The 72,089-nt window shown below is 42.4% G+C and overlaps 1 protein-coding gene across 7 annotated transcripts; it reads left to right on the top strand.

Moving 5' to 3' along the window:
* Window positions 1–32,247: 32,247 nt before the first annotated feature.
* On the top strand, window positions 32,248–58,494 carry LOC121275681. 7 transcript variants are annotated; one of them, XM_041183223.1, is made up of 6 exons: window positions 32,254–32,470; window positions 33,459–33,581; window positions 49,851–49,985; window positions 51,068–51,153; window positions 54,637–55,170; window positions 57,992–58,494. In XM_041183223.1, exons 3-6 carry the CDS (start codon window positions 49,913–49,915, stop codon window positions 58,043–58,045), a joined length of 747 nt encoding a protein of 248 aa, XP_041039157.1. In that variant the 5' UTR covers window positions 32,254–32,470; window positions 33,459–33,581; window positions 49,851–49,912; the 3' UTR covers window positions 58,046–58,494. The 7 variants fall into 7 exon arrangements, with proteins under 7 accessions (XP_041039152.1, XP_041039151.1, XP_041039157.1 ...); XM_041183222.1 differs by lacking the exon at window positions 32,254–32,470 and adding an exon at window positions 32,895–33,072; XM_041183224.1 differs by lacking the exon at window positions 32,254–32,470 and adding an exon at window positions 32,895–33,072 and having other exon boundaries at window positions 33,497–33,581.
* Window positions 58,495–72,089: the final 13,595 nt, after the last annotated feature.

Raw genomic sequence — 72,089 nt, forward strand, 5'->3', positions numbered from 1 at the left:
AATCGATGTCAGGCTGATAGGCCTGTAGATCACTGGCTCTGTTATGCCTCCTCTTTTGAAAATAGTAAGTACATGAGTTAGTTTTCAAGCAAACTATTGAACTATTGAAGATATAGGCAAGGGCCTGACAGAACACCTTTGCCATCCTTTAATCAATTCTGGAAAGATATGATTGATGTTAAGCTTTCCTCAATGTAACCATGATAGCATCACTAACTAAAATAAAAACAGGAAATGCTGGAAATACTCAACAGGTCAAGGAACACCTGTGAAGAGTGAAACAGAGTTAACATTTCAGGTCAATGAACTTTCATCAGAACTGGAAAAAGTTAGAGAGGTAATAGGTTTGAGCAAGGGGTGGATGGGGCAAGGCTAGAAGGAAGATAGAGTGGAAGACAGGAGAGATTGAATGGCATGAGACCAGGGCCAGAGGGAATGGTGATGAGGCAAGAAATGAGAAACGAAACAAAAATGTGCCTCGGACGGGTGTGCTTGTCTCCTTTACACTGGAAAGACCAAATGCGGATTGGATGATCGCTTTGTGGACCATTTCCTTTCAGTCTGAAGCATGACCCTGAGCTTCAGGTAGCCTGTCATTTTAATTCTCCACCTTGCTGTCACATTGACACCTCTGCCCTTGGCCTGTTGCACTTTTCTAGTGAAGCTCAACATAAATTTGAGGAACAGCATCTCATCTTTTGATTAGGCACTTTATAGCCTTCCAAGCTCAACACTGAGTTCAACATTTTCAGACCATAAACTCTGTCCTTTTCTGTGCATGTTTCAATTTTTCTCTTATTTAACTGCTCTAGGCATACCTTTTGTTTCTTGCTCTATCACCATTCATTTTGTCCTGGAAGACTAGCTGTTCCATCATTCAATCTCTCCTGTCTTCCACCCTAGTACATTTTCTTTGTCCTTATCCCACCCAACCTTTGCTCAAAACCTATTACATCTCTAACCTTTCCCAGTTCTGATGAAGGGTCATTGGCCTGAAACATTAATTCTGTTTCTCTCCATAAGTACTGCCTGCCCTGCTGAATGCCTCCAGAATTTTCTGTTTTTATTTCATACTTCCAGCATCTTCAGTATCCTGCTTTTTGATTAACATTATTATCTATTTTTGTACTAATCCCCTTTGTGCTATTCTACACAAAGCATCCTCCACCTCCCCCAAAATCTGGAACATAAGCATCATCTACAGGAGCTTAGGTTGATGCAAAATAGGCACTTAGCCTTGCTGCCATAACTTGGATCAATTTGAACTGCCCTACAGGATCCTTTACCTGCTCTATATGGTACTTAATGGCCTTCATTCTTGGATTATCTGAAAAAGATTTTGCTATTACTACAACATAAGTAACATCTTTTCCAAATGTCTCTTAGCTATTCTTATGGCTGGTTTTGTTTCCCTTGATTGAATGCAATACTTTTTCCTGTTCACCTGTGACTTAAATGCCTTAAGTGTGTAGAATGCCTTTTGCTGCAATTAGAATTTGCCTCTGCACATTCCTTGTCAACCATAATGGTTTTGTTTCAGCATGTGCTCCTCTTTTAACCTTGGCTTAAGAATGCACAAATGTTTTTCTCCCCCAGCACATTTGAGGAAAGGAAACTTGTGTGAATATACAGCTTAAGCTTGTATAACCTCCTCTTGTCATATATCATGCGCTTGTAAAGAGGGCTGTTCTTTAGCTTTTTGGAGGCTGTTCAGTTTGCTGAAATTCTACATTGGCAAATATGATCCTTAACACTTGGTGGTGCTATAGGAACAGAAAAAACAAAATTCTGTTTAGCTGCAAAATTCACCATTTAGAAAGTAATGTAAAAATAGTTTAAATAGTTGGAATGAAGAAAAATATATAGATGTACCTGGAAATTGAACAGATTGTACCATAACTATGGATACATATTGACAATGGCTGTAAATAACTAAAGAGCTTGGGCTGGATTTTGCAGTCCCGATTCAGGGCTGCATGCAGTCAGGCAGGAGAAATAAATGGCAGCAGGAGAATGGATCCAGGAGGCCCACCTCCATTTCCATCTCTCACAATTTTCAGCAATGCTGGAAAGGGTACAGGTTGGGAATCCCACACGCTGCTATATAGAAGTTGCCAGCACCATTCTGGAAGTGGGCATTTTAGAACTTGTGCAATTTTTATTTAAGTGGTAGTCTTGGAAGCCTCTCTAAATCTCACCTGGTGAGTGGAGATATGAACCATGGATTGGAGGTGAGCAAAAATGATGTTTCCCTTTTACAGTTCATCATGAATGGTTGTAGCCTGAATTGTATCTATGTTTACTAATGCAAGATATGACATAGAAACATAGAAAAATAGGAACTGGAGTAGGTCACTCGCCAATCGAGTCTGCTCCGCCATTCAATATGATCCTGGCTGATCCTCTATCTCAACGCCATACTCCACTCTCTCCCCATACCCTTAATGCCTTTAGAGTCTAGAAATCTATCTATTTCCTTCTTAAATATATTCAGTGACTTGGCCTCCACAACAGTCTGTGGTAGAGAATTCCACAGGTTCACCACCCTCTGAGTGAAGAAGTTTTTCCTCATCTCAGTCCTAAATGTCCTTCCCCATATCCTGAGATTGTGACCTTTTGTTCTAGATCCCCCCCAGCAAGAAGAAACATCATCCCTGCATCCAGTCTGTCCATTTCTGTCAGAATTTTATACATTTCATGAGATCCCCTCTCATTCTTCTAAACTCCAGTGAATACAGTGAGCCCAATCTCTCCTTATGCGACAATCCTGCCATCCCAGGAATCAGTCTGGTGAACCTTTGCTGCACTCCCTTGATGGCAAGTATATCCTTTCTTAGGTAAGGAGACCAAAATGCGCACAATACTCCAAGTGTGGCCTCAACAAGGCCCTGTACAGCTGCAGTAAGATTCAAGACCCCTCGCATTGAAGGCCAGTATAACATTTGCCTTTACAACTGCTTGCTGCACCTGCATGCTTGTTTTCAGTGATTGGTGTACAAGGACACCCAGGTTCCTTTGTACATCAACATTTCCCAATCTATCACCATTTAAATAATACTCTGCCATTTTGTTTTATCTTACCAAAGTGGATAACTTCACACTTATCCACTTTATACTGCATCTGCCATGTATTTGCCCACTCGCTTAACTTGTCTAAATCATCTTGAATCCTCTTAACATCTTCCTCACCACTCACATCCCCACCTAGTTTTGTGTCGTCAGCAAAGTTGGAGATATTATATTTGGTTCCCTCATCCAAATCATTGATAGTGCTGTGATTGGAAGAACGAAGTAACCATTAAATAATGTGATTGCCAGGTGGGTACTTCTGACATCTAGCAAGCTTTCATGGGAAAGAACAGCATTGTAAAAGTGGAATGGTCTTCAGGTGCATTAGAATAGATTATCCGTTAGATAAAGTGCTATTCTGCATTTACAGTATGGAAAGTTTTGCCCAGCGCCAGGTCCAGAGTTAATTGTTTACGTTCTCCCCATGGCTTTAACTAAATCTTTAAGAACACCTCAGCCATCTGTTTCGCTGATTCAAAGATTTGACAAATGTCCGAGCTTTTGGCTGTCTTCAAAGACTCTAATGGATTCTGCACTACAGGGTTTGTTTATACAGTTTTTAGGGAATGTCAGTTTGATGGCTTGGCTACCTTTTAACCCAATAATTGATTCTGCACTGTAGGGTGTATTTACACAGGTGTACAGGGGAATATGATGGCTTGTTTATATTGACAGATTTATGAGTGTCAGAAAAAGGTAATAATAAGCACTTATTCAGGTAATTTTTGTTTATTTTGACAATTAATGAGCTTTTCCAAGGGCAGGATTTTCCCTTCATCGGGCAGGCACGGCAGGTGGGCCCAGGAGCGGCCGGGAAACGGACCGTTGCCCACGTACAGACCCCAACCGCAATTTCATGCTGGATGTTCTGTTGATAGCCAGCCAGCTTGGAAGGCTCACTGAAAGGCTCAGCGCTACCTGGGTGGGGGCGGGAGAAAGGCAAGCATGAGGAAGTCTCCATATGTGTGGAGAAGCGTGCGCTGACAGCTCCCTGAGGGCACAGAGCTACCTCAGGGAGCTGAAGATTTGGACAAAGTAAAATAAAGCTTTAATAAATGATATAAACATGTCACCACATGTGACTCAGTCACATGAAGAGTGACATGTTTAAAATGAAGTGGAAACTTTTTTTTTGAGTTTTTTACTTACCATTGGAAATCCCATCCTGCTGTGGATAAGGTTTCATAAAAAATGCAAAGGCCACCTGGCCTATTCACCCGCCTGCCAACTGAATGGTTGAGCGGGCAACAAAAGATACAACTTAACTAATACTTTAAGGGCCTTAATAGGCCTCTTAATTGTCGGCTGGCGGCTTTCACGCATGCCCGCTGACTGAAAGATTGTGAAAGTGCACAATGACATCAGGACGCTCACCTAACCTCATTGCGCAAGATTTTACGTCCAATTGCGTCGGGCACATGCCCGCTCAACAGTCGTAAAATCCTGCCCCAAGATTTTCAAGTGTTATTATAGGGTTTGTAAATCCTGTTTATAATGGGTACTTAGTGAGTGAATTGGGGTGTAGGGGGTGGGGAGGGGGAGGTGAGGATGGGTAAGATGGTTAAGGGAATTTATGGGAGATGAGGGGTAAAGGAGTAAGGGGGTGAGGGTGGATGATGGGGATAATGGGGATGAGGTAGTGAGTGGGTAGAAGAGTGAAGGTAAGGAGGCCTTTACACCGATCTGCAGAACTGAGCCTATGTTTCTGTGAATGGAGGCGGGCTTGTTAACCTTGCCACCTTAGCATTGGCCCACATTCATCTCCACCTCAGGTCTGCTATGAGAGGAGGCAACCCCAACTCCAGGAAAACCCCACCACCCACACTATTGGGATTGAGATGGGACTGCGATGTTCAAAAAATTCTCAGCTCCCAATTCCCAGCTCTGTGATGAAAATCCAGTCCCTTGTGCCTTAGAGTAGCTTCACATACACATGGAAATGAATCTTCCCTCAAAGCAGTCTAATAACACTTATTTTGATTAATAACTAGTTGGTAATAATGTTTCAAATTTTAAAAAAAACTGTTGATGGACTGGCTTGTCCTACAGTATGGGTCTATCACAGAGTATTTGCAGTTTACATAACTGGTTACAATTAATCTGCAATAATCATGTTCCCATCAGATTAGTATTCATATTTATGGCTTAGTATTTATGGTATTTATTTCTTAATCACATTTCATAAATTATCTTTTCATCTATTATTGGTATTTTAGTGATTTCACAAATCATATATTAACCATAACGAAACGGAGGAAACATCATTCAATTCATTACTGTTGAATAATGTAATATCACTGAACTGATTCCCAATTGCAAGCAAAAATCAGTCACAATTGCTGCGCTTCCACACAATTAAAATAGCCTCGTGCCGACACCGGATTTGAAAGGCTAACTTCATTAATGTAACCTAAATGGGTCTCCTGTGCTTTCACCTCATGCACAGGGAGAGTTTTTACAGCTGGACTGTTACTCGCATTGTTACCTATTTTGTTCCCCAAATATCTATCCTTGGCCCTCCCTTATTTCTCATCTATAAGCTGCCCCTCAATAACATTGTCCAAAAGCACATTTTCGTTTTCATATAGTCACAATAAGTCCCCGCTTTAAGTTGCCCTACTTTAGATCATTGTCTTAAAGATGAGCAGTTTTTAAGGCCGGATTTCACAATTTATGACTTCAGTTCTGGTTTTGTGTCATCGGTGCACGTCATTGCTTTGTGCTGTTTTGCATTGTTTCAGTCACTGTTTCTCATTGGCTTGACACCATGTCTCGTGACCCGATCAGTGCCATCCTGAATCGAGTGCAAGGAGAGGCATTCAATTATTCTCGAAGGATTCGTGATTACTTTTTCCAAAACACTGAAATGAACTTTTCCAAGAAGAAAATCCAAAGGAACAGAATTTTTTCTCAAGAAGGCAGAACCTGGGCTGCTCATTTCTGTGAAGAAAACACCCATTTCATGACTCTGCAAACTGATTTTAATTCTGGCGCCCCAGGTATGCCTGCTGTGGAGGGTGAGGCAGAGAGGCTATTTTAAGTCTTTGAGAGAGAGGCACAGCATTTGCTACTGTATGCAGGTAAAATTGCTTTCGTTGTCTCAGGGATTTTTTGAGTGAAAATTACAGGGTGCAGGAGCCTTTCAGGAGCCTGGCTCTGCAATTTTTAAAAAATTAATTTTGGATCCCCAAGTCTGGCCCTTGTTCAGCGCTGCAATAGGTGAGGCAGAGAGGCCATTTTAAAACCAGTGAGAGATCCAGCATTGAGGCGCTAATCACTCAAAGCCCCATCCCCACTAAAACGCCGGAGGGATGCCCTCAAAGCATCCGTGAAGTGGTCAAACACCTCCACCGACCAAACTCAGGAAGGCACCAAACAGGGAGAGACTTCGTCGGGAACATGCAGAGGCGAAGTCAAGGTGGTGGAGAGAGTGCAAAAACGTCCAAACAATACCTGCTTCACATGTGGCAGAGCCTGCAGATTGCACATTGAACTTAGCAGCCATCTCAGAGCACACATTGAACCCGAGTGGAAGCAAGTCATCTCTGAACCCAAGGGGTTGCCTAAGAAGAAAAAGAGACTGATGAGTATTATCTAATTAAAATTCATACAGTATTTCTTTTATATTTCTTGATATATTTTAATTTGCAAGCTATTTCAGCTAGGAATGCACAGTAATGCACATGTACAGTGCAGTATTTCAACTTCTACACTGTTTTTCCAAGTGAGAAATGTCTTAAGGAACCTAATTCCCATTTTAACATTGATTCCTATGAGAATCTATGTGATTCACTTAAAACTGTCATAGTTTAAGTCACGATTTTCAAGAAAGCAACTGCAGCTTTAAATTAAGACATACTATGCTGACAATACCCAGCTCTACATCACCACCACCTCTGTCAAATCCCCCGCCATTACTAAATTATCAGACTGCTTATCTGACATCCAGTCCAGGATGAGTAGAAATTTCCTCTAATTAAATATTAAGAAGACTGAAACCATTTTTTTTTCTGTCTTTGCTCCAAACTCCATTCCCTGGCTGCCAACTCCATCCCTCTCCCTGGTGACTGTCTGAGACTGAACCAGATTGTTCACAACCTTGACATCATATTTGATTCCAAGATGAGCTTCCAACCACATATTTGCACCATCACTAAAATAGCCTTTTTTGCCTGTGTAACACCACCCAACTTCACACTGGCCTCACCTCACCTGCTGCCAAAACACTCATTCCTACCAATAATACTTCTATTCCAACACACTCTTGGCTTGTCTTCCACATTCTACCCTATTTAAATTTGAGGTCATCCAAAACTCTGCTGCCTGTGCCCTTACTCACACCAAGTCCAGTTCACCTCTATGCTCGTTAACCTACATTGCTCCCAGTCAAGCAACATTTTGATTTTAAAATTCTTGCCCCTACCTATCTCAAAAATATTCTTCAGACTCATATCCCTATGAGATATCTGTACTCATCTAATTCTGACCTCTTGAGCATCCCCAATTTAAATTATTCCACCATTGCCCAGACACAACCTCTGGAATTCACTCCCTACAGCTCTCCAGCTCTTTACCTCACTTTCCTCCTTTGGTGGCAGCCTTCTATCTCGTAAGACGATAGTTTGTGCTGTGGTGGTCAACTCTGTGTTAAGCATCGCCTGCTGTGGCTCAGGAACCCCACTCTTGCATGGCAGTCTCTGCCGCATTTGCTGCAGAGGAAGACAGTGGGCTGAGAAGGTACAAGGTTCACTGTCATCTGTTTTCTTGGGGCCCTCTTCTTGGCCAGCTGAGCTTTTTGTTTCTGCTTGCTTCTTCTAATGCCATTCCAAACAGTCAGCCAGAGGTCACAGCCATCAGCAACTGACTCCCAGTTGTCAGTGCCAGTGTCTGCCATCTTCATATCTCGCGTGTGTCCTTGTATTGAAGTCATGGGTGCCCAGGAGGTCATGACCCAGTACCCAGTTCACTGTACAGAAAGCCTTTAGGTATTCAACCGTCATCCATCTGCTGAATGTGGCTGAGCCAGCGCAGGCATTGTTGGCTTAGCAATAAGTGTATGCTGATGGAATTGGCATGCCCCAGGACTTCTGAGCTCGTGATCTTGTCCTGCCAAGAGATGCTGAGGATACATCTGAGGCAGCAAAGTTGGAAACTTTTCAACATTTTCTCCTGCCTGGCATATGTTGTCCAGGTCTCACCACTGTAGGGGAGTGTGCTGAGGATGCAGGCTTAGTAGATTTGTAAAACAAAAACAAAAGTACCTGAAAAAACTCAGCAGGTCTGACAGCATCTACGGAGAGGAATACAGTTAACATTTCGAGTCCGAATGACTCTTCATCAGAACTAAGGAAAAATAGAAAAGAGGTGAAATATAAGCTGGTTTAAGGTTGGGGGGGTGGGGGCGGTGTGGAGACAGGTAGAGCTGAATAGAGGGCTAGTGATAGGTGGAGATTGCCTAAAGATGTCATAGACAAAAGGACAAAGAGGTGTTGACAGTGGTGATATTAGCTAAGAAATGTGCTAATGGCGATATTAAAGGTGGAAAGCAGGATGAGCAAGGGACAGATTGCCCTAGTGGGGGTGAGATCGAAATAGGCTAAAAGGTAGAGATAAAACAATGGATGGAAATTTATTTAAAAATAATGGAAATAGGTGGGAAAAGAAAAATATATATAAATTATTGGAAAAAGGGGGATCGGAAAGGGGGTGGGGATGGAGGAGAGAGTTCATGATCTAAAGTTGTTGAACTCAATATTCAGTCTGGAAGGCTGTAAAGTACCTAGTCAGAAGATGAGGTGCTGTTCCTCCAGTTTGCGTTGAGCTTCACTGGAATTTTTCCTTAGTTCTGATGAAGAGTCATTCGGACTCGAAACGTTAACTGTATTCCTCTCCACAGATGCTGTCAGACCCACTGAGTTTTTCCAGGTATTTTTGTTTTTGTTCCAGATTTCCAGCATCCGCAGTATTTTGCTTTTATTAGATTTTAGTAGATTTGCAGTTTGGTGTTCTCGGTCAAGTTGCTTTTGTTCCACACTCTCTTACTCAGCTTGGACAAAACAGTTGCAGCTTTTGCAGTACTGCAGTTGATTTTAGCATCAAGTGGCAGATTGTTGGAGATTGTGGAGCCTAGATATGTGAAGCTATCAACAACCTGTAGCATCACATTGTCAATGTTAATGGATGGTGGTATGGCAACATCCTGGACCATGACATTTGTCTTCCTGATGCTAATGGTCAAACCAAACTCTTTACAGGGGTGAGAGAGTCTGTCCATTTGCTGCTGTAAGTTTTCCTCAGTAGGGAATACTAGTGTGGCAATGTCAGCGTAGAACAGCTCTCTGATGAGGGCTTGGTGCACCTTTCCCTTCGATCTCAGGTAAGCAAGGCTGAACAGCTTTCTGTCAGTACTGCTGTATAAGTAGACAGCTTCTGTAGATGACCTGAAGACATATGACTGCAGCAAAGTGAAGAATATGTCAAAGGGTGTCGGTGCCAGAACACAACCCTGTTTGACCCCACTGCGGGTCTCAAAGTGATGTTGCCCAGTCATAGCTGACCATCATAACTGACCTTACCCATCATATTGCCATGGAAAGAGGAGATCACTTTGAGAGGCTTCAGTGGGCAGCCAATTTTCTCCAGCAGCTTAAATAGACACCTCCGCTCACATGGTCAAATGCCTTGATGAGATCAACGAAAGCATTATATGGTGGTCACCTTCGTTCATGACATTTCTCTTGCAGCTGCCGGACTGAAAAGATCATGTCAATTGTAGGTCTTCCAGTTTTGAAACCACACTGGGGTTTGGGATAGATGCATTCAGCCAGCAACTGCAGACTGAGAAGGTCAATGTGGAAAAATATTTTTCCCATGATGCTCAGCAGGGAAATGCCTCGATAATTGTTGCATTTGCTGCAGTCACCGTTGTTCTTGTACAGGGTCTCAATCTTTATGCATTATGCATATCAAGGGGTATGCCCCTCCAGCAGAGACAGAGAGGTTTGTGCAGATGCTGCAGGAGCGCTGGTTTCTTGTGCTTGGTGAGTTCAGGCAGTATAGCAGGAGCTTTGCACATGACAAATGAGTCAATAGCTTTGCTATGCTCCTCCACCATGGGTTCAATATCCAGCTCTGCCATGACAGGCAGGCATTCTATCATGTCTACAGCTTGCTTGCAGTTTCTTCCTGGAGTACAACTCAAGGTAGTGTTCCACCCATCTCTCCAACTGTTTATGGCAGTCGGTGATGCCCCTTTGCTTTCAGTGGAGCTGCTTTCTTTGCTGATGGACCTGTTGTCATTCTGAACCCTTTATACTTTTAGATATTCCTTAAAACCTACCTCTTTAATCATGCCTTTGATCGTCTGCCCTTATATCTACCTAATAAATATCTAGTTCGGTGTCATATTTTGCCTCATAATGCTACTATGAAATGTTTTGGTAAGTTTTATTACATTAAAAGTGTTATATATATTGCTGTTGTTGTAGATATTTTCCATCTGTGGAGTGGCTGTATCCACCTTTGATAGTTTTTCCTTCCTATCTTAAATATTTATTACAGAGTCCTATTCTTCTTTCACACTCTTCTCCTGGTTTCTAGATACCCTGGCATCAGTCTATGAATTAGTATTCATTCCCACATCATCCTACACCTAACTGTTGTTTGTCTATCTTTCTGTACCTCTCTATGTCTGGACACTGCTTTAATTTTGTTTGCTGTTATCATTCCCTTGCCTCTACAGAATGCTGGTTATTCCTATTCTTACCTATTCTTACGCTATCCACTAACTACCATGTGTTTGAAACTGCAGCTTCAATTTGGTGGGTACCAAAAGGAAAGGCTTCCTGTGCCTCACATATTGTGCAGAGTTTGTCACTAAGTCACTGTGATTCTACAAGCTGCTTCTGTGTTTGGTACTCATCCATTAACACAAGGTGGAATCTTGGCTGCTCATCAATGTGTAATTTCCATATTCTGAAACTATTTCCTTGGTCTCTTGTTAATGGAGCTGGGTGATGATAAATCACTACCAGCTTCCAATCTTCCTAACCTCCCATTGCTGACCTCAGCCTCCGATCTCTCCCTCCCTCCTCTCCATTCCCTGTTGGCCTAGTGCCAAAGGCCTATCCTCCCAACAACCCAGCCGGCCTCTCAATTTGGCTCGTAGTTTCCAGGAAACGAAGACAAAAAATGTTGCAAAACTTGTTTCCCAAACAACCACCTCTCCCCGCAGCTCCCTCCCTGCCTCTGAACTAACATCCGGGCTGTAATTCTGTTTCGCTCTCCACAGATGCAACCTAACATGTTGAGTGTTTGCAACATTTTCTATGTTTACTTATTCTGAGTCTACTAATCTGACATTGAGGCAAAAAGCAATGCCTACCCCAATGCACAACATAAACCCAACAGTTGGAACGCTATGTGACTTAAAAGTAGCTAAGACAGTCATGTAAAAGATAAAGAGATACTGCGCAAATAAACATAGACCAACCTATGTCAAAAATTCCAAACCGTCTATGACAATGGAAATCTACGAGATATGAACAAATGGATCAAGAGGGCACTTGGTACCATCACCAAAGTCACACACCTGAAATCAGCAGATGGTGACATACACACCACAGAAGCAAATAAATTAAATGGGTTGAACATTACAGTAATCTGCACTCCTGTGAGAAAATATCTCCCTGTCCATGTTTGATGCTCTCCCACAGCTACCTGTCATAGTTGAGTTAGACCAAGAACCCTCATCGCTTTAGTTTGAAAAGGCCATTGATTGCTTAGCAAGCAGAAAGCCACCCGGCATGGATGGAATTCCAGTCAAGCTGCTTAAGCACAGTATCCCATCTACTGCCAAACCTTCACAAGCCTTTCCTTCTCTGTTGGCAGGTAGGATCCATTCCACAGGACATACATGACATAAAAATCATCACATTATATAAAAATAAAGGCAACAGAGGAGATTGCAACATAGGACGATCCTACTTCTTAGCATTAAGGGGAAGGCCTTTGCTAAGGTCATGCTTGAAAGACTCCATCTACTGGCAGACTGAGCGTATCCAGAAGTGCTTTTCATGCTGACAGATCTACAGTGGACAGTGGACATACGGAAGCAACAAGAGAAGTGTAAGGAACACGATATACCTTTTTATCTTACTTTCACAGCACATGTGTAGGAAAAGCAGATACCAACTTTGGCCAAATCAGTGCATTATGCATGAAATAACATCCAGGGGACTCTTAAGACCATAAGATGTAGGAGCAAAAGTAGGCCATTCGACCCATCGAGTCTACTCCACCACTCAATGAGATCATGACTGATCTGATAATCCTCAACTCCACTTTCCTGCCTTTTCCCCAAAACCCTTCATTCCCTTACTGATTAAAAATCTGTCTATTAATTATCTAGCTTAGCCTTGAATATACTTAACAATCCAGCCTCTCCAGCCCTCTGCTTAAAGAATTCCAGAGATTCACTACCCTCTAAGAGAAGAAATTCTTCCTCATCTCTATCCTAAATGGGTGACCCCTTACTCTGATATTTTGCCCTCTGGTCCTAGACTCTCCCACAACGGGAAACAACCTCTCAGTGTCTACCCTGTCAAGCCCCCTAAGAATGTTACATGTTTCAATAAGGTCGCCTCTCATTCTTCTAAACTCCAATGGGTACCGGCCCAACCTACTCAACCTCTCTTCATAAGAAAATCCCTCCGTACCCAGGATCAATCTAATGAATCTTCTCTGGACTGCCTCCAATGCCAGTATATCTTTCTCTTTGAAATAAAGGCCAACATTCCATTTGCTTTCCATATTACCTGCTGAACTTGTATGTTAGCTTTTTGGGATTCATGCACTAGGACTCCCAAATCCCTTTGTGCTGCAGCTTTCTCCATTTAAATAATATTCAGCTTCTCTATTCTTCCTGCCAAAGAGCATAACCTCACATTTTCCCACATTATATTCCATCTGCCAAGTTTTTTGCCCATTCACTTAACCTGTCTATATTCCTCTGTAGACTCCTTGTGTCATCCTCACCACTTGCCTTCCCACCTATTTTTGTGTCACCCACAAAACTGGCAATAGTACATTCACTTCCCTCATCTAATTCATTAATATATATTGTAAATAATTGTAGCACTCATCCCTGTGACACTTCACTAGTTAAAAGTTTCCATCCTGAAAATGCCCCTTATCTCAACTCTCCGTCTTCTATTAGTTAGACAATCCTCTATCCATGCTAATATACTAGCCCCAACACCATGGACTCTTATCTTATTAAGTAGCCTTATGTGTGCTATCTTATCGAGCGCCTTTTGGAAATCCAAATACCTACTGGTTCCCCTTTATCTATCCTGCTTGTTACCTCCTCAAAGAATTCTAATAAATTTATTAGGCATGATTTCCCCTTCATGAAGCCATGCTGACTCTGCTTGATTATATTAAGCATTTCTAAATGCTCTGCTGTTGCATCCTTTATAATAGACTCAAACATTTTCCCAATGACAGACATTAAGCTAACTGACCTATAGTTACCTGGTTTTTTGTCTCTGTCCCTTTTTGAATAAGGGTGTTACATTGGCAGTTTTCCAATCTTCTTGGAATTTTCCGGAATCTAAGGTTTCTTAGAAGATTACTACCAGTGCATCCACCATTTGTGTAGCTCCTTCCTTTATTATCCTAGATGCAACCCATCTGGTCCAGGGGACTTATCATCCTTTAGCCCCATTAGTTTCCCTAGTACTTTTTCTCTAGCGATAGTTATATTATTTATTTCCTCCCCCACTTTTGCCCCTTGATCATTTATTATTTGTGGAATGCTATTAGTGTCTTCTAACATGAAGACTGATGCAAAGTATTTATCCAACTCCTCTGCCATTTCCTGGTTCCCCATTATTATTTCCCCAGCCTTCTTCTCTAAAGGGCAAATTGATTTTGGCCTCTCTTCCCTTTTATATATTTAAAGAAGCTTTTACTGTTCAACTTTATATTACTTGCTAGTTTACCCTCAAACGTTTATTTTCTCCCTTTTTTTTGGTGATCTTTTGTTGGTCTTTAAAACTTTCCCAATCCTCTGGCTTACTACTAATCTTTGCCACATTGTATGTTTGTTCTTTCAATTTGATATTATCCTTAATTTCCTTGGTTAACCATGGTTGGTTTATCCCCCTTCCTTGAATCCTTCTTCCTCACTGGGATATATCTTTGTTGTGAGTCTTGAAATACTTTCTTAAATGTTTGCCATTACTCATCAACCGTCTTTTCTGATAAATTCCTTTCCCAGGCCACTCCAGCCAACTCTACCCTCATTCTTTTGTAATCAGCCTTATTTAAGTTTAGCACAATTGTTTCCAACCCAAGTTCTCACTCTCAAACTGAATGCTAAATTCTACCATGTTATGGTCAGTGTTTCCTAGGGGATCTTTTACTCTGAGATCTTTCATTAAACCTGCCTCATTACACGTTATCAGATCCAAAATAGCCTGATCCTTGGTTGGATCCACAACATATTGCTCACGGAAACTGTCCCGAATACAATCTATGAATTCTTGCTCATGGCTACCTCTGCTAATTTGATTTTCCCAATCTACACCAAGATTAAAGTTACCCATAATTAATGTACTGCCTTTTGTACATGCCCTCATTATCTCCTGATTTATTCTCTGTCCTACAGTATAGCTAGGGGACCTATAGACTACTCCCACCAGTGTCTTCTTCCCCTTCTTATTTCTTACCTCTACCCAAATGGATACTACGTCTTCTGATCCAAGGTCATTTAAGACCATAAGACATAGGAACAGAAATTAGGCATTTGGCCCATCGAGTCTGCTCTGCCATTCAATCATGGCTGATAAGTTTCTCAGCCCCATTCTCCCGCCTTCTCCCCAAAAACTTTGATCCTCTTACCAATCAAGAACCTATCTATCTCGGTCTTAAATACACTTAATGACCTGGCCTCCACAGCCTTCTGTGGCAATGAATTCCATAGATTCACCACTCTCTGGCTAAAGAACTTTCTCCTCATCTCTGTTCTAAAGGGTCTTCCCTTTACTCTGAGGCTGTACCTTCGGGTCCTAGTTTCTCCTACTAATGGAAACATCTTCTCCACGTCCACTCTCTCCAGGCCTTTCAGTATTCTGTAAGTTTCAATCAGATCCCCCTCATCCTTCTAAACTCCATCGAGTATAGACACAGAGTCCTCAAACGTTCCTCATATGTTAAGCCTTTCATTCCTGGGATCATTCTTGTGAACCTCCTCTGGACCCTCTCCAGGGCCAGCACATGCTTTCTGAGATACGGGGCCCTAAATTGCTCACAATATTCTAAATGTGGTCTGACCAGAGCCTTATAAAGCCTCAGCAGCACATCCCTGCTTTTATATTCTAGTCCTCTCGAAATAAATGCCAACATTGCATTTGCCTTCCTAACTACCAACTCAACCTGCAGGTTAACCTTAAAAGAATCCTGGACTAGGACTCCCAAGTCCCTTTGCACTCCAGATATCTGAATTCTCTCCCCATTTAGAAAATAGTCTATGCCTCTATTCTTCCTATCAAAGTGCATGACCTCACACTTCCCCACGTTGTATTCCAACTGCCACTTCTTTGCCCATTCTCCTAACTTGTCTAAATCTGTCTGCAGCCTCCCCGCCTCCTCAATACTACCTGTCCATCCACCTATCTTTGTATCATCTGAAAACTTAGCCAGAATGCCCTCAGTTCCTTCATCTAGATCATTAATGTATAAAGTGAAAAGTTGTGCTCCCAACACTGACCCTTGCGGAACTGCACTTGTCACCGTCCGCTATCCTGAGAAGGACCCCCTTATCCCCACTCTCTGCCTCCTGCCAGACAGCCAATCTTCTATCCATGCTAGTACATTGCCTCGAACACCATGGGCTCTTACCTTACTGAGCAGCCTCCTGTGCAGCACCTTGTCAAAGGCCTTCTGGAAGTCCAAGTAGATAACATCCACTGGCTTTCCTTTGTCTAACCTGCTCATTACCTCCTCAAAGAATTCTAACAGATTTGTCAGGCATGACCTCCCCTTGGTGAAACCATTCTGACTTTGCCCGATTTTACCATGCACTTCCAAGTATTCTGAAATCTCATCCTTAACAACGGACTCTAAAATCTTACCAACGACCGAGGTCAGGCTAATAGGCCTGTAATTTCCTGCCTTTTGCCTCACTCCCTTCTTAAACAGGGGGGTTACATTAGCGATTTTCCAGTCCTCTGGGACCCTCCCTGACTCGAGTGATTCCTGAAAGATCACCACTAATGCTTCCACTATCTCTTCAGCTATCTTCTTCAGAACTCTGGGGTGTAATCCATCTGGTCCAGGTAATTTATCCACCTTCAGACCTTTCAGTTTTCCTAGCACTTTCTCCTTGGTAATGGCCACCGTACTCACCTCTGCCCCCCGATTATCTTGAACTTGGGGATGTTCCTCGTGTCTTCCTCCGTGAAGGCTGACACAAAGTACCTATTCAGTTCCTCTGCCATTTCTTTGTTCCCCATTATTACTTCTCCAGCGTCATTTTCCAGTGGCCCAATGTCCACTTTTGCTTCTCTCTTACCCTTTATATATCAAAAAAAAAACTCTTCTTTTATATTACTGGCTAGTTTACCCTCATATATAATCTTCTCCCTCCTTATTTCTTTTTTAGTTGTCCTCTGTTGGTCTCTGTAGGCTTCCCAATCCCCTGGCTTCCCACTGCTCTTCGCCACATTGTATGCTTTCTCTTTAGCTTTTATGCTGTCCCTGACTTCCCTTGTCAGCCATGGTTGCCTCGTCCTCCCTTTAGTATGCTTCTTTTTCCTAGGGATGAATTTTTGCTGTGTTTCCCAAATTACTCCCATAAACTCCTGCCATTGCTGTTCCACTGTCTTTCCTGCTAGGCTCATCTCCCAGGCAATTCTGGCCAGCTCCTCCCTCATGCCTCTATAGTTACCTTTATTCAACTGTAATACCCTTACATCTGATTCCAGCTTTTTCCTCTCAAATTGCAGGGTAAATTCTATCATATTATGGTCACTTCCTCCTAAAGGTTTCCTCACCTTAAGCTCCCTTATCAATTCTGCCTCATTACACATCACTAAATCTAGAATTGCCTGTTCCCTAGTGGGCTCCACCACAAGCTGCTCCAAAAAGCCATCTCGTAGACATTCCACAAATTCCTTTTCTTGGGATCTACTACCTACCTGATTTTCCCAATCTACCTGCATGTTGAAATCCCCCATGATCACTGTAACCTTGCCTTTCTTATACGCCTTTTCTATCTCCTGGAGTATCTTGTGCCCACATCCTGACTACTGTTCAGAGGCCTGTACATAACTCCCATTATGGTTTTTTTACCTTTGAGGTTCCTCAACTCTAACCACACAGATTCTACATCATCTGACCCTACGTCGTTTCTTGCTATCGATTTAATTTCATTTCTTACTAACAAAGCAACCCCGCCCCCTCTGCCAACCTGCCTATCTTTTCGATAGGATGTATATCCTTGGATATTTAGCTCCCAGTCCTGAACCCCCTGCAGCCATGTCTCTGCGATGCCCACCACATCATACCTGCCAATTTCAATCTGCGCCACAAGCTCATTTACCTTATTTCGTATACTGCTTGCAATCAGATACAACACCTTCAGTCCAATATTTCCTGTCCCCCCTCTCATTGTCATCCCTTTATCTGATGTGCTTAAAGTTAGATTCCTAGACCTTTCGAAACACTCTGTCCTGTTTTGTGTTCTGGAGACTTTAATAGCCTCTCCTGGGCTCTCCTTCCTTTTCATTTTTTTCATAATTTTCTATGAAGTTGAATCCACCCCCGCCCCCACATGCTAACCTGCTGCTTTGTTTCCCATTAGTCATACTTCTTGGAGCTTTACGCTTCCCTTCCCCCCCACTTTCTAGTTTAAAGTCCTGTTGACCACCCTATTTACCTTTTTCGTTTGAACATTGGTCCCAGATCAGTTCAGGTGGAGACCGTCCCAATGGTACAGATCCCTCTTGTTCCAATATTGATGCCAGTGCCCCATGAAATGGAACCCCTCTTTCCCACACCACTCCTTTAGCCACGTGTTTACTTCCCTTATTCTCACGTCCCTATGCCAATTTGCATGTGGCTCGGGTAGTAATCCGGAGATTATAACCCTTGAGGACCTGTTCTTTAATTTAGTTCCTAGTTCCTGATAATCCTCAAACAGGTCCTCTTTCCTAGTCTTACCTATGTTATTTGTCCTGACATAGACCATAATAACTGGATCCTCCCCCTCCCTCTCCAAAATCCTTTCAAGCTGGTCAGAGATGTCCCTCACCCTGGCATCGGGCTTGATATTGTGCTTATTCCATCTCGTACTAACAAAGCTACCCCATCAGCCTTCCCTTCCTGCCTGTCCTTTCGAAAAGTCACATACTCCTGAATATTTAGTTCCCAGCTTTGGCCTCCTTGTAACCATGTCTCTATAATGGCTATAAGGTCATACCCATTAACCTCTATTTGTACCGTTAATTCATTTATTTTGTTCCGAATACTATATGCATTCAAGTAAAAAGCCATGAATTTTGCCTTTTTACCATTTTTTCCACCTTTGACTCTATTTGCTGCTGTTTTTTTTATATTTGTGCACTCTGTCCCTCCCTGTCACACTCTGGGTATCATTACCTAAATAGCTGCCCTGCAATGCTGCCATGTCCTTTTACTTTGTAAGCCTACGTATCCCCTCTCCGGAAACCTCCCCCGCCCCTGCTATTTAGTTTAAAGCCCTCTCTACAGCCCTAGTTATTCAATTTGCCAGGGCACTGGTCCCAGCACAGTTCAAGTGAAGCCTATGCCACCAGAACAGCTCCATTCCACCCCAGTACTGGTGCCAGTGCCCCATGAAATGAAACCCATTTCCTCCCAACCCAATCTTTGAGCCACAGATTTAACTCCTTGACTTTATTTACCCTATGTCAGTTTGCCCGTGGCTCAGGTAGTAATCCCAAGATTATTACCTTGGAGGTTCTACTTTTTAATTTAGCTCCTGACTGTTCAAATTCTTTCAGCAGAACCTCCTTTCTAGTCCTATCAGTAAAGGACCAAGATACAGGTTGAAAAGGCCTGTGTTTTCAGCGCCTTGTTGTATGACTGTGGAACATATATGCCTTACAGGTATCAAGAAAAGAAATTCAATAACTTGCATCTTCACTATTTGCAACGCATTCTGGGCATCTCATGGAAGACAAAATCACGATTGTGGCTGTCCTCTCAAAGGCAAAGCTACCAAGAATGTTGGCAACTATCAAACAAAGGTGTCTTCATTGGTTAGGACACTTTCGCAGGATGAAAGACAGTTGCATATCTAAGGATTTTCTATATGGTGAGGTGGATGGAGCCGGAAGACCAGCAAGATAGCTGGTCAGCTTCTTGACCCTGCAGAGCACGTTTATAATCTTTACTGGACAGTCTTTACTGGACAAGGTGTCAGAAGTTTGTCCACAGTTTAAAGTCTTTCCAGTAAAGTTTTACATTAATTGAATTAACCATTTACATCGCTTCTCAGCATGTCACATTACTTGTACAAAACTTTAGTTAACATTCAACTGAACTTATCCATCATGCTTTGCGCTTATATTACATACAGAATACAGTATTAATAGATATACTTAAGGATATGACAATCAAGTTCAAACAGTACTATAATTATTAAAAGAAAGCCTAATCCTACACAACCTCCACGCTGCTTACCTCTGAAAACTATACTGTCAGTAGATCGGTGGTAGTTTTATTTCCTAGTGTAACTCTGTGGGCTCCTTCCACTGCTCCAAAGCCAACTTATGTTGTGTGTTTGACATGCAATTTAGACGGCATATCCAAGGCATGTAATTTTGCACAAAACTAGGTATTAACATGTGAATCACAATTTATCCTGGTCATTTTTGTTATTTCAGTTGATGCACTGAAGGAGTTTTAGAAGAACAAACAGAAACAGTCAAATGCTTTGTTGCCAAAAGTTCCACAAACTGCTTTATAATAATGCGGGTATGGGAGTGTGGGAAGGGATTCAGTAATTCATCCCCACATGTGTGTGATGATAGAGTAACACATTTTCACTTACAGATGTTCCTGAGGTGCATCCCAGTATTTGATGGGGCTTGGTGACATATGAGCATTTTCAATGAAGAGTCAATATAATGCTCATGTTTGTTAATGGACTCCCATTCTGCTGTATGTATGACCTAGAAGCCTTTGAACGTTAGGGAGAACAAATTCTTCTCATAACAGTGTGGTTCCAGTGGGCAGGTCAGGACTTGGATCGCTCTGTAACCAGCCCAGCTGTGGCCCATTTTGCTGGGTTGGGCTCGTTAGTTATGCGTAGCAGGTTCCAAGCTGAATTAAGAGAATGCCCGGAAGCACATGAGAAAGGAAATAATAGTGGTGCTGTCTTGCAGACACAGGTACAGCACCAGCACATTCAAGTAGAAGCATTGAAATAAAGACTCTCTGTAGGCCTTTGTGGAGAGCCAGGGCCTTCAACAGTTAACTCATTGGAAGAATAATGGGGGAAGGAGACAACCAAAAGGCCCCGTCTTTCTACAGAACAGTAACTCGGTCTCCCATGACCTACTGCCATCTTCCCTGTAGCAGTCCCAGGAAGCGGCAGTTCCATGGGTGAGAAGACAGAAACGCCAGTAAGACACCGGACTCCGTCCCCACCACCATCTTTTCCATTCCGCAAGCAGTGTAGGAGCAAGTATGGTGGTCCTGGTGCAAGGAACGACCGTCCTGAGACTGGCACTGGCAGTTCCAGTGCAGACAGGAAGAGGGAATCAGAGGTCTGGGTGTCAATGGATTTTACTGTAACTCAGCAGGGTGCAGCTAACCAATGACTGCTCCCTATTTCCCTGCTCGCAAGAGACCGGTACATCAAAAGAGATGAGGCGGACCAGGTACCAGATGTGCACAACTGGGATCCACTAGGGATTTCAGATGAAGGAAGTAACCCGGGTCCCTGAAGAAGGGAAATTTTTTTTTAAATCAATGTCATCCCCTTTAGGTATAAGGAGCTGAAGAAGAGAAATGGCTGAGCCCTTGAGAAACTTGGGAAACAAGTACCATCCTCCCTCCACCCAACCATCCCCCCCCCCCCCCCCCCCCCCCCCCCCCACACACACACACAAACAATGCCAGACAGTCAAGGGATCTTCTGACCCATGGGACAGATGGGGCAGGCAGGAACCAGAGATGCACCTGTAGTGTCACAGACATCCACTGGCCCCATGCAAGTCCAGTGCTCTCCCACTGACACAGTAAACTCTGACACAGCATTGGTTTCATCAGGATTGTGCCCTACAAATTTTTGAGGGTGTAGACCCTGAAACATTTTGCATTAAATTAGGATTTAGATCATTGCATTTAATTTTAAAGCGCCACCTTTTCAAGGACAATTAGGGATGAGCAATAAATGCTGGCCTAGCCAGCAACACCCACATCCTGTGAAAGAATTAAAAAAAATGTTTTGTTATTCTTGCAGTTTTGCTGCCAATGTAATGATTGAAGCTTTGCATGGTAAATTAAAAGAAAGGAATTGACTTTCATTTATATGGTGTCTTTCAGGATTTCAGAACAGCGAAAAGCACTTTACAAACAATGAAGTACTTCTGAAGTGCAATAGGAAACACAACAGCCAATGTGCGCACACCAAAGTCTCACAAATAGCAATGAGATAAACAACAAGACAACCTGTTTTAGTGTTGTTGATTGAAGGATAAATATTGGCCAAGACTAGGAGAATTTCCCTTTATCTCCTTTGAATGGTGGCCTGGGATCTTTTCATCTCGCTGAAAGTGCAAGTAGGGCCTTCATTTTATGGCCCAGATCTTCCAGTCTCCAAATCTTCAGAGACAGGTAATAAGACCCAAGATGCGCATCAAGACCCCACAGAAGTTCCAAAGCACTGATCTCCATGGGAATTGCCCAGGATGTTAGAATGTCTGAGGGGAAGTTCCCCTACTCTCCAGAATCCTCCGCGAATGTCTGCACTCTGAGCTAGAGTCAGAGACTTTGGACAGTTCTGATGTACTTAGCTGATTGGTATCCAGGAAGTATTAGGCTGAAAATCCTACTCTAACTCCTGGGAAACTACAGAACTGAAACCTCCAATCACTCAGACTGACCCATCTGACTCCCTCCTCAACCCCACCTGACTACCCCCCACCTCCTGAATACTCCCCCAACCAGACCTGACTAACCCGTTAACTGATTATCCCCAACCCAACCTGACTAGCCCCCGACCTGACTACCCCTCCTGACTCAACCCAACTACCTCCCCACCCACCAACCACCTCATCCACCTGCCAGCCAACCTGTTATGGCACAGCTAATAGTAAATGCTGAGCTGCTCAAATCCCAAAGGGAAACTTGAAACAACCACCACAACTGTTTTGTAATTTTATAAATTTTGAGGTGTGTGCCTTGAATTCAGTAGTAATAAGACCACCAAGTCTTGTAGGTTTCTTACAAAACTAAATTAAACCTTTATTAAAAGAAGAAATGATTTTAAAACATACATAAATCTACAAATTACTATTATGATAACTTCTAAATCCCCTAGTTAACCTAACTCTCAGCTACACTTTCATTAAGTCAACAATAAGACAATTAGATTTTAGAAGACCCAGACAAAGAAACACGATACCCTGAATAATCCAATTCAAAGTGAGTTTTCTTAACTTCAGTTCTTTGTAGACAGCAGCTTGAGGCTTAGATGCTGAAGGCTTTTCGCACTTTTTTCAATCTTAGAATGCCTGCCCTTACACACAACCTTTGCTCCTTTATATATATTTTCCCCTTTGAATGCAAATTCCCTTTGTTTCACCATGTCTTTAGACTTTACATCTCAGATAATAAAATTCTCTCATAAGTACCAATTTCACCAGTAATCTTTGGGAAAAATAAACACACTGTTTCTGAACTCCACCTGCCTAGGTGACACATTTCACCCCCCTTTTGAAAACAACCTAGTCTGGTTTATTGAAAAATACAAATGCTCCCTTTACACCCATGTCTACCTACTTAACATTTCAAACCTAGCTTATCTTCTAATACATCAAAGCCTTCAGACCAGCTGCCCTTAATTAAGTCATACGCACACACACGTATAGACACAGACCCCACTATTACTCTACCTTATAATAAATTCCAATAACATTATGAGACTTATTATATCTTCTTGACAAACCCAATTGCTACTCTATCTGCCTACTGCCCCATCCACCTACCACCCTACCCAATTGCCACCTTACCCCACCTGCCATCCCACCCACCTGCCATCCCACCCACCTGCCACTCTTCTCACCTATCAGCTCACCCACCTGCCATCTCACCCCTGCCACCCTACCCACTTACCTCACCCAGCTACCCACCCTACCCATTCATTCATTCATCCACTCACCCATACACTCATTCATGAACACTCATCCACTCACCCAATAACTAACATTCACACTGGACATGCCTTGTCTACCCCCCTCACTACAGTGTGCAATGGAGCTCTTGGATGGACACTACATCCTGGGTTTCTGGAGAGGTTGGGCTCAGAAGACCCTGCAAGAAATGCAGAGCAGTGTCTGGTCATGGAAAAGCTCTAGCAGAGTGGCAATCCAACGATAATTGCCACTTTGCAGAAGATCCAGGCCATTTTCTCATCTGAAAGACATTATATCCAAAAGTGCAGCACCCTTTCGGTACTGCACTGAAGTATCAGCCTAGATTATGTGCTCCAACCTCTGGAGTGGCACTTGAACCCATGCCCTTCTGACCCATAGGTTCCAACAAATTAAGTAAACTCATGAATAAACAGAATTTAGAAAAGGAAACAAATTGTAATAAATATAATAAAACTGGATTCTGGTATAAAAGGAAAAAATGAATGCTATAAATTTATAAATAAAGCTGAAAATGCAGCTTATGTAAAAAGAAGACATTTTAGTGGCTAATGGATATTTTTCGGGCTGGAGGAAGGTTTGTTGTGGAGTTCCCCATGGGTTAGTGTTAGGACACTAGCTTTTCTTGATATATATTAATGACCTAGATTTTGGTGTGCAGGGTCCAATTTCAAAGTTTGCAGATTATACAAAATCCAGAAGCATTGTGAACTGTGAGGAGGATAGCATAGAATTTCAAAAGGACATAGACAAGTTGGTGGCAGATGAAGTTCAATGCAGAGAAATGTGGAGTGATTAATTTTGGTATAATGAACATGGAGAGACAATATAAAATATGGGGTACAACTCTAAAAGAGGTGCAGGAGCAGAGGGACCTGGTGTATATGTGCATACGTCATTGAAGGTGGCAGGACAGGTTGAGAGAGCAGTTATAAAGCATACAGTATCCTGGGTTTTATTAATAGGGGAATAGGACACAGGAGCAAGGAGGTTATATTGAGTTTGTATAACTAGTTCAGTCACAGCTGGAGTACTGTGTCCAGCTCTGGGCACTACACTTTAGGAAGGATGTGAAGGCATTGGAGAGAGTGCTGAAAAGATTCATGAGAATGGTTCCAGGGATGAGGAACTTCAATTCTGAAGATAAATTGGAGAAGTTAGGATTATTTTCCTTAGAGAAAAGAAGGCTGAGAGGAGATTTGATAGAGGTATTCAAAATCATGAGGGGTCTGGGCAGAGCAGATAGAGAAGAAACTGTTCTCACTCGTGAAAGGATCGAGAATGAAAGTGCACAGGTTTAAAGTAATTAGTAAAAGAAGCAATAATCATATGAAGAAAATCATTTTCACACAGCGAGTGGTTAGGGTCTGGAATGCTCTGCCTAAGAGTATGGTGGAGGCAGGTTCAATTGAAAAAGATTGAATTCAAAAGACTGTTATCTGAAAAGGAAGAATGTGCAGGGGTTACAGGGAGAAGGCAGGAGAATGGAACTAGGTAACTTTTTCATTCAGAGAGTCAGTGCAGACATGACTGGCTGAATTGCCTCCTTCTGCACCATACCAATTCTGTGATCCTGTGTTTTTGTGTGTGTATTAGCAGAACAATTACTTCAGTGCTTGAGCTATTTTATTATGATTTATTTCTAACCTTTGATAAATAACCAATGTAATATAAACCGTGGCTACAACATTAGATTTTCTTTATGTAAATAGAGTCTTTAATCTAGAAATAAATATTTTAGTTGTGACATGTACATCCTTGTACTTCTCTGATTTTGATTTTTTCTTGTGTATCAAACAATTTTGATTTTGTTGGCAATCTTATTTATTCCATACAACATTTACTTTCCAAATCGCGCTTCTGTTGCAAATCTAATTCTGTTTCACATATCCAGGCCACGATTCAGATTCATTGGTGTTCTAAAAATTTGGTTGAGGCAGGATTTATGCGCATTGATTTCTTCTGTTAAGAACCCCCTTGGGCGAGGTATGAAAAATGGACAATTTTTCAAGTCCCTTTATTAGGCTCTACTAAATTCAGTGAGAAATCTTTACCTAGGTTTTTTTCTCTTTTTCTGGATACATTTTCAGTTATGGCCTCTTGACTAGTTGGGCTTCTAGCCATATGACGACTGATATTGCCAAAGTTTAGTAGCATGGAATGCCAGCAACCATTGTTCTACTAATGTGTCTGGTATACCAGTAAGACAGCATTTCACATTTCTTGTTCATTCCCTTACCTTAAAGGTGGCTACAATATTTGTTCACGGGTTCAAATTCTAGAATCTAAAATTTGCAGCACAGGTGGAGGCTACTCAGCCCACTGTATCTGTGCTGACTGAAACAGAGCTATCTAGCCTAATCCTAGTCCAGAAATTTCTGGGCCCTTTGAAGACAGGCTCAGACAGGTGTGGAATATCGCAGCAGAACAACATTGGAATAGGAGTCCAATGTCTTCACTTCGGAACCAAAATTTTCCAAGGGGTGGTTATCATGGTGGGGGGGCAGCATGCTTGATGCAGTGAGAAGATAATTAACGCAATTCAATTGCCAACTGAAAATAATTTTACAGGGGTATTTGAATTTTGTTGGGGTGGGAAGGGTGACTTAATTAGGTGGGAGACAAAATTTTGGTTGAGATGTAGAGATTAAGTCAACACCATCCTGTGGTGGGTTCCTACTTGTAATACATTTGCATTGCATAAATAGTCATTGTCCTACCTTCAAGATTAAGTCAGCAGTGCACGTTTGTCAGGAGGCCCTTTTATAGCCCGCCCATACCCACTGCATTGTCAGCTGATGAAGAGTTTCACAATGAAACGCTTCCCCTGCTGTGTGATCACTGGCACTTTAAATTTTAATTAGAATTGCATGGGAACCGGCCAAAAGGCAGAGAGTGGAAGTGCTGCCCACTTTCCATTCCAACATTGGGAACAGTATGTCACAGATAAAACACCACCCAGTAATTCTGCTTCTCTTTCTGCAAATGATGCACGATCTGCTGAATATTTCCAGCATTTTCTATTTTTACAATATTTCAGAATTCCACAAACCGCAATATTTTACTTTTTTAAAATCTTGCAATTTGAATGTGTGCCCTGCTGTAGTATAAGTATGTATGGGATGCATTGAAAGAGTTGCATAACTGTGAGAAAATGTGACATGGGCAAGCAGTAGATCTAACATGGTGATTCTATTTAATTGGGCAAGCATGAATGTTCACCACGCCTTAAGTTTGCTTTCAGCTCAAAAGAGATCAGGAAACTTGGACCACTGCAGGATAAACGCATTATGACAATTCCCCAGGAATCTTACACACACATGCAGAAATATTTTCTTGTGCTTGCACACCTTCACAATGTTGGAGTGGAAGTCCTTGTTGTTGAATACTCCTGGGTGATCTAGCCACCAGTTTGTGTTGATGATATCCTGCAGCTGCGGAAAGACCAAGATACAAATCCAAGCACCACTCATTCAGATTGGCATCATTGCAGGTGAAGTTAATATAATTGCCTTCCCTGGCAAACAAACCATCAGTGACCTGACTGATGGGTTTGTGTACAAACAACTCAGAGATACTGGATAAGTCTCTAGCAGAGCCCTGGAAGGATCCAGCAGACAAAAGATTGGGTGGTGATGACACAGTGGTGATAAGCAGGCTGCTGCTGCTAGGGAATTGGGAATTTGGTTCAGGTGAGAAATCAGTGCAAAGAGGGGCTCCTTTTTCTACTGTTTTTTAGCCTCCAGTGGTTGGCGTTTCCTTCCTTGTCTCCAAGCTGGGTGAGTGCAAATGTGTGTAAATTATTAACTCATTAAATAAATAAGAATGGACAGAAATGGCAGAGTTGGTGGTGTGCCATGACTGCAGCATGTTAGAATCTGGGGAAGGGAAGGGAAGGGAAGGGAGGGGGAGTGGGAGGAGGGTAAGGGAGGGGGGAGTGGGAGGAGGGGAAGGGAGGAGGGAGTGGGAGGAGGGGAAGGGATGGGGAGAAGGGTGGGAGGGGGAGAAGGGTGGGAGGGGGAGGAGGGGAGAGAGGGAGAGAGGGGGAGGGGGGAGGGGGTAGAGGGGGAGGGGGGAGAGAGGAGGGGGAGGGAGGAGGGGGAGAGGGGAGAGAGGAGGGGGAGAGAGGAGGGGGAGAGGGGAGGGGGGGAGAGAGGAGGGGGAGAGGGGAGAGGGGGAGAGAGGAGGGGGAGAGGGGAGAGGGGGAGAGAGGAGGGGGAGGAGGAGGGGGAGGAGGGAGAGGGGGAAGGGGAGAGAGGGAGGGGGAGAGAGGGAGGGGGAGAGGAGGAGGAGGAGGAGGAGGGGGAGGGGGGAGGGGGAGGTGAGAAGGGGGAGGAGAGGTGGGGGTGGGGAGGAGGAGGTTGGGGTGAGTAGGAAGAGGGGGAGGTGGGATTGAGGAGGGGGAGAGAGGGAGGGGAAAGGGATGGGGAGGAGGGTGGTGGGGGAGAAGAGGAGGGGAGCAGAAAAGGAGGGAAGAAACGGGCAGGCAAAGTGGGATGGAAATGGGAAGAGGGGAGGGAAAGGGGAAGAGAGTGGGAAAGCAAGGGGGAGGGGTGGGAAAGGAGGGGAGGAGGGTGGGAAAGGGTTGGGAGGAAGGAAAAGGTGAAAGGGGGGAGGCAAAGGGGGAGTGAGGAAGAGGAGGGGGTAAACGCAGGGAAGGGGGAATGGTGGAGAGAGAGTGGGGAGGGTGGAGGGGGAAGATGAGGAGGGAAAGGGGTGAGAGGGGAGGAGGGAATGAGGTGGGAGGGGAGGAGGGAAGGGGGTGGGCAGGATTGGGGGGAAAGGAGGTGGGAGGGATTGGGGGGAAAGGGGGTGAGGGGAAGTGGGGGAAGTGGTGAAATTCCAAAAGGCACCAGCTCAAGCTGGCTGAGAAGTATTGGTGCCTATACTGGTGACCACTCGGAAACTGGAAGCCCCTACTGGATTTCCAAAGGGTCCAGTAGAATTGCCAGTTTGTTAGTCACTCCCATTAAAATCCAGTTCAGACCAGTTAAGCATTAGTTAGTGCCAGTTCAGGCTTCAACTGGTCTGAACTGTTGGCTTGGCCGAAATAGCCAAGTGGTTATGGTACTGGGTTTGTAACCCTGAGATCGAGAGTTCAAATCTCACAATGGCAAACTATGGAACAATGTAACTTCATCTGAAACAGATGGAAACGGGTTTGTACTCGAAAGAGTTACAGATGCTGCCAGACCTGCAGGAGTTAGGAGGCTGGTAAAAAGACCTGGTCTGAACTGTTTTTTTCCTTCTGCAAGGTCGCTATGTAAATTAAGGATGGCATTAGTTCAGCACTGTGAGAAGACCTTAGCTTGAAAGAGAAAGATACAGAATCAGTTTGGGTACAGATAAGGAATATGAAAGGCAAGAGGTCGCTTGTGAGATAGGCCCCCTAACAATAGTTATACTGTAGGATGGCACATACAGGAAGAAATAAATGTGTGTAAGAAAGGTACCGCAATAATCATGGGTAACTTTAATCTACATGTAGATTGTGAAAATCAAACTGGCAAAAGTAAACTGGAAAATGAGTTCATTGAGTGTTTTCGGGACAATATCTTGGAGCAGTACGTTTTAGAACCAACCAGGAAGCAGGCTATCCTGGATCTGGTAATGTTAATGAGACAGGATTAATCAATAACCTCATGGTAAAGGAGCCTCTAGATGACAGCGATCACAACATGATAGAATTTCACATTCAGTTTGAAATGGAGAAGTATGGGTCTATAATAAAGATAACTATGAGAGTATGAAGGCAGACCTGGCTATGGTTAACTGGGAAACTAGGTTAAAAGGTAGCACAGGAGAGTAGCAGTGGCAGACCTTTAAGGAGATATTTAATAATGCTCAGAAAGAATTTATCCCAGTGAGAAAGAAAGGTTATTTGAGAAGGATGCATCATCTGTGGATAAATAAGGAAGTTAAGGATAGTATTAATTTGAAAGAAACAGTGTAAAAATCTGCAAAGATTCGTGGTAGGTCAGAGGTTGGACAGATTTTAAGAACCAGTAAAAAATGGCTAAAAAGATAATAAGGAGACAGAAAGGAGAGTATGATAGAAAGCTAGTTAGTAATATAAAATGATAGTAAAAGTTTCTACAAGTATTTGAGTAGGAAAAGAGCAACTAAAGCTAATGCTCGTCCTCTAGAGAGTGAATCTGGGGAATCGATAATGAAAAACAAGGAAATGCTGGAGACGTTGAACAGGCATTTTGTGTCTGTCTTCACTGCAGAAGACTTGGAAATGGAGAGGTGATAGGAAGGGAGGAACTTGAAACAATCATTATCACTAGGGAAAAGGTGCTAGGGAAACTATTAGACCTAAAGGCTGACAAGTCCCCAGGACCAGATGGCCTGCGTCCTAAGGTCTTAAAAGAAGTGGCGACACAGGTAGCACATGCACTGGTCAAAATCTTCCAAAATTCCTTAGATTCTGGAAAGGTTCCAGTGGACTTGAAAGTAGCTAATGTAACACTTTTATTCAAGAAAGCAGGGACGCATGAAGCAGGAAACTATAGGCCAGTTAGCCTAACATCTGCCATAGAGAAAGTACTAGAATGCATTCTTAAGGAGGTTATAGTAGGATACTTAGATAATCATGATTTGATCAGGCAGAGTCAACACGGCTTTGTGAAAGGGAAATCATTTTAACTAATCTGTTAAGAGTCTTTTGATGAAGCAACATTCAAGGTGGATAAAGGGAAATCGATAGATGTGGTGTACTTGGATTTCCAAAAGGCATTTGATAAGATACCTCATCAAAAGTTACTACACAAGATAACAGCATATGGTGTAGGGGGTAACATATTGGCAGGGATAAAGGATTGGTTGGCTAATGGAAAGCAGACAGTAGGGATAAATGGGTCTTTCTCAGGTTGGCAAGCTGTAACTAGTGGAGTGCCACAGGGATCAGTGCTGAGTCCTCAACTATTTACAATCTGTATAAATGACTTGGATGAAGAGACTGAATGTAGGTTAGCTAAATTTGCCGATGACACCATGATAGGTAGGAAAGTGAGTTGTCAAGAGGAGGTAGAGAGTCTGCAAATTAATATAGACAGGTTAAGTGAGTGGGCAAAAATTTGGCAGATGCAATATAACGTGGATAAACATGAACTCGCTCACTTTGACAGGGAGAACAACAAAGCAATATACTATCTAAACAGAGAGAGCTTGCGGTAGTACAGGTGTCCTGGTACATGAATCACATTAAGTGAGTATGCAGGTAGAGCAAGTGATTAGGAAGGCAAATGGAATATTGGTGTTTATTACAAGAAGAACGGAATATAAAAGTAGGGAAGTTTTACTACAGCTGTACAGGGCATTGGTGAGACCACATTCGGAGGGCTATGTAGAGTTATGTGTGTATGCGTAAGGAATTTGGCTCCAAACTGCCAACTTCTGCATTTTACATGAGTACATTGGGCTGCTTGCGCACAACCCTCTCAGGAGAAGCGGTTTGTCTGTTAACATATGTTAATCTCTCGATTGGAACAATTTTTCAGTTCCCTTTTAAATTTAACACTAAATCCACAGGTTTCCTGTACTTCCTGAGACTCACCAGTGAAATTAAGATGATAGTTTTAAGATTAAAACTATGGTAATGCTGCAAGGAATACTCAGTACTCAGCTGTTTTCTTACTTATTAGTGAGAAAGGATTTGCTTAGAATTTTAAAAAAGATATAATTGCTTTAGAAGCATTTCAGATAAGGTTTGCTGGACTCATGCCTGGGATGAAGGGGTTGTATTATGAAGGAAGGTTGAACGGGTTAGGCCTATATCCTTTTGAGTTTAGAAGAATGAGATGATCATATTGAAACATCTGAAGATCCTGAGGGGACTTGATAGAGTGGATCCCAGAGGATGTTTGCTCTTCTGGAGGAGACTAAAATTAGGGACATAGTTTAACAATAAGAGGACCCTTTTAAGAGAAAGACGAGGAGAAACTTTTTCTCCCACAGGGTCACTGATATATGGAATTGTCTTCCCCAGCAAGTAGTGGAGGCTAGGTCTTTGAATTTATTCAAGGCAGAGTTAGACAGATTTTTGTTAGGCAAGGGAATCAAGGCGGGCAGGAGGGCAGACAGGAAAGTGGAGCTGAGACCACAACCAGCTCTGCCATGATCTTATTGAATGGTGGTACAGGCTTGAAGGGTCAATTGGTCTACTCCTGCTTCTATATTCCTATCTGACCCTTCTTCAGGAGCTGAAGAAAGGTCACATAGACTCAAAACATTAACTCTGTTTCTCTCTCCACAGATGCTTTCAGACCTGCTGAGTTTTTCCAGCATTTTCTGTTTTTGTTTCAGATCTCTAGCATCCGCAGTATTTTGCTTTTAACTTTATTCCTTTATCTGGTAATTTGGTCCTCCTCCCAGGTCCAATCTAAGGCAGTCAAAAGAACACCCAATTTACTGTGATTCAGAAAACCTCCCAAGTATAGAAAGTAATCTCTCAGCAAAATAATTGAGCAAATCCTTTGTAAGTAAGAAAACAGCTGAGTTCTGAGTATTCGCTGCATTACTATAGTTTTATTCAGTCCTCTCAACTGCTGTTGTGCTCTCGCCTTAATTTCACCGGCGAGTCTCAGGGAGCACAGGAAACCCGTGGCTGCGGTATTAAATTTAAAAGGGAGTTGACATACTGTTCCAATTAACATATGTTAAGAGGCAAACCGCTTCTCCCGAGAGGGTTGTGCGCAAGCAGCCCGATGTGCTCATGTAAAATGCAGAAGTTAGCAGTTTGGAGCCGACTTCCTTACACTCACATTTCGGCAGTTTTAACCATTCCCAACCCACAGCAAAAAGGCGCTCAACGTAAAAAGAAAATCGAGCTGTTGATTCTGATTTGCTTTACCGTTGAATGTGAAGTTATACACTGATGGCTTTTCTCAGGCCGTGGAGTCATCCGGACACCTGCCTCTGTTCACCGGAAATAGGCGCCAGACCGGACGAAGGGAGGGGCGGCGCTGCCGTTTGTAAGACCGGAGACCTTATAACAGCTCGCAGCAAATTGGTACACAGGGCCCATTGTTACCGATCACATACCAGTTGGGCACTGATGGACTGCAATTGCTTTCCTCAAAAATAAAGCTCATGAGTTTTGCAGACGGTGCTCATGAGGCAATGATGCCCCATCTTCAGCCACCACTCCCCCCTCCCCAACCCCATCCAGTTAAGTTATCTCACCCCGTTCATGGGGCTGAGGAGCTGATATGGCAAAGGTGATGGAGTCCGGGAACTCCCCCGTATGAAGCAGATCACCCATGATCTAGCAGATGCAGGAACAGACAACTCCCTGAATAATAGTGCTTAAGTTCCATTTGACGTCAGCCTGGAAGGAGCGTGTGGGAAAAATAATTAAAATAAATGTGGTAATTTTGATCGCCACCGGCAGATCCCCATGCACGTATCGTGTTTGGATTCCGGGAAATGCAGACTCCTGAAGCACATTTTCTCACTCATCCCTTCCTATGAACTCTCGGACCTGTACGTTCATATGGCGGGGTAATGATGTGGAGGGAGGATCCTCGACCTCCTGCCATGCTGAGGACAAGCAATTGCTCACTCCAAGCAGCTGGTAAACAAACACAGGGATGCCAATCGGGAAAACAACAGCTGGTTAAGATTTAGAACAGCGAATCTTTTTGATACATTTACTTTTCATGGGGTCAGTATTTTAGAAATCAGCTTGTTTTCAGTCCCAGCGCTGGTGCATTTTAGACAGCCCAAAGAATTTATAACCTGTGACCGCTATGGTTTCGAATCACAAAGAAATGGAACATGTTTACTGGCAATGGAATAAGTCTAAGGTTTCACAACCTGGTCGTAACAATGTGGAACAGATTTGGTCCAATAATACTTTTCTAAGTTATAGTAATATTTCAACATAACTAGTGATTTTTAATTGGGTACTTTATAAATCTATTTTTTTATCCTCTATCCCTCCCACTTTTACATGACGAGGTGTTGATCTTCTGTTTCGTACCATCATACTTCGGAAGCCAATCCATGGTGTGCTGCCTTATCCAGTTTGGCTGCAACTTGTACTGAAGTCACCCGCAATGACAGAATTTGGGAAAACTGCAGGTATGGGAGTGAGAGAGAGGGAGCCTTTGTTGCCATTTCATGTGAATATTAATTTGTTTCGAACAAAATAGATTTGAACTTCCTTAAGCCACGGTGTTTTAACGAAGTCGATGGTATGAAATGCGTCTTAAATTTGTTGTGGCCTATGAGCTCTGAAAACTCAATGTTGCCACTTTATGTTTTAAGGAATAATTTCGTTATTAACTTATATTTAGAAAATCTGTACACATTATTTAACTCTGTGGGTTATATGTTTAGATGCTCGTAAACCTAGTACCAAACTTGAGGTTTTCCGGGTCTCTGCTGTCGGTGTCCCAAATCGCTAAATCCCTCTCACCCACATCCCTGTCTCATTCACCTACACTGGCTCTCAGGTAAACAACGCTTCCATTTTAAAATCCACATTCTTATTTTCAAATCCTTCTATGGCCTTGCCCCTCCTTACCTTTGTCATCTCCTTCAAAGCTACAACCCTTTGATATCTGTGCCCCTTTAATTCTAGCTTCTTGAACTTCCGCAATTTTAGTAGCCGCACCAATGGTGATTTGCCTTTAGCTGCCAAGATCCTAAGGTCTAGAATTCCCTCCCTAAACCTGTCTGCCTCTCTACTCATTCCTTCTTTAAGATACTCCTTAAAGCCTACCTCTGACCAAGCTTTTGGCCATCTGCCCCAATATCTTCTTATGTGTTCGAAGCATCTTGGGAGCATCCTGTGAAGCATCTTGGGGTGTTTTATTATGTTAAAGGCACTAGATAAACATGGCACTTTGTTGACATTGTGGATACAGTACTACAGCATGCTTTAGTGCCCCTAAGTAGAGAGGGAAAATCAAAAGGGATCCTAAATCTGCTCCAGTGAACCCGGATTCTAAGACATGTCCAGTTGATTGGGGTACAGTCGAATTGCTATCATATGTTACAGACTCCCGAGTGGGCCGGGGGTGGGGGGGTGGATTTGTGTCATTTTGATTCCTTCATGTAAAATAGTTTAACAAAAATGTGCATTGGGGAAGAATGAATGAAATACACTTCCAAAGTTTATTTAAAATCCAACCATTTTGTCACATTCTAGGTAGTGGGTGGAATATGTGCAAGGTTCCATCATCAATTGGTGGGATTGACTTGTTTGGTCTGAATGTCACTTCTTACCCTCTTCAGATGTTTGAATGTTCAGTCTCTTCAAACTTTTAGACTGTGACAGCCAAAGGCAACTTCCTATGAGCTAACTGATAAAAAACCAAACACATGTGTATCGTTTGGTAATGGGTTAACTTATGATAACTCTTTAATACTGGGATTCTTAAGTCTTCTGAACCTTTAATTTATTGTCTTACTCATGCCAAGCAGCTACATAATTTGTGTTCACACCCCCTCACTTGGGCAATTACAGCTGTACACTCAGACCCACATATCATCCTGATTGGACCTTTTTTTTTTATTAAGCTTATGGTATAGTCTAAGCTTTCCTCCCTTACATGGACTTGGAAAATTTATCTCATGTGTGACCTTTACAATTATTTGGGAGAGACCTCTAGACAAAACAGCAGCAGTTAGAGGAAAATAATTCAATTGGGAGAGATCCCTGAGGTAATAGTGTAAGTAACAAATGTAGTTGAAGCAAAACAGGGCAAGTAGAGAGTAACATAAACACAAAGAAGGAAAGTAACTGAACAACTGCAGAGAGTAAGACTAAAAGTAAACAATTGGAAGAAAATAATGGGGAAAGGGAGAGATGCACAAAGGAATCTGAAATTTTCCATATTTATCAGGGAGGTTTTTTTTGCTGAAATTAATGGAAATAGAAACTTCAGAAGCAGGGCGAGAGTATCAGAGATGTAAGGAAAGCATAGCTTTTATAGGCCACAAAAAAGCCAGACCTGGGAAGGCCTTGTATATTATGTTTTAGCCTTGAGAAATAAAAATGAATAAATATAGCTACCAGCTATGAATACCACCTGTCCTCTTGCTTCTTGAAGGGAAGAACTTTGTCTTTTAGTATAAGACAGAACTGTGAAATTTGTACCGGAAGTAAAAGAACTTCAAACACAAACTCAAACGCTTTTTCATTTCTAACAATACTGATATTTTCTTCTATGCATTAGATTTAATTAATTCATAAATGTGCTGTTTGTAAACCTGTATGAATTTATTGAAACTAACTGAGGAAAACATTGGCAGAAATACTTGATTTGTGGGTGTTGAATTTTTCAGGAAAAGGTTAAAAAATTGTAATGAGAAATGGAATTGTTGGTATCTTCATTGCTGGTTTTATCCAAGTGGTTGCTTAATCCTGTTCATAATCCTCTTTATTTTAGAAAAAAAATCACTAAATGGAGCTGTTCATTTTCTGAGTGTGAAGCAGTTTCTGATTGCTTATGTACTGCAGAAATTTGTAATGATATTGTAGTTAAATGATTCTATTCCATGAGTGCCCTGCCTGAAGGTAGATCCTTGGCTTATTGTCTGCTGATGCTTTATCCTGAGCTGTTTCTCTTGACAGTTTGTCAGTGGCGGTTTGCCATTGCCTTCCACTCTCCGGGGCAGGATAAGGTGGTCCGATGTCTATCTTAGTTGGAATGAGAATCTAACCTGTGTTGTTGGTGTTATTCTGAACTACATGCTAGCCATTTAGCCAACTAAACTAACCCCGTTAAATGATAGTAGGCATACAATTTCAGTTCACAACTGCGTGAAAATGTATTAAATCACACTATATGCAAAAATGTAAATTTTCCAGAAAATATATACTCCAATTCACTTCCTGTCACTGTCTGAAGAACGGCCTCTTTCTTCAGTGTTTGATTTGCAGTCCTGGAGGAGGGAGGTGCACAAACAGAGATGGAGCTAAGGTCATAATTGTTGGAGGGATGTGTCAATATCCATGTTTGATACACCAGGCCCCAAGAGGTGACAATTTAGGCAAGATCCTTAAGTTGTCAGAATCAGCTTCTTCCACCCACCCCCTGCCCGATTCCCCTTACCCTGAACATGTTTTACCTACCAGATTCTGTGTGCTGTAGCTTCTGAACTTTAAACTGCAGTACAGTCCCCATTTGACATCTGCAGCCTGTTTTAAAAGAAGTTAGAGAATCAAATCTAAAAGTAGCTAGTCCTTTTGACTGCCACATTAATCAGGCACCACGTGGAAATTGCCAATATTGCATTTATTCGGCACCCAATCTAAAAGTCTTCCACATGCAAAGTCAATCCCCTAACTGAAACCCAACAAACAGCTCTACAGATCATTAAACTTCAGATATCATCTACCTGTTAACGCAGGAAACAGAAATGTTTGTGCAGTGAGGGCTGGACAGAAATTATTGGCACCAGTGCAGCAACAGCAGCCTTGGCGTTCTTCAGACAATAAATGTGCCCATGCAGGAAGAAACTCATTAAGTGTGATAACACAAGATTAGCTTATTTGAATGGTTTCATGCACCCTGGGCATGTTGATCATGATGCACCATGAGCACTAGGCCTGGAATTGTGAAGGGGAGGGGGGTGAGGGTTGGGTCAAAAATGGCAAATGAGCAATAAGAAACTGGAAATGGGCATCAGGATTTTATTCTAAAGCAGGTTTCAATTTCAGCATCTGTTACAAATATTTGTAGGAGCCTTAAAAGCCTTGTTCATAGACTCCCAGCTCCCTTCTTCCGGCCACAGACATTGGGGTGCACTTGCAGTGTAGTACTGAAGTATTACTGCAGATGCCATTTTATGGATGAAACATTAAACCAAAGTCCTGTCTCAGGTGATGTCGAAGATCCAATGGCACTATTCAAAGAAGAGAAAATAAGTTTTCTGTAGCGTCCTGCCCAACATTTATCCCTCACCAAATACCAAAGTTGAGCACTTAATTCTTTGCTGTTTGTGGAATTTTGCTGTGCACAAATTAGCAGTCAGATTTCCCTACATTGCAACGATTGCAGGCCTGAGGACTCTGCCCAATATCCTGAAAAAGGTTTGCGGGACAGGGGGTGGTTTGATACGGGGCTGTGCTTCTTAGCATTCCAAAATAAACCAGTTTAACTAAAGAGCAAGATCTGACCGAGTCTTTCCACATACCTACCTGTAGGTATAAGCCAACAGCATCTTGCACATGTGCACTTGGTTTAAAGTTACGTTTACAGCTTTGAAGCACACACTGCTATCCATTGTTGCTCAATCTGCCCTGCACTATAAATCAACAGAACAAGAGAACAGACCTGTTTCAGAGTGCCACTTCCATTGATAGCAGTCCTGTGATATGTAAATGATAAAAAATGCTGTTCCCTGGCCTGGTACCCAATTTCACGCTAGACATCCATATAAGTCGCAATTGATTGTGAAATTATGGTCATTTTACATTAATGTTAGCAGTCAGGGGATGATTTTTGGTATTCTTACTTTCCTTTTTAAGATTGCATCTGGCTTGCGGCTACCAACAGTGCCTGATATTGTTGTTCCCCTTGTACATCAAGCATAAAAATGCTTGAATTGAACTAGTGACAAATTAAAATATACACTAGGATCAGAAAATGATCAGATCAGCTGAGGGGAAAGTCCAGTTCATCCGTATATTTGCAATTTACATTAATTAAAACCATATTGCCAAAATTATGTTGTCCAAAGCTGGTTAATTTACTCTTAAGTGCCTAGAATGCATTGATACAATCAATAACATTGCCATGATTGTGCAGCACCAGTTATGTGTTCAGCTAAATTTTAAGAATTTGTATAATGAATAAAATCACAAAGGTTGTGTTGCAAAAGGTGGAGCATCTGCTGAACTTTAACATCCCCAGTGACTGATATGGAACAGATTGTGGTTCAGCCTGTTCCAGGAAGTGAGTCTATCTGAAAAATTCCCCAACCAGTGATGCCTCAATAAAGCTCTAGTTACTTTAAATTAGCTTGAATATAAAACAATTTCTGTATGCTGGACTAGGGAAGGAATAAACTCATGCCTTATTTGGTAAAAATTTCAAATTTCTTCCTTCTTTTACCCCTCTACCCCATCCTTAAGGTCCTACATATTGCTGTGATTGGTTGTCATTTGTTGCCTTAGCCAAGTGACTGTTCCTCCTATGCTCCTATGTCAAATAGTGAATGTTGGGAGTCTAGCCAACCTTGAAGGCAATCATTATCTAATATCCATGCACACTATCCAGCAAGGGGTGGGAACCCTGGCTGGTTTCTAACTACAACAACAATTTATATTTACATAGCACCTTTAACGTATTAAAACATCCCATGGAAGTGGAGGCCAATTGTATAGCTGCACTCCTTTACAAACTCATGCTTAAGCTTGTAATTCCTTGTCTGTTTTGCTCAGTACTACAGCAAACACTGCATTTCCCTAGATAGACTTTTGGGAAGTGTGCAATTTTCTTTCAGAAATACAAATTTTTGACTATTAAATAATGGAATCACTTCCAAAAGACACTTATGTGCAGGCTACCTATTCTTATTCTGATTAAGCTGATGGCTACAGATGCTCAATGCTGTGACTTATCTTTCACAGGTGAAGTTTAACCAATAAGCTTTTGTCATCTTACAAGGAGCATGAGAAACTTTGCAAGTACAACTCAGACTAATCCTGACCCTGTTTTCTTCTGTGCCCCTGTATTTATGATACATTGTTCTTGCAACAGGACGTAATTTGAAATATATTTAGATTCACAAGAATGGTTCCAGGAATGAGGAACCTCAGTTGTGTAAATAGATTGGAGAAGTTGGCATTGTTTTCCTTGGAGAGGAGAAAGTTGAGAGGAGACTTGATATAGGTATTCAAAATCATGAGCAGCCTGAACAAAGTAGATAGGGAAAAACTATTCTCACTGGTGGAAGGATCGATAATGAGAGGATCATAGATTTTAGGTAATTGGCAAAAGAAGCAATGGAGGCATGGGAGAAACATTTTCATGCAGTAAGTGATTAGAATCTTGAATACAATGCCTGAGAGTTTGGTGGACTCAGGTTCAATCGAGGCATTCAAGAGGGGAGAAAGTAGGAAATGGCACTAGGTGAATTGCTCATTCAGAGAACCGACGCAGACATGATGGGATGAATGGCCTCCTTCTATGCTGTAACAATTCTATGATTCTGTGATATATAATCAATCAACTTCAACTTTGTGTAGGGCAGCTGGGATAGTGAAAATTCAGGGAGAGACACATGAGCTGATCTTGCACACTATCCTGGTGCAAAATGCTCTGCCATCACCTGAATCTGATTTGTGCCTGTCAGTTTCATACAAACCTGAACCAGAACATCCTGTTGGATTTATTGCAAACTGTTAAAGCTGTACTTGAACACTAAATTATGCAGTGGTGGTATGATATGTGAGGGCAGATTTTCCCAGAATAGTGTGCCAGAACAGCCCTCATAACTTTCCTTGAATTTTACCTGTGAAAATTCATCTAATCTTCCACAACATCTTCCCTAAGGGTACAGCTAAGATGATCTATGATCTACTTGGAGAATCGTAAGTGTCAGCCAATTTCCAGAATTCCATTCTATGGTACATATTCTTACATGCTACTGTAGTATTGTGCTAAAGAAGCAATGGAGACATAATGTCTAATATGGATATCAGCATTACAAACCAAGCTGCATTTGCCATGAGAATGACTTTGTGTGTCATGTGAGCCATTTTATCTGATTGCATGCAACTCAAAAATGTTAACCTACAACTAGGCTGAAACATTAATCTATTTTCATGGGTGGAAATAAAAGATCCCTTGACAGTATTTGAAGAAGAGCAGGGGAGTTCTCCCAGTGTTTTAGGCGATCATCTCTCAACTAACATCAGTCAGGAAAAAGAAATGATCTAGTCATTATCTCATTGGCATTTGTGGGATCTTGGTATGTATAAATTAGCTGCTATGTTTCCTCCATTACATAAGTGACTACATCTAAAGTACTTTGTTGGCTGTAAATGACTTGGGACACGCTGATGTTGTTAAAGGCACCATATAAATAAAAATTACCAATGCACCAGCAAAAGTCAGAATTTTATTTATTCAGTTACTCTGTGCTGTGATAAAATGTACATTTTGTCTGTGCTGAATGTCTAACTTGTATCGCCTTACTAGTGCGAAAAGTCCATAAGGCGTCATTACGGTTTTCTGTGAGCTGGGGCCTGCATGGAAAATACACTGTACTAATGCAAATGGAGGTCAATTAATATGCATGGGGATAATGGTCTCTGCAAAACAACTGTGTCCTCGTATGTTGGTGCCAGCTGAATGCAGAAACATTTAGCTGCACTTTCGTCTGCCATGTCACCCCAAATCAGGTAGGGGATGAAGTTCACAGATGACACAAAAATTGTTCGGGTGGTAAATAGTGAGGAGGATAGCCATAAACTTCAGGAGGATATCAATGGACTGATCAGGTGGGCAGAGCAGTGGCAAATGTAATTCAACCCGGAAAAGTGTGAGGTTATGCACTTGGGGAGGACTAACAAGGCAAGGGATCACACAATGAATGGTGGGACACTGGAAAGTACTGAAGATCAGAGGGACCTTGGTGTGCATATCCATAGATCCCTGAAGGTGATGGGGCAGGTAGATAAGATGGTTAAGAAGGCAAATGGGATACTTGCCTTTATTAGCCGAGGAGTACAATACAAGAGCAGGGAGGTTATGCTGGAACTGTATAAAATGCTGGTTAGGCCACAACTGGAATACTGAGTGCAGTTCTGATCACCACATTATAGGAAGGATGTGCCTGCACTGGAGAGGGTGCAGAGGAGATTTACCAGAATGCTGCCTGGGCTGGGCGTTCTGAGCTATGAGTAAAGATTGGATAGGCTGCGGTTGCTTTCCTTGGAACAGTGAAGGTTGAGAGGGGACATGATAGAGGTGTATAAGATTATGAGGTGCATAGATAGGGTGCATAGGAAGGCACTTTTTCCATTAGTAGAGGGGTCAATAACCAGGAGCATAGATACTTGCGAGAGGTAGAAGGCTAAGAGGGGAGTTAAGGAGAAAGAGGGTGGTGGGAGTCTGGAACTCGCTGCCTGAAAGGATGGTTGAGTCAGAAACTCTCGTAACATTTAAAAGTATTTAGATATTCACTTGTGTTACCATAGCCTCCAGGGCTATGGGCCGAGCGCTGGAAAATGGGATTAGTGTAGTCAGATCTTTGTTGACCGGCACAGACACAGTGGGCCGAATGGCCTCCTGTGCTGTAAACATCTTTGAGTCTATGAGCAACGGTAAATGAAGGAAAATGGAGATGACCACATCTCCATCACCAGCTTGGATTTCCCTCCCTGCCCCTGCCTGAGACCAAATCACCCTGTTGCGTGAGGCTCGAGATGTAGGGCCCATGTACCCACCTGATTTGGCTGCCTACCTCTGCAGCAACCGGTGACACCTAGGAGAAGGTTAGGGGTAAACTTTTAGGCAACAGTGACAATCCCACTTAGGAGAATGTTGGAGGGGGGGAGTCTAATATTGGTCCTCTTTCCTTACCGCTGTTTAGAAGTCTTGCAGCTCATGTCAACATTTTAAAAATATTTATTTCCAGCTTTTTAAGATACATCCTCCTCATTTTGCTGCTACAGTGGGTATCCAGACTTTTTCCATCCCATAGAGTTGCCTGGTACCTTTTGGTGGCAGAGATCACACAGCCTTGGCATTATCAAAGGTTGGTGGTCCATGTAATATGATAATATGGGAAACGTCACTTCCAAAATAACCTCAAAGGAGTTGGGTTTATATTTCTGTGAATAAACACAGAAGGGGCCATTGAAATTGAGAATTACTCATGTTTAGAGATGAATTCAAGCCACTTTACAACAGATCAAAGAATCAGACCCAGCCTCGGGTAATGAGGTTTAATTGACAGCTATGTCTAAGATTTTTGCAAAACGAATACTGTTATTGATTTGGCTGTAGTTAGTGTTTGATCAACAAGAATCTCCAAATACAGGGTTATAATAGGCTTCAGATCCTTATTTTGAAAGGCAGCCAGCTTTACTTTTGCAGCCGGAGGGCTGTGCATCAACCAGTAGAAAAGGTGGCTAAGTGCTATGGCTCTGACATGTTCTACAAGGTGATAAGGGAGTTTGGGATCAATTTTCAACAAACAATGTCTGGTGATGGGGATGTGGTCAGCTCTATTTTCCTTCATTTACTGTTGTTACCTGAGTTGGGGCAACATAGCAGACAAAAGTGCAGCTACATGTGTCTGCATTCAGCCTGCATCAACTGAGCTCACTTGCAACTTGTCAGATTATCACTGGCAAGAAGCTCAACCAATTTTCCAGGTTAGAACTTGGAGCACAGACTGCATCACTTTAGTTTAGGGGGTGGAGTGGGAATGAGCTAGAGATGTGGAAGGAAAAAAGGGTGAAATTTGTTCACAAAATACTTTCTGAGATTCAATTCTTCCTAATATTTTTACAGCTGCATTCTCCTGGTGATCATTCACGATTGGTTGTTTTCATAAATCCTTAAGGGATGAATTTCTGTAGGATTTCTCCCACCTGTTCACTAACATCAGTGGAAAAGCAGCAGAAACCCTGGGGGAAAAATGGCTTTGGCATCATTTATGTAATTAGTGCAGTTTCTGCAGCTCTTCAGCCAAATTTGCAGTGGACCCATTGGAGAACTCCTGTGGAAATTCAACTTTGATTTATACGTTTGCTGTTGGTTTACTTTGAGCCCATCAACAAAGTATGCGCATGAACAAGATACTTAATATACACCTATTACTTCTGGTAAGTCACATGATATGCTGTGTCATTGGATCAGAATTGTAACATTATATAAGGTAGAGCATGTTTAATTGCCAAGGGTAGATTGGTATCTCTAAAACCAGTCTAATTTTAAATAGAGCTTCAGGTGGTTCAGAGTGTAATAGTTGTCAACTTCAGGTTCCAGCTGAGAAGCACACAAATTCTCAAGAATGTTTTTCTTTTACTGCAGCCAAGTGTGATATCAGCAATGAGGCATTTTTCCTCCTATTATTCCCACTCATCATTGTTACTTGTTTTATTTTTTTCTTTAACAACTTGTAGCAAGCAGTTCATGGGGTCTTCTAACATCTTAACGATCCAATTCCTTGTTCGTTGCTGGTTTGACATTGATTTCAGCGCATTCCTTGTAGTTTGGCCATGCACCCACTGCATTCCTCACTGGCCTGACTCTAATTCCTGTTACTTTCTGTCAAAGCCAATCTCTTTGATCCTTACCACAAACTCCATCCCTCTTCTTGACAACTGCCTGGGGCTGAACCAGATAGTATGCAACTTTGATGCTGACATGGGCTTCCAAACACATTTCTGCACCATCACTAAGGCTGCCTACTTCTGTCTCTATATTGCCTCCCCCTGCCCCTGCCTCAGCTCTTCTGCTGCTGAAACCCTCTTCCATGCCTTTTTTAACTCTAGATTTGACAATTCCAATGCACTCCTGGCCATCCTCCCATCTTCTATCCTCCATAAATTTAAGTTTATCCAAAATTCTGCTGCCCGCTTGCTAGCTTATACAAAGTCCCATTCACTAACACCCTGTGGTCTTGAATTGTATTGGCTCCTGGTTAAGCAGTGCCTCAATTTTTAAAATCCCCATCCTTGGTTTCAAATCCCTCCATAGCCTAGCTCCTTCTTATCCCTAACTCTCAGATAACTGTGCTTCTCAAATGTTGGCCTTTCGCGCATCACCATTGGTGGCTGTACCTTGGAATTCCTTCCCTACCTTTCTAATTCTTTCTTTAAGTCACTCCTTAAAACCTACCTCTTTTCTATCCTAATACAGCAAAGCCCCGCCATTCACAGGGGTTAAGTTCCTGCGATATCTCACAAATGGCGAAGTCGCAAATAGGGAACATGTTTTTAAATGGGATTCAATTGGATCGGTTCCAGCCATGCAAGGGCAGTACTGGACTCTCCAGCAAAAATGTGGTGCAGTACCTGTAAAGGACAGACAAGGGAGCTTCTGAGCAATACATCAGTGATATTTTAAAATTGAATAGAGCCTCTATTGTAGCTCTGGACCCAGCAGTTCTGACATTTCTGCGTTAATCCCTTCATTCGGGGCTGCACTTCAGCCGAAACCATTTCAGTCTCTGCTCCGTCATGGCAATCATCCCCTCAGGAAAAGAAGAAAGAAAGAAGAAACCGCAGGTAAGTGAGAATTTCTCACGCTATGGATGATGCTATCTGCAAAATAAAAAGTGTGGTAAGTAAATTTGCAAGCAAGAAAGTCACAAATGGCGGAACTTTACTGTATCTCCTTAAGTGGCTAGGTGTCAAATGTTGTTTGATAGTGCTCCTGGGATGTGTTTGGACATCTTACCATGTTAAAGGTGCTATGGAACTGCAAGTTGGTGTTGTTTGATCTCACTTTTGCGCCATGACATTTCCTCATGTTCTGTCATTTGCCAGTGTCTTTTTTGCTGAGGGAAGAGACAATCAATGTCTATTTGATCTCCAGGGCAAAACAGTTCACTTTGTCCAGGACTTCCCCTTTGATGGCTTGACTAAGAATCACTGAAATTCATCAAGCGTATGGGTGTCACACACATTTGAAAAATACTGGGGTTGAATTTAACTTGGAAATGGGAAATTGAAAAATACAAGTATAATAACTACCATCTGTTTATAAAGTTGGTAGCCAATAGACTGCACTTCTGGAAGTTCAATTCTGAGGTAATTTCGCTGGGTATTGATTGAGGAAGGATACAAGACTAGATGGAGAGAGCAGGGGAGTGGGATTAGTTATGGATTGCATTAACAAAGAGTCAGCACTAAAGCAATGGGTTGAATGGTCGTTTTGTGTGCTGTAAAGTTTCATGCATCTATGGTGTGAAATAGCTGACTCTGTGGTAGACAAAATTTGCTTTGTACCTGCAATGCCCCAATCTCCAGATCACAGTAGAAAGCATAAGACCATTGCACCAAGTAGAAAGGTAAGCCACATTGCCCATGGGTCTTCTGTTTTAAAATTTATGTAGGGTCACAGACAATTCTGAAAGGGACAGCTGAAAGAAAGTACCAGATTTGCAAATAAGTAACCTCAGATATAACTGGAGCAAAGATTTTTTTCCATTGCTGAGAGACTCCTTCACTGTCTCCCCCTCTCCACTATAAACACCATGTTTATACTGAACATTATTATTGCACTGTGGCATGGATAGCAAGGAAGGGTAATCTTGCATACTAACATGTAATTAGTCTTGTTAAGTGTCCTGAATGTCCATTACCTTATCTTAAGGCAGTTTTGTCCTGAGACGAATTCTTTGGAGGATGTGCAGTAATGCTCCATTAATGCTAATGTTATAAACAAATGTTAAGTAACAAACATAATGCACATTAGTCAAACAAAGAAATTTACTGTCAAATGATGTGTGGTAAAACTTGAGTCACTGTGCCCTGTCAAGATTTGTGACGCATAAACTGCAGAAACAGTTCTGGAATATACCACTTTCCACCAATAAACATGATGTAGAAATCTGGAAAGAGGGCAGTCCTTGACTGGGGTTGGGGGGAGGCGGTGGGGCACAATATTGGATAAGGTACAAAAAAAGAACATAAATTATGAAAATCTGAATTAAAAAGGGAAAGTGCTAGAGATGCACAACAAGTTGATCAGCATCCAAAAAAGAAATATATCATTGAAATGAATCAGTATTGCATAAATAATCAGGACAAATTTCTGCAAATTCTGCTCGGGAAACTTTCAAGCTGCAGTGTTATGGTGTTAATGTTTAGAATGATAAAAATCCTATTTGTTAGGTGATTCATTTCAGGTGTTATAAAGTTCATAAGGTGCAAGTTGGAGAGTCAAGGATTCAATATGTGTATGGGTGCATGTTGTCCTCATGGATTCTGAGGCCTTTTTAATTGTGGAATATGAAATGCTTGCTGCAGAATCATTGATAATTTTAGAGACTTCGCTGTTCGGTTAAAAAATGTGATTTGAGTAAAAATTGAGGTTTCAACTGACTGCCTCAAAATCAAAGTTAAAGAGGTAGATTTTGATCTGGCCCCTTTTTCAGCATTTCCATTGATCCTAGAGTCTCTGGGATGACTGGCAAACTCTAGAAGAAAGAGCTTTAGTAGAAGCAGGTCCTCAACTTTCAACAGGACATTCAGTTTGAGCTGCTAACACTGGGTACGTGTTCACAGGCAACTCATCCAAACAAAGACATCAATTTCTGGCCATCTTTCTCATTGGAAGCAGATCCTGGGTAAATCCCAGGAGAAGGGATTGGAGCAGGCTATGGGGGATTCTTGAAGGAATTACAACTATGACTCCTCTGGCTCCACAGAATGTGTTAGTTCAAAAAAATAGTTTTTAAATTTGCCTGTTATTGACTGACGCGGGAGCCTCTGAAGAACCCTGAATTGGACAAACCCAATGCTTGCTCCACCCATTACGACTATTTTCTTGCTGGAACCAATGCCTGCTTAGATTGGGCACAGGCTGCCCCATTGCTAAATCGTTATACTTGACACCCATTTTACACTTGACAAAATAAAAGTAAAGGTCTGATAAATGATGTTGAGGTGTAGGAGTTGTCTGTGTGAATTGTTGAACCAGTTATTGGTTAAGCCTCTTTTATTTTTGTCCCATCCTATTGGTGAGGACATGCTTTTTTCCATCCAGTGGAACAGAGACAGTGAAATATTTTATTTCATTGATCAGCATGATTGAAACTTTAAAACAAAAGACATGGATTAAGGCTAACTTGAATGGATAATCATTGTCCTGCCCTCTTGTAGCTCTGGCTGGATGTTGGGATGAATGATAGCTAGTTAGCATTTCTACATGAATGCAAGACTAATGTCTTTCACATTGCCATGGGGAAGAGGAAGCCATTTTTGAGATCTGGTTAAAGGGTTCCCTATAAATCAATGAGTATCAGAAGCTGACAACAGAGGTTCTGTGTGGTCAGCAGAGAGGAAAAAGCTGCTTGACTTTGTGAGCTACCACAGCTGGACACAGGAGGGAGACCATCTCTAGGCAAAGAAATGCATCCTGTAACCTTCTACAGATTCCGGGAGATTTGTTCTGGCATGGCCAGGGGGAGGAAGAATCATCAGGACAGGCATTACTGCTGGCAGTTGATTTAAGAAACTCTCCAAAAACTGAGGAAAGCGCCTAGAGACAGCCACTCATAGTTACTACTCAAAGCCTGGAATACGGGAACCCATTGGAAGCTGGGAGCAACTGTGTTCTGTTTCCTATAAGGACTCTAATTCTGTGGACAATGAGATGTATGATAAATGGCCGAGAATTAATTTAATAAATAGTGAGAGGTCTGGTTACACTCTGCAGAGAGGTACCAAATTTAGTTTATTGAGTAGTCTACCATGCAATTTACAGCTCACTATGGGTTATTTGTTTTCCTTTCTCCAGGTTCAGTAAGTGCCTGTCAGTCCCTCCAACTCTGGGATTTTTCCTGTCACAGACTCTACTTTGGATCAGGATGATTTCTAACCTTTAAAGATATTTGCTGCTCTCTCATATGCAGATCAGGAGCAGCCCTGGCCTTAAATAAAACCAGACAGTATTGGAAATACTCATCAGGTCTGCCAGTGGAGAAAGGAACCAAGTAAACATTTTTGAGATAGATACAATTTCTTCAGCCCTGACCTTGTTCCCAAGATTATAAACTTTTATCTGGATCAGTTTTAATCTCTCTCTGTGTTTCTGCTGTTGATGCAGATCAGATTAGCAGAGGTTTCAGAACAGTAAAACAAGCACCAGTTCTAATGTAAAGAGCAAACTGTTGTGAAGAGAGAGTCCCCATGCATATGATCCATTGACTCTCAATTATCCCAGATCTTCTTGCTCTCAAGCAATGCTTTCACCTACAGACAACTATCACCTTTATTTAAACTGCAAAAGCTAATCCTGCACCACTTAGAGTTGATTAGAAGGTCTTAAATGCACAAAAGATAATGGAACATTAATGAAGTGTTAATTACTTACATATGTCTCACCCTACATTCAGTGCTCCTTAAAGAGTTAATCACAGCTGTTTCTGTCTGCACTAAATTGAGCACTTAAGGTGTTATAATCAAAAACTTTAAAGTTGACATTAATGCAAATAGATACTAGTTATGACTTATATGACTGCCAACTTTAAATGTGAATATTTTTAGTGCCAAAGACTGTAGATCCAGTGCAGGTGGGCACTTGGGTTTGAGTAAACATCAAGTTCAGATCAAAGTTTGCCTTGTCTGATACTTGTAAGCATCCTACGTAAAATGCATTTCTGAGTTACAATCCATAGTAAAAAATTCCACCATTTACTACTGACTGGCGCTAAATTAGGAATCTCACTCTGATGGTATAGGATTCCTGATATAGGAAGTATAACAAATTATTTTGGCGGAGGATGGATTGCTAATTACTGAAGAGCATTAATCTGTATTTAGCCATGCCATGTTTGATTTGGGAGCACTCCCTTCTGGTATTAAAGCACAAAATACACATCAAAAATATATATTCAAATAGCTTACATTTCAAATGCACAAGATTATAGTACAGTACAAAACTATATGAATTTTTAGCTCGCATGTAAAATAGCACGTGATGACGTTGGGCGAGCGTCCCATGTCATTCTGCACTCACATGATATTTCAGTCGGCGGACACACACAAAAGTCAGAAACGGCCCACCAACAATTAAGAGGGCAATTAAGCCCATTAAAGTTCCAATTGTCCTCAATTTTTCGTTGTCAGTCCAACCTTACGGTTGATGAATGGGCGAATGCCAGGGCGGGATGAGGTTTCTGTTATCCAGTTTAAAAAAAATAAAAATGTATGGACAGAATTTTCATCAGGTGGCTGATTCTGATGCGTGGACGTTTTTTTCTGGATTTTAAAATCTTTATTTATTGCTTTTAAATTCTTCAGTTTCCTGAGATAGCTCTCTGCCTTTCATTTTGCTTACATCAGTGCCCGCCCTCCTCCTGCCCCCACCCCGGCAACGCAGAGCATTTCAGCGCGCCTTTCACGCTGGATCACCATTAATTAGCCAGCCAGTGTAAAATTGCGGTCGGGGGCCGATTGCGGTTGGTGGTCTATTCCCCAGCCACTCCGGGGCCCGCCGATCGCATGCGCCCCCACCGAACTAAAAGCCCTTTCCCCAGGCTTCTTTAACTAATGCGATCATAGCAGATGTTCCTGCAGGTGATTTTAGCATCTCTATATGAGTTGAATTTTAAAGAACAGGAACAAATAGCTGATTGATGTATACACTAATAAATTATTTCCCATTGCTTCTGATTTTGAATGATTATCTTTTCTGCCTATTTGCGCAGAACATAATGAGGCGATAGTGAAGTTCAACTGACTATTTGGAAGGAATAACCTTTGTAGGGTGATGCAACATGCTATTTTCCACCTGCTACCCTTACTGAACTTGATCTTCACATCTGTGTGCAGTGCCAAAGGAGGTCAGCCATTAATTTCTAACAAGGCAGGCATGCGGTCTACACCTAAAATTCCACTAATTCTGCTCTGAAACTAGTCAGCTTTAGAGATACAAAAATTTTACTGGCAAACTTGAGCTCTGATTATTTTTACATTTAGCCTTTCTCCCCCTTTGTATAAGTGATTTGCCTCTAATTGTCACTTCCTTCAGAGACTGGCAATACCCTTTACTGAAATTGTAGGGTGAATCCTCAATCTATCATTCCATGGTATAAAATCTGTTGAATTGTCTCCACACCGCCCATTCCCACCATTCCCACACCCACTCTGGGGCAGAATTTTGCCCTTGGCAGGGCAGGCAAGGCGGTCGGGAAGCCGACCGCCACCCGTGATCGGGGCCACACTGCAATTTCACATTGGTGGGCCAATTAAGACCCGCCAGCATGAAACACGAACGGCAGTGCTCAGCGCTGCCTGTGCGGGCGGGGGAGGAGGGTGAGTGTATGTGTGCGAGTATACACTTGAAAATATTCCTGAGGCACAGAGGTGCCTTAGGGAAATGAACAGTTTTTAAAAATTAGAAATAAAAATGTTTTAAATGTTATAAAACATGTCCTATCATGTGACTGTCACATGAGTAGTGACATGTTATAAATTAAATTTTAAAAGTTTTATTTTATTTTTATTTGGTGTTGGAAACCTCATCCCACCCATGGATGAGGTTTCCAAAAAAATGCAAAGGCCTCTTGGCCTTTTTGCCTGCCCACCAACTGTGAGGCAGCGAAAAATTTGTTTCAATGACCTTGTTAATAGCCTTAATAAGCTTTTTAATTGTTGGCTGGCACACTGCCAACTCCGGCACTTGCCTGCCAACCGAAAGTTTGCGTGACTGTGTGTTGACGTTGGGACGCTTGCCCGACGTCAACGCATGTCATTTTACAGTTGAGCAGGTCGGGCGGGCACCCTCCCACCGAGTAAAAGTTCAGCCCCTGGTCTTTTTGCTCCTTCCTACACAGTAACCAGGTATTGTTAGTGCATGTATTTTTAAATGGAATGTTATGCTTTCATACTTAGCTTATTGTTTTTAATTTATCTTACTACATAGGTGTTAGAACTGTAGCAGATGCTGGACTTAATGGAAACGCTCCTCAACCACCCCCGTATGACTTGAACCCACCACCTTACTCTGCGGTATTGCATCAAAAATCTATTTCTACTGTTTCAATTGTATTGTATTAAAGCAGACAGAAAGGAAATCTAGTTCATAGGTTCTTGCAAAACCACTGATATCCTGAATCTCCTGAACATTTTGTTGCCAAGCCAATGCTAGATAGTAGCCAAAATATATGAAAAGTTTAATTTCATAGAAACAAAAATGTATATTTTCAGAACCTAGTTCTCTTAATTAACTCAGGAAGCAACTCTCTCAGGGTTCCCCACTCAATTTCACCTAATATTTAAAATGTTTAATTGTGTGGTGAATTCCTTATATTCTCTGTCTCTTATATATGTAAGTATCTAGAATTTTTTTTTAGGTGATGTAAAGTCTTATAAGGACAGCAGAATGAGATCTCGAACTTGCCCTAGACATTCTTCTAAACCTAGTTATGTATGTAAAGAGGTAGCTAAGTTTAACATAACTGCATCCATTCTAGACAAATTGATAACTGATTTAGCAAAGTAGAGACTCACCTCATCAACACCGATCACTGATAAGTAGGTCAGAGCCCTTCTTGTTGAACATGGTCCTCACTTTACCATTTTAGAACCAGATTGGTAAGTTGGTTTTATGATGCAGAAATTCCATCAAGCATTGTCAGGTCTTTAGTAGCCTAACTTGTCATCCATAAAGTACCACTGGATGCCACTCAAAAAGAAGCCAAAGAACTTTGTGAACTTTGTTATATTTTGTGGAATTGGAAGAAGCACCAGGGCTCTTCTTGAGTTCACAAGATCATTACAGGCCACTACTGACCTGACTACCCCTTCAATTCCCACCACCAATGGATCTTGGCACAAGTAAAATTAGTTAATCCCTGATGTCGTTTGCCTGATTTTATTCTTTCCTTGGGTCCTTTTGTTCATGTGTAACTCTGGAATCAAACCCTTTTTGGGGCACTAAGGAGTTTAGACTGCAGAGTATTTCTAATGATATCTGATAATGATCTAAGACGACAGCTTTACCTTCTATCTCTGTGGGCCAGATTTTCATGCTGGAGGTGGGAATCAGAAGACTCCTGCTGTTGTAATCCCATCTCTGCCTCAAGACTGCCAGCTGGCAGGGCCTGGACCCCAATATGATCCCAAGTGGCCTGGGGATGGGCCTGTCACTGAGGCAAGAGCGGAGGTGGGACAAGTCCAAACGGGCAGGCTAAAAGTCCTCTCTGTTCCCAAAAAAGCCTCGGCTTGGTGCTTTCAAGGCAATCAGCAGCTCACCTACATGACCACTTTAACCAGCCTTTCCCACCACCACCCACCCCCCCACCCCCACCCCTTACCTCCCCTTACCCATTATCCACTTTATGAACAGAACTCACAAGCTCTATTATAACAGGTGGAAACTGTTAATAGCTTATAAGACTCCCCAAGTAAACAAACAGACTTTTCAAGGGAGCTGCGTAAACAATGTGAAGCACTTGTAAAATGATTGGACAGTTGGATTGTAGCCAAGAACCCATAAAATTTCCTGAGTAAACAAACAGACTTCAGAACTGTTATCTCAACAGATGTCTATACTGAATACCTAAAAACATTGGGAAAAGATGAAAAATTTACACTTGGTTATAATACTAGGTTACTCATTCAATAATGTGAAATGTATTCTACCTTTACATCCATTAGATGAATTTTCCTAACTGATCTGAAGACTTCAACATTTGCAATGTCGATCTTTTACTTGACAGCTCGCCAGTTGGCAGAAGTAACAATCTGGCAAGCACATTGCTTAATGAGTAATTACATCTTCCAACCACGGCACAGTCATGACTCACCTTAATGAACACATTTACAACTCATGTTATAGCATTTAATGAACTGTACAGGAGGCAAAATCATTTCACTTAGCTTTTAAATTTTACCCCACTTCAGTCCATGGTTCATGCCTCTGTGCAGCTGCTAAAGTCTGGCTGCCTCTGTGAAAATTTAAATATTTACCTGGGACAGGCTCGCGATGAGTTCTCAACACTGTCAGTTGCACCTTTTCATAGGAGCGGGTGGGTTCCAGGGCCTGCTTCCTCCCCATCCACATGTAAACGGAATGGAGGCAGGAATTCCAGCCACCCAACCCCATCAGTCTAGCCTTTATTTGGTCCTGATTGGGAACCACTAAAATCCAGCCCTTTATCTCCATGAAACATTCTTATGTGCCTATCTTCCTCCTCCCTTCCCCAGAGTAATAAGAGCCACAACTACACTTTCCTACAGCCCAACACCTTCCAACTCATTCAGTGGAATTGTGCAAGCAAAAAAAATCAGTAATTAATCATGAGGCAGTTAGGTCTGATGGAAAGACAGTAGGTTTATACGGATGCATGACCTAGCTGCATCGATGACACCCTTTACATTTCCCCCTCAATTTTGGGCTTTCCAAGGGCTATGCCTGCATTAGTTGGATGCTGATGATACTTTATCTATATTTATCTTGCACTCTCAGGTAGCCTTGATATGAATGTCAGTCAACGCTGGAAATGTAAATCCAGGAGTTCCAGTGCAATGTATTAATACCAGGGTCAACATTTTCCCCCTGTCGGGGGGTGAGGGCAGCCTTCTGATTGGCGCCCTCGGTCAGGGGGGCGCAGCCATTTTAAGTGGCCAGGCCAATTAAGGCCCGCCCAGCGTGACGTCCGCCAGGAAGCACTATGCGCTCCCTGTGCAGATCAGGGCGGGGGGGATTCCCTCAGCCGGGAGTGCACTCTTTCCCGCATGCATGCGAAAGAGGGCACAGATCTCCCTAAGGCAAAGTGCTGCCTCAGGGAGATCGGCTCCGATTTAAAACTTTTAATAAACGTGGTTAACATTTTTCCCTGCCATGTCCCCTCATGTTGGGACATGTCCATAAGTTTTATTGAAACCTAAGTTAAAAATTTAAATACCCTCATGAAATCTAATCCCGCCTGTGGATGAGGTTTCATGCTTTTTCAGAGGCCTGCCTGGGCTCCCGGCCTGCCTGCCAACCTTAAGGTTGGATGAACAAGTCCATCAATGAGGTTAATTAGTTTTTTAATGGCCTTAATAGGCTGTTGACAGTTTGGCAGGTGCGCAGCTGATTCGGCTGCACGCCCGCCGAATTGAAAATCTAAATGACGCGGGGTGACGTTGGGATGAACACCCGACGTATCCCCGCATCATTTTACGTGTCGGTGAGTGGGCCCCGCCCCCGCTCACCGACCAGAAAAACATGCCCCAGGTCCTCGTGGAAACTTAACTTGGTAATTTTTGAGTTTGGTGAAAATATTGGATTTTTTTGGCTCTGCTTCTGCAATTGGTTGCTTTAAGTCTGTTCAACATCATTTGATAAATGTTATTTAAGCTTGATGCACCATTCGCCTTGTCTTGGTAGTGAAGTTAACGATGTTAATTGTTTTCATGCATGCGAAACAGCAAATTAATATGATAAAACAAATAGTTTCCTATTGAAGAAGATAGTTCATCTTGCTCTGTGATTTAATTTTGTAGGTTTCCTCACATTACCCCTCTCTACGTCAGAGAGATGAAACATATACTTCTACTGGATATCAAACCAACTACCCAGCATCTGCTCCATATCCACTATATCCAACATACCCAACAGCACCGCAACTGCCAAATGCTCATCCACAATATGCTAGCTACCAGAAGTCACTTGCTGCTTCATCAGTGGTTTATGTCCCCCAGAATACTGGTGCTGCAGTTTCTTCTCCAATTTTGCCTTACTTTGTCAACCAGCAGCATCCTAGTTCAATTTGTGTTGTCAACCAGCAGCAACATGGAGCAACCTATGTTGTCAACCAGCAGCAACATGGAGCAACCTATGTTGTCAACCAGCAGCAACGTGGCACAACCTATGTTGTCAACCAGCAGCAACGTGGTGCAACCTATGTTGTCAACCAGCAGAAAATTGCCCCAACATATGTCGCCAACCAGCAACATCCTGCAGCACAGATGGTTCTGATTCAGTCTGGCAATGCTGCAAGAGCAAATCATGTAATCTCTGGTTATCCAACAGCAACGGTCAGTCAACAATCTACAAAAAATCTTGTTGAGGGGTTAGCAACTTTTGTCTTGTCTAGCGTAGAACATGTACTTAACTCAAAACCAAGAAATAAAGTACACAAAGTAGCATTGCATTTCAATATTTACTTCTCAAACACTTCCTGATTTCAATCTTATGTTTCAAAAACATTATTTAAGTTCAAAACCATTGCCATTTTAGAAAGAAAATCTGTTTTTGCCTTCATAGCTTTCTAAAGTGTCCTCCTCCATCAGACTGTAAGATACTGGTTTTGCCATGTTATCCCTTTAGTTACTGTCTTGTGATTGGAACTTCAACAATATATGTATAGCACCATCAACATAAAGTGTTGTGGGGTGTTTTACAGAGACAGAAATGGAAGCTGAGCCAAAGAAGCATATATTAAGAGGGATATACAAATGCTTGAGTCAAAGAGGTGAATTTAAAGGAGGATCTAGATGGAGGAGAGGGAGATGATATGGCAGAGGGTTTAAGGAGAGAATTCCAGTGCACGGGGCATAACTGTCTGAAGGCATGGTCAACAGTTGTGGGGTGAACATAGGAAGTACGTAAAAGGGGCCAGAGACAAAGGAGGAATGAGAGATTTGGTGGGTGGAGGATGGTGGTTCTCATTGTCAGGCTGGAGGAGGTTACAGAGAATGGCAGAATCAAGGACATGAAGGGATTTAAAGAAGAGGATAAGAATTTAGAATTGAGGACATTACCAGACCAGAAGCCATTGTAGGTCAGTGACCAGGAGAATGGTACTCAGTGCAGGATCGAACTTGGACACTAAGGGCCGGATTTTAGCAACTACGACAGGTAACTCGAGTCAGGAAATTTCTCAATTTTTCGGACAGGCCTCAGTTTAAAAAGTAACATTAATTGTGCAATTTTTCACTCGGGGCACAGGTGCGGGATAGAGTCGGGCTCAGAATGTAGGCAGCCATGGGTGAGCAAGTGCCCAGGTGGGCTGGTTAGAACTCTCCCCTCAGTTCTCTGGGACTTTGCCCCAGCTGTTTTTGAAATTGTTAGGACCTCTAGCCCTTGCCCCTCATATCCTCCATGCCACTCCCGTAGCCACTCACCCAGTGTCCTATCTCAGGAGCCATATGACGACATATGCAATCGAATAGTGAAGTCTGAAGGTGACAAATGCAGATGGGCTGAAATAGGGACAGAGATGGTTAATGTTACAAATTTGGAATTATGAAGCATTTGTGGTGAAGAGAAAATGGAGTCACAAGCACAGCTATGGTTGAATAGGACACAGGTTGTGAAGAATCTGAGCCTGAGTCAATGGCTTGGGAGGGGAATGTAATCAATAGTATGGATTTAGAGTTTCACTGTACATGTGGAAGCTGACCTCGCGTTTGCCAGTGATGTCACCAAGGGACAGCATGTTGATGTGGAGAGATGCATGGGGCCAAGAAAAGAATCCTTGGAGGATTCCAGAGGCATTTGAGCAGGGACAGTGAAAGAAGCCATTGCTGCTAATGCTTTGGCTATGATTGAATAGGTAAGAGTGAAACCAAACTTGAGCCGAACTTTCAATTGCAAGAGGGGGCAAGGAGGGGTGTGGTGATGCATTGAAAACTGTCTTCCCGAGGTTGTCCCAGGATGCTGGTGCTTCCAGAATGTGATGCAATTTCCAAGGTAAGGAAACAAAGAACTGCCTTGCCTTCAATTAATGGCCTATTAAGCTTATTAGGCAGGAGAGGAGGAAGGCAATTTCAATCCAAACCATCTGGTGCTCCTTTGAAAATATCTGTCAGGTTCAATGCAGGGAGCGGCAAAGTTTTTTTTTAAACAGTAACATTTTTGCCACCAGGGGTTTCACTGTAAGTTCAGGTGCAGTTCCATTTGGCTGGCCAATTGGCCAGTTCTCTGAGCATTGAACAAAAAAAAGTGAAGCTGATTCTAAACTAAGCATATAACAAGGGAAAACAAATTAGCCATCTTGGGCTGCTCTTACTTACCTTACTTACTTACTGGCTAAAACAAAAACAGAATTACCTGGAAAAACTCAGCAGGTCTGGCAGCATCGGCAGAGAAGAAAAGAGTTGACGTTTCGAGTCCTCATGACCCTTCGACAGAACTTGAGTTCGAGTCCAAGAAAGAATTGAAATATAAGCTGGTTTAAGGTGTGTGGGGGGGTGCGGAGAGAGAGAGAGAAGTGGAGGGGGTTGGTGTGGTTGTAGGGACAAACAAGCAGTGATAGAAGCAGATCATCAAAAGATGTCACCAACAATAGAACAAAAGAACACATAGGTGTTAAAGTTGGTGATATTACCAACTTTAACACCTATGTGTTCTTTTGTTCTATTGTTGGTGACATCTTTTGATGATCTGCTTCTATCACTGCTTGTTTGTCCCTACAACCACACCAACCCCCTCCACTTCTCTCTCTCTCTCTCTCTCCGCCACCAACCCCCCCCCCCCAAACACACACACACACACACACACACACACTTTAAACCAGCTTATATTTCAACTCTTTCTTGGACTCGAACTCAAGTTCTGTCGAAGGGTCATGAGGACTCGAAACGTCAACTCTTTTCTTCTCCGCCGATGCTGCCAGACCTGCTGAGTTTTTCCAGGTAATTCTGTTTTTGTTTTGGATTTCCAGCATCCGCAGTTTTTTTGTTTTTACTTACTGGCTAGTTGAGAACAGAGAGATTAATCAATTAAGTTAACATTTCATTCTTTTGATTAGGAAAAGATATATAATCTAGGAAGTGGGAAATAGGTTAATATTGACTTGTGATTTCCTGAATAGATAACTTTATCATATTAATTTGTATCTCTGTCCTATTTCAGGGAAGGCAAATAACAATTAGAACTGGAGGAAGTGGTGTGATCATACACAAGTAGATGAAAATGGAATTAACAGCAGCATATATATATGTGTGTGTGTGTATATATATATATATATATATATATATATATACAGCTCTGCAAAGAATATTGCATGTTTCTATAATATATACCTCAGACTTCATTATAAACTCCTGTACTTTCCCAGCTAACGAATTCATAGATTAAAATGCAAGACTTACTTCAATTCTATCTAAAGCATATAATATAATAGAAAAATTCTTTGATCTTAAGGCTGCAACATTATTATAATGAAAAATACATGGAAAGTATGAGAAAGTCTAATAATTGTTAGACCATCTGAGGAACTGCTCTGTACCTCTAATAATCTGGAATATTGTAATGATGTTTCCTAGTTTGTAAAATATATAACATGTACATCAATATCACAAAGCTGTTTGCAATACAGAATCTTCAATAAAAAAATACTTTTTTTTATTAAGAAATAAAAAATATATGATTTGTCTTAAACTATCCATGATAGCTAAAGATGACTTACAGTGTAACTCAATAAAAATATTAAGATAAAGTAGGTTAAAATAGTAAATACTGCAAATACATGAGTGAAAACACTTCAGCACTAAATGTTCTAAGTATCCAGTATCTTCCTAGCACTGCTGTCTTTAATAGAGCAATGAAACTGATATTGTTATTTGTTAGAATTGGTGCCAGCTAAATTTAGCAGCTCATGCACCATTTGTCTCTGTCCAATGATTTTAAAAATTTACTGCATTTAACTTCTGTCCAAATATTATTTGACTGACTTGTTTTGAATCTAAAAGCAGAAGGCACCATTGAACCAATTGTTAGTTATTTGCAAATAACATAGCTATTTATTGTCATAACATTAGGACATTGCCTTCTTTGCTTCTAGTTAGGGTATTATGGTAGCTTGGACCATAAGTGGGAACTTAATAGAAGAATTACAATAATAGGAACTCAAAGGAACAATTATAACTAAAAATAAGATTTGGTACAATAATAAACATAATTCTAAAATTTATGATCATATCACATCAGGAAAGATAGAATCACTATCTTTCATAGACTAGCCACAGGCAGTGGTTGGAAAAAGAAAATTGAAAGATCAAAGTTCACATATTAGTGTGGCCAATTCATAGTCTAATTTTGCTTTGTAATTGAGAGGAGTGCACTACGCTCTGTGCTTACGATAGGATGCCCATTCATTAACATGTGACAGTACAGTACTATTGAGACTTGGGTTAAGTGTGATGTTATTGCAATGTGTTTGCAACTTTCATTCAATTAAGCTAAGCCTATTTTACATGGTAATAAATGTGTTAAATTATATTGTATGCATTTACATATAGATAGATAATGATTTGTTTCAAAATGTTATCAGCAGCTGTTGCTTTTAAAAGATTTTGGGGTTTATATTGGTCAAACTAATAGAAAAATAAATTTATAATAAAAAGCTAGTCTCAACAATGGTAGCTATGAAACTTCCGCATTGTTGAAAAAACCTATCTGATTCACTAATGTCCTTCAAGGAAGTAAATCTTCCAACCTTATCCGGTTTGTTTTATATGTGACTCCAGACCCACAGCAATGTGATTGACCCTTAACTGCCCCTTGAAGTGACCCAGCAAGGCCTTCAGTTGTATCAGAGCCCTACAAAAAAGTTCAATAAAAATAAAAACAGACAGAGCACCCAGCATTGACACAAAGGTAAAACCATCCTAATCAAATCTGCAAAGGGCTCTTCAGTAACATCTGGAGATTAGTGTCAAAATTGAGAGAGATATTCCACAGACTAATCAAGCAACAGCCTGATCTAGTCATACTCATAGATTCATACCTCTCAGCTAATATCCCAAACTTCTCCATCACTATCACTGGCTATGTCCTGTACCACCAGAGATAATGGCACAGGTATTATAGTTGGGAGGGAGCAAGTCCTCAACATCGACTCCAGGCCCTATGAGGTCTCATGGCATCAAATCAAACATACCCAAGGAAACTTCTGCTGATTACCACCTGTCATCCTCCCTCATCCGATGAATGGAGTAAGTACTGAGCGTATCAAGCACACACAATGTTCTCTGGGTGGGAACTTCAATGTTCTTCACCAAGATTGGCTTGGTAGTACCACTACTGACTGAGCTGGCTGAATTCTGATGGACATATCTGCCAGACTGGGCCTGTGCAGGTGGTGACTTGAGTCCTGTAATACTGAGGATATGTTGTTAACTGGCACTACTACTGTGCTAAATGGAATAGGTTCAGAACAGATCTTGCAGATCAAAGTTGGGCATCCATGAGCAACAGCAGAATTGTTTTGCACCGCACTGGCTCAATAACAAGTGTAGGACAGCATGCCAGGAAAAACATCAGCTACTTAAAATTGAGGTGCCAACCTGGTGAAGCTACAAGGCCGGACTTATATGCATGCTAAGCATCAAAGCAACATCCTATAGATGGAGCTAAGCGGTCCCACAACCATTGGATTATAGAAGAATGAGAGGTGATCTTATTGAAATGTATAAGATCCTGAGGGACTTGATGGGTTATATAATGGGAGGATGATTCCACTTGTGGGAGAGACTAGAACTTGGGGATACACATTAAGAATAAGACAAAGATTAGGAGAAATTTTTTCTCTAATGGGTCATTAGTATGCAGAATTCTCTTCCCCAGAAAGCCGTGGAGGCTGGGTTATTGAATTTATTCAAGGCAGATTTAGACAGGTTTTTGATAGACAAGGTTCATTAAATGACAACAGTCAATTACAGGGAGAGAGTGTGAGAGAAACAGCAGGGTCATTTACAGTGAGAGTGTGAGAGAAACAGTGGGGTCATTTATAGGGAGAGAGTGTGAGAGAAACAGTGTGGTCACTTACAGTGAGAGAAACATTGGGGTCACTTACAGTGAGTGTGAGAGAAACAGTAGGGTCTTTTACAGTGAGAGAGTGTGAGAGAAACAGCGTGGTCACTTACAGTGAGAGAAACATTGGGGTCATTTACAGTGAGTGTGAGAGAAACAGTAGGGTCTTTTACAGTGAGAGAGTGTGAGAGAAACAGTGGGGTCATTTATATGGAGAGAGTGTGAGAGAAGCAGCATGGTCATTTACAGTGAATGTGAGAGAAACAGCAGGGCCATTTACAGGGAGAGTGTGAGAGTGGAACAGCGGGGCCATTGAGTGTGTGAGAGAAACAGTGGGGCCATTTACAGTGAGAGAAACAGTGGGGTCATTTTCAGCAAGAGAGTGTGAGAGAAACAGCAGGGTCATTTACAGCGAGAGAGTGTGAGAGCAACAGCATGGCCATTTACAGGGAACAAGTGAGAGAGGAGTGGGGCCTTTAACAGTCAGAGAGTGAGAGAAGAATGTGAGACCATTAAAGAGCACGAGACGGAAAAGAGCGCGGAGAGCAGCTGATTGGTGAGTAGGATTGGTGAGTGTTTCTAGTCTTTAAAGCAAAAGTAAAGTCTTCAGTCTGTGTTTAGATCCCTAGTCTGTTTATTCTCTTTTTCTTAAAGATAGATTATTAAGTATAAGATCGATTCTGGTGTGCATTAAAAAATTATAATTAAATGTAAAGAGTGTGGCTACTAGAGTAATTAATTGAATAAAATACGATAGCGATTTGTTGCTGCTGCAGATTGTGGGAGTTGCTGAACACCAAGGTGATCCAGAGCGAACACATCTGTACCAAGTGTTTGCAGCCCAAGGTACGTTGGATCTGAGTTAAAGAGCTGGAGTCCGAGCAGCTGACATTGCACCACATCAGGGATGGGGAAAGTTACCTGGACACTTTGCTCCAGGAGGTGGTCACACCCCTCAGATTAGGTAAGTCAAATTTGGTCTGTGATCAGGGACAGGAGGATGTGACTGCAGATGAAGCAGGTTTAGGGACCCAGGGGGTATTGTTTGAGGAGCCTCAGCCCCTGCATCTGTCCAACAGTTACAAGGTTCTTGCAAGCTGTGTGGATGAGAGCAGGGACTGCAGAGAGGATGAGTGAACTGACCATGGCACTGTGGTATAGGGAACCATTCAATTGGGGGGAGGAAATGAGAGCAGAGTAGTGGTAGGGGACAGTATAATTAGGGGGATAGATACTGTTCTCTGCAGCCACGAGCGTGAGTCCCGAAGGCTGTGTTACCTGCCCAGTGCCAGGGTTAAGGACATTTCCTCAGGGCTGGAGAGGAACTTGGAGTGGGAGGGGAGAGATCCAGTTGTTGTCATCCATGTTGGTACCAATGACATTGATAGGAGGTTCTGCTCAAAGAATTTGAACAGTTAGGAACTAAATTAAAAAGCAGAACCTCCAAGGTAATAATCTCAGGATTGCTACCTGAGCCATGGGCAAACTGGCATAGGATAAATAAAGTCAAGGAGTTAAATGTGCAGCTCAGAGATGGGTGTGGGAGGAATGGGTTTCAGTTCATGGGGCACTGGCACCAGTACTGGGGTCGATGGGAGCTGTTCTGGGGGTCAGTCTTCTTAGGGGTCTTGACAGGGTAAACGCTAAGAGGTTGTTCCCCCTTGTGGGAGAATCTAGGACCACGGGACATAATCTCAGAGTAAGGGGCACCAATTTAAAACAGAGATGAGGAGGAATTTCTTCTCTGAGTGTAGTGAATCTGTGGAATTCTTTACCACAGAGGGCTGTAAAAGCTCGATCATTAAAAATTTTCAAGGCTGAGATGGACAGATTTTTAATCAGTAAGAGAATGAAGGGTTATGGGGAAAAGGCAGGAAAGTGGAGTTGAGGATTATCAGATCAGCCATGATCTCACTGAATGGTGGAGCAGACTCGATGGGCCGAATGGCCTATCTCTACTCCTACGTCTTATGGTTTTAAGGGAATCTAGAGTTATGGGGAGCAAACGGCAAAGTGGAGTTGAGATCACAACCAGATCAGCCATGATATCATTGAATGGCGGAGCAGGCTCAAAAGGCTGAATAGCCTACTCCTGTTCCCAAATCCTGTGTAATCGATCAGATCAATAGATTAGATCAAGTCCTGCCATATCAGGGTCTTGAATGGTGTGGACAATTAAGCAACTAATGAGAGGAAAACACTCCACAGACAACCCCATCCCCAGTGATGATGGAGCCCAGCACATCAGTGAAAAAGAGAAGGCTGAAGAGTTTTGAACCATCTTCAGGCAGAAGGTTCAAGTGGATGATGCATCTCAGCCCCTCCTGAGGTCCACTCCAACACAAATGCCATTCTTCAGCCAATTCCACTCACTCCACAAGATATAAAGAAACAGCTAAGCATGCTGGCAACAGAAAAGACTATGGACCCTAGCAGCATCCCAGCTGTGGTAATGAAGGCTTGTTCTCCAAAACTAGCCCAACTGCTAGCAAAGCTGTTTCTGTACATCTGCAATGCTGGCATCAGCTGACCACGTGGAAAATTGTCCAGGCATGTCCCATTAACAAAAGCTGCACAAGTTCAGTCTAGCCATTTGGACACTCAGACTACTCCCAAATGTCAGCAAAGTAATTGACAGTATTCTCAAGTGGCACTTACTCACCAATAACCTGCACATGAATGCTCAGTTTGGGTTCAGTCAGCACCACTTAGCTCTAGACCTCATTACAGCCTGGGCCCAAACATGCACAAAAAAAGCTGTATTCCAAAGGGGAGATGAGAGTTACTGCCCTTGATATCAACATAGCATTTATCCAAATGCAGCATCAAGGAGCCCTAGCAAAACTGAATTCAATAGGAATCAGGGAAAACACTCCACAGGGTGGAGTCATACCTAGCACAAAGCAAAATGGTTGTGGTTGTTGGCGACTAAATATCTCAGGCCCAGGATATCACAGCAAGAGTTTATAAGGACAGTACCTAAGGCTGTTTAGCTGCTTCATTAGTGACTTTCCCGCCAGCATAAGATCAGAAGTGGGGATGTTTGCTGGTAATTGCACAGTGTTCAGTTCCATTCACAGATACTGATCCTCAGATACTGAACCAGGCTTGGGCAATATTCAGGCTTGGGCTGATAAGTGGCAAGTAACATTTACTCCACACATATGTCAGGCAATCACCAGCTCCAACTAGAGAGAATCTAACCATTTCCCCTTGACATCCAATGGCACTGCCATTGCTGAATCACCAGCATTAACATCAATGAAGAGTCACCATAAACCAGAAATTTAACTGGACCCTCCATATAAATATTGTGGCTACAAGAGCAGGTCAGAGGCTGGGAATTCTATGGCGAGCAACTCACGTCCTGCCTCCTCCCCCAAACCTGTCTACCATCTACAAGGCACAAGTCAGGAATGTGATGAAATACTATCCACTTGCCTGGATAAGTGCAGCTCCAACAACACTCAAGTACTTCGACAGCATCCAAGACAAACCAGACTGCTTGATTGGCATCTCATCTAGCACCTGAAACATTCATTCCCTCCACCACTGATGCACAGTGGTAGCAGTGTGTACCATATACAAGATGTACTGCATCAACTCGCTAAACCTCCTTTGACAGAACCCACGACCGCTACCAGCAAGAAGAACAAGGACAGCAGCCACATAGGAACACCATTACCTGTAAATTCCTCTCCACACACCATCTGAGTTGGAACTATATCCCTGTTCCTTCACTGTCACTGGGTCAAAATCCTGGAACTTGCTTCCTAACAGCACCGTGGGTGTATCTACACCGCATAGACTGCCGTTATTCAATGTGGTGGCTCACCACCACCTTCTCAAGGGAAATTAGGGATAGGCAATAAATGCTGGCCTTGACAGCAAAGCCCACATCCCTTGAATGAATTTGAAAAAAAGATAATCGCTATTACCCATTTTGTGCTATTGTAAAACAGCAATTTCACCCCTCCCTTATTAAAAATGCAATGCCCTATCATTGGAAAGGATATACAATAATGTACCTCATACAACAGTTGTAAGAATGAAAGCATCCAACACAATAATAAAAATTGTACCATTCTTTATTTTTCTTTTAATTACAACAAAATTTGATTTTAGAGTATGCCTTTAATGCATTAATGTGCTTTACAGTGAAGGGGAGGATATACACTCCCTGAAATGACATAATGGGTCTGAATCTGCACCATAATTCCACCCTAAATCAGCAGGGTCACAGCAGACAATACTAGAAAAGTTGGGTGATGTCTCCCATCCAACCTGGATTATTCTTTGCGGGAATTTTTTCCATCACTGTCACTTGCAAATGGTGGCATGGAAGCTGAGCCTGGACCCCCACTAGATTTCCCTCACATCAGTTACCACTGCTTCCAGCGCCATTATGTCGAAGATTAAGGTAGGTAGTGACAACAGCTCTGATACACATTTGTAGCACCTTTTCCTCCCTCCATTTTACCTACAGCACCTACTAAAGGTCCAACCCCCTTCCAAAGCTTTCAGTGGGATACTTATTCTAATCTTCGGGGTGCTTCTTCCCCTTTAATGCCTGGGAGACAGTGGAGCCTCCTCTTAGTAATGGTGATCCTGCTGGAAGCCTATGTTGCATACTTGGTTTAGGGTGCAGCCAAACCTGTGGGCAAAGATTCCACCACTCCCATACCTTCCCCCACCCCCGAGTGCTGCATTGTTCTCCTTCAGGAAAGCCTCTTTGTGACTGTCACCTGCTCACGTAACTGTTGGTCCAGTCCTGGGCCTCTGCTTCAGATCAGGATGTCGGTCATCAGGGTTTTAGGGCAGTACCCTGAAGAGTATCAAATCCCACATCCCAGTGCCTCCCAACACTCTTTCAACTTCATCAGTGCACCTATAATCCAGTCCATCGTCTAATGCATCTCTCCCTACTTGCATGCCCCAATCCTCCTCACCTCATGCCAAAGCAAACTTTACTGATTCCACAGCACAGGATCCAGTATTCTGCACCCCCATGGTGCAAACCCCATTCTTGATCACCCACAATCCCCTAAATGCTTTGGGACTCAATACTGTCACCTTATGTTGCCACACTCTCTATTTCCCCCTCCCACAAGTATTCTTGTCACCAAGTAGCTTCCCAGGCCTAGCAGATAAATAGTTGAAGGTCCTCCTGGTTTCCTAGCACTCCTACTAAACCAGAACGTTCAGGGGCATTGCTCCTTCCTAATGTCCAGGAATGGGGATTTGAGTTAATGAACCCATTCAGCAGGGTACTTCCAAGTTTGTGCTCTCCTCCTCTGGTGTTGCCTTACTGCTCTTGCATCATAAAGAACTTCCTGGTCATCCTCATCCTCCACAGCACAGTGAGTCCTCCATCGTGCAGCTTTGAAAGTTGCCCTCACTCACTGCTGCCACAAGTTTTAGGATACACTAGGCCTTTAAAGGTTCTACAATAGCAGCAAAGAAGTTTTATCAGCAGTTCAAGTTCCTGTGCCTCAGGATTCTTGCAGCTCGGACTTTACAGCACTCAAAAAAGCCCTTTGTTTCTTGCTAATGCCTTCTTTTTATGTGGCAACTGACATATGACCTGCATCTGACACTGGGACAACTGGGTTGCAGCTCATTCTGATACACGTCCTTCAGGCGCAGCACTGCGGGGAACTTGCCAAATGAGTGCAGAAATTTTGTAGTCAGTCCAATGTACTAAGTCCTGGCATTACATGTCTCTGCTGGCATTTCCAGTTGGCTGCATCTCTCATTCTTGTACCCATGGGGTACTAATAAAAATTGGAACTCCTTTTTATTCATTTATGAGGAATGTCATAGGAAATCAATTGTATTACAGGACAGTGTATAATGATATTGCGATCATAATATAGCAGAATATATCCTCTAACTAACAATGAGCAATATGACAGGAGGTCCTTAATATATATCTCAAAAATGGTGGGGTTGAATTTCACTCCCTTGGCCTTGCATTAATGGGGTTGGAAATAGAATCAGCAGTCTTACCAGCCTGTAAAAATTGGTGTCTTTAATAAATGGGTATTTTCTGTATTTTGTGAGATTAGGTAAGCAGCATTGATTCTCTCTCTGGAAAGAGGATGTTGACCTTCCTAAGCTGATAGGATGGCATCTGCTGAACCCCCTTATCTATGCAAATGTTTAGAAAGGGCCAGGATATGACCCTCAGCAGGATGTAAACTAAAAAGCTGACCTCAAGCAGAGTGACACACAAGTGGGGGTGGAGGGGGGGTGGTGGTTGGTAACCACCCTGACATTTTGAGTACCTGTCCTGTATTCAATGGCCAGAATAGTTAGATGATTGACACTGAGTAAGCTACCATCGCCCCTCCAAAAAGATATATGGTGAAGGGCTGAAGTGCTGGTGAGGGGTGGAGATGCTAGAGAGGTGGCAGTGCTCGTTGGGCAGCTGCCTTCCTCAGATGGAAGATGGACCAGTGAAGGAGGAGGAAGACCAAGCAAAAAGTTTCCAAACACTTCGACTAGAGAGCAAAATACTGTTATCACAAACTACTGACATCAACACACTGCTAACCGTTTGTTTGTCCTCCAGGATCAGTAAACTGCTTTCAATTGTTATGGGTCATATACCTTCGTCTAATTAGTTAATGTATCATATCTAAACTGTTGCTTCTTAATAAACTCAAACTATCATAAAATTACATACGAATAGTTGACTGCCTATCTTAGGTATCTATGGCCCCTGAACCCCCAAAATCTTACAACCCTGTTAAAGCCAGTGATGCAGCTAGCTCCATTTTGACAGGGCCTATTTCTCCAAAGATTGCAGGAGTATTTCACACATAGAAATGAACTGAGTGTATCTCAAGGCTGTCTCCTAAAGGATTTTAGCATTATTATGCCACCAAGGAGAGAGATTATTAAAGGAATTTCATCACAAGCACACAGGTAGTCCATATGAAAGCAGTAGCAAGAAGCTATTTTTCATATCTAAAGGTAGACCAAGATATTGAAGAGTTGGTGAAAAGTTGTGAAATGTATCGCAAGAATGAGAAATAATCCATTCCAAGGTTCCATTCATTCCATGGTCAAACACAAGTCAACCATGGGAATGAGTACATGTCAATTTCTTTGAGGTGGAAGGGAAAGACTCCCTTGTTTTTGTCAATAGCTATAGCAAGTGGATAAATGTTGAGTTTGTGCCCAATATCACAAGTGCCAAAACTATTGATGTTTTGCAAAACAAAAACAGAATTACCTGGAAAAACTCAGCAGGTCTGGCAGCATCGGCGGAGAAGAAAAGAGTTGACGTTTCGAGTCCTCAACAGATGCTGCCAGACCTGCTGAGTTTTTCCAGGTAATTCTGTTTTTGTTTTGGATTTCCAGCATCCGCAGTTTTTTGTTTTTATCTCGAGGTTTTGCAAAGTTGGAGCAAGGATTCCCAGGTATCAAGAAGCACAGCTTCAAGAGGCATAATCAAGAAGAAGGATTTGCTATTACCCAGAGCGCAGGGTTATTATGTTGGGTGCAGCTATATGGACACGTTGGAGCATCAGTGCAGGAGGGGGTTGAGACAGTCCAGTCAGATGTTCACAGACATCTTTGCCATTGTGTGGGACAAATTGTTGCCTCACACCAACAGCTAAGGCACTAATCTTAGCAGTCAAGGTTAAGGTAGTCCTAAATCTTTTTTGAGTTCAGCTTATTCCAGGGCTCAGCTATAGACCTGTGTGGCATTTCACAAGTGGCAGCCCACCACTGCATAACTATTTGTGTGAGTGGTGGATTTCTACACCTTTTCTACAGATGCAGACCCCAAGGTGAAAGGGGCAATGGGCTTTGCCACAATAGCCAACTTCCCCCAGGTGCAAGGAGTAATCAATTGCACACATGTGGCCATCAGGGCATCTACCAACAGGCCTGAAAGATTCATAAATCAGAAGGCATTCCATTCTATCAATGTTCAGATGGAGTGTGATCACAGGAAGACATTCCTGCACATGTGCGCTCAATTCCCAGGTAATTGTCATAGTGGCTTCATCCTGCAGGAATAGTGCCTGCCCCAATTATTCCATCTCATTCCACAAGTGCATGGCTGGCTACTTGATGACAAGGTTTACCCTTTAAGGTGGTGGCTCCTCACTCCCCTGAGAACCCCACAGATCGGGCCCAGTTGTGTCAGAATCTGAGCCACATTCAGACATGGACCATCACTGAACAGGTGATTGGGCTGTTGAAGATATGCTTTCAGTGCCATGACTGCTTTGGAGGTGCACTGCAATATTCACCTGCCAAGGTCTCCAGCATTGTGGTTGAATGCTGCATCCTGAACAATATAGGGCCTACAAAGCTGATGCACCTTGAAGGGACAGATGCCAAGGAAGGGCCCATATCATTGGAGCATCAGGAGAAAGAGGAGGAAGATAAGGAGGAGAAAGGCAAGAGCGAGGCATAGCCTGGGGAGCCAGAGGGTGAGCCATCAGGAGTGGAGGATGGTGAGGGAAGGATTGGCATGCCAGGGGCTGTTGGTGGGTTCCATACAAAATGCTATTGTTACCAGGAACCTCCTAATACATACAGCGGCGACTTACCTGAGTGACCATGAGGAGCTCACAGCACAGCAGCTGCATGGCATAGAACCATGCCTGAGCCTTCAAGTGAAGGACTTCCATGCCAGCATCCTTCACATTCCTACCATTACTGAGAGATGGACAACAGTTTACTGTCTCAGTTGGAATGGCAAGAACCTTACTTAGTCTGTGAAGATGTACCATCAACCTGCTTTACTAAATAAAAAAAAATGAATCACAGATAGAATCAGACAAATTTACAGCACAGAAGGAGGCCATTCAGTCCAAAGGAGGCCATTCAGTCCACAATGTCTGCACTGGCTCTTCGAATTAGCAGATCATTTAGTACCATTCTCCTGTCTTCTTCCCATAACCCTGCACGTTCTTCCTTTTTAGATAACTGTCTAATACCTTTTTGAATGCTGAAATTGAACCTGCCTTCACTGCACTCCCAGGCAGAGCATTCTGGACCTTAACAACACACTGCGTGAAAAAATTTTCCCTCATGTCAGGTTTGCTTCTTTTACCAATTATTTTAAATCTGTTCTCAATCCTTTCACAAGTAGAAACCGTTTCTCCCTATCTATTCTGTCCAGACCCCTCATGATTTTAAATATCTCTATCAAATGTCCTCTCAGCCTTCTTTCCTCCAAGGAAAACGCAGTCCCAACTTCTCCAATCTCTCTTCGTAACTGATGTTCCTCGTTCCTGGAACCATTCTCGTGAATATTTCCTACACTCTCCCAAATGCCTTCACCATCCTTCCTAATTTGTGATGCCCAGAACTACACAATATTCCAGCTGAACTAGTATCCTATACAAGTTGAACATAACTTCCCTGCTTTAGTACTCTATAACCCTATTAATAGAGCTTAGGATACCATATTGCTTTATTAATCATTCTCTCAACCTGTCCTGCCACCTTATGCACATATATACCCAGGTCCCTCTGCTGCTGCACCCCCTTTAGAAATGTGCCCTTTATTTTATGTTGTCTCTCCATATTCTTCCTACCAAAATGTATCACCTCACACTTCTCTGCATTGAACCTCATCTGTCTGCCCTTTCCACTAACTTGTCAATGTCCTTTTGAAGTTCTACACTGTCAATGCTTCTAAGTTAACAATGCTTCTAAGTTTTGTATCATCTGCAAACTTTGAAATTGTGCCCTGTACACCAAGGTCTAAGTCAAGAATATATATCAAGAAAAGCACTGACCTGGGGAACTCCACTACAAACCTTCCTCCAGCCAGAAAACCATCCATTAAGCACTATTCTGTTTTCTGTCACTCAGCCAATTCTGTATTCATATTGCTACTGTCCCTTTTGCATTGCCCTCATCAACCCTGACTGTTACCTCTTCAAAAAACTCCAAGCAAGTTAGTTAAACTCAATTTTCTCTTAAGAAATCCATGCTGGCTTTCCTTAATTAACCCACATTTGGCCATGTAGCTATTAATTTTGTCCCAATTTATTATTTCTAGAAGTTTCCCCACCATTGAAGTTAAACTGATTGGCCTGTAGTTGCTGGGCTTATTTTTACACTTTTTTTGAACAAGGGTGTAAAGTTTGCAATTCTCCAGTCCTCTGTCTCCAACCCCTGAATCTAAGGAAGACTGAAAAATTATGGCCAGTGCCTCCTCGATTTCCATTGTCACTTCTTTCAGTATCCTTGGATGTATCTCACCCAGACCTGGTGCCTTATTCACTTGTAAGTACAGACAGCCTATCCAATACCTCCTTTTCAATTTTAAACCTGTCTAGTGTCTGAATTACCTTCTCTTTCACCATGGCCTGCGTGTATCCTCTTGAAAACCATTAGAACAGAGAGTGCATGTATTTACAGTGTCTTATCTAAAATTACAATTACAATGAATATCTATCTAACACCATAATGACCCATTTAGTGGTCATGGTGACAAGGTACCTTATGAACTCTCACAGTCCTTCATGGTGTTCCCCATGTTACCTTGGAGGAGATGAAAGCTGGTTCTTACCTCCCTGGCTGTGTGACTGTGAGGAGTGTAATGGTTGGCCTCAATGTGCAGGGACCTGTCAGTGTCCCGCCTGCATCTGTGCCCCCTACATCTCTGCAGGAGCAGCCTTGGTCACTGGAATCCATATCACAGATGCTGGCTCTGACAGAGGGGCCAGGGAAAGCATGGAAAATGGAGGATGCCAAAAGCTGCTAGGGACCCTCATCCTCCTCTGCCTCGACCTCCTCAGCCCTGCATAGCCTTCCAGGTGACCTTCTAGCCACCATTGTGCTATCAGAGTAAGTGTTCTATTTTACTATATAACTCCTCATGTACCCCATGGAGAACAGCTCTCGTGTTATGAACAGGCTGAATGTACCTTGTATCCTGTGCAGAATCTCACACTGCTCAAGTGTGCATTCCAGGTGCTGCCACATGTGACCCTCCATGTGGTTGGCCATTCTCTCCTGGTAAGAGCTTGTGCACTTGAGCCCCAATGACATGAGTGAGCTCATCTGTACCGTGGACTCCTCTAGTCGCAGAGCATGAACTTGCTTTGCCTCCGAAACCCTGCCCGTTGTCCAGACATCTGCTATAAGCTGTTCCATGTACTGAGTTCCAAACAGTGATTCCTCTGGGCTTTCCTCAATGAGTGCCAGAGCATCACTG

This window comes from Carcharodon carcharias, chromosome 3, assembly GCF_017639515.1.
Source record: "Carcharodon carcharias isolate sCarCar2 chromosome 3, sCarCar2.pri, whole genome shotgun sequence".
Taxonomy (NCBI): Eukaryota; Metazoa; Chordata; class Chondrichthyes; order Lamniformes; family Lamnidae; genus Carcharodon; species Carcharodon carcharias.

Excerpts from the sequence above, each read along its gene's own strand:
- LOC121275681 (XM_041183218.1), top strand. The coding sequence starts at position 32,374 with ATGGCTTTTCTCAGGCCGTGGAGTCATCCGGACACCTGCCTCTGTTCA. Across the intron at positions 32,509-33,496 it reads TAACAGCTCGCAGCAAATTG|CCAATCCATGGTGTGCTGCC; the intron begins GTACACAGGGCC and ends ATACTTCGGAAG. Across the intron at positions 55,171-57,991 it reads CTGGTTATCCAACAGCAACG|GGAAGGCAAATAACAATTAG; the intron begins GTCAGTCAACAA and ends GTCCTATTTCAG.